The sequence below is a fragment of the Amborella trichopoda genome, chromosome 12, assembly GCF_054954075.1.
Source record: "Amborella trichopoda isolate Santa Cruz 75 chromosome 12, AtrichopodaSantaCruz75HAP2 v2.0, whole genome shotgun sequence".
NCBI lineage: Eukaryota > Viridiplantae > Streptophyta > Magnoliopsida > Amborellales > Amborellaceae > Amborella > Amborella trichopoda.
Window position 1 is genome coordinate 6197389 of NC_142347.1, and position 72089 is coordinate 6269477.

The 72089-nt window shown below is 35.2% G+C and overlaps 4 protein-coding genes across 10 annotated transcripts; all 4 read right to left on the minus strand.

The window, feature by feature from the left end:
* Window positions 1-3362: 3362 nt before the first annotated feature.
* Window positions 3363-12921, minus strand: LOC18433649 (protein C2-DOMAIN ABA-RELATED 4). The gene is made up of 3 exons (XM_006843731.4): window positions 12681-12921; window positions 9636-9731; window positions 3363-3867 (listed from the first exon to the last, which is right to left on the minus strand). Exons 1-3 carry the CDS (start codon window positions 12789-12791, stop codon window positions 3568-3570), a joined length of 507 nt encoding a protein of 168 aa, XP_006843794.2. The 5' UTR covers window positions 12792-12921; the 3' UTR covers window positions 3363-3567.
* A 13243-nt stretch (window positions 12922-26164) lies between these two features.
* On the minus strand, window positions 26165-32520 carry LOC18433648 (protein C2-DOMAIN ABA-RELATED 4). The gene is made up of 3 exons (XM_006843730.4): window positions 32301-32520; window positions 30741-30836; window positions 26165-26758 (listed from the first exon to the last, which is right to left on the minus strand). The coding sequence occupies exons 1-3, from the start codon at window positions 32409-32411 to the stop codon at window positions 26468-26470; spliced, it is 498 nt and encodes a 165-aa protein (XP_006843793.1). The 5' UTR covers window positions 32412-32520; the 3' UTR covers window positions 26165-26467.
* Window positions 32521-43862: 11342 nt separating this feature from the next.
* LOC18433647 (3beta-hydroxysteroid-dehydrogenase/decarboxylase) lies at window positions 43863-65395 on the minus strand. Of its 7 annotated transcripts, none has more exons than XR_016045199.1 (12): window positions 65162-65395; window positions 61818-61907; window positions 61124-61257; window positions 60774-60944; window positions 60273-60398; window positions 57582-57661; window positions 46694-46892; window positions 46123-46385; window positions 45760-45934; window positions 45486-45642; window positions 44736-44802; window positions 43863-44560 (listed from the first exon to the last, which is right to left on the minus strand). XR_016045199.1 is itself a non-coding variant. In XM_006843729.4 (12 exons), the coding sequence occupies exons 1-12, from the start codon at window positions 65388-65390 to the stop codon at window positions 44415-44417; spliced, it is 1677 nt and encodes a 558-aa protein (XP_006843792.1). In that variant the 5' UTR covers window positions 65391-65395; the 3' UTR covers window positions 43863-44414. The 7 variants fall into 7 exon arrangements, 2 of the variants coding, with proteins under 2 accessions (XP_006843792.1, XP_088708867.1); XR_016045200.1 differs by having other exon boundaries at window positions 46283-46385; window positions 46552-46892; XM_006843729.4 differs by having other exon boundaries at window positions 46283-46385.
* Window positions 65396-70450: 5055 nt separating this feature from the next.
* Window positions 70451-71228, minus strand: LOC105420604 (uncharacterized). The gene is made up of 2 exons (XM_011624869.1): window positions 71080-71228; window positions 70451-70982 (listed from the first exon to the last, which is right to left on the minus strand). The coding sequence occupies exons 1-2, from the start codon at window positions 71226-71228 to the stop codon at window positions 70451-70453; spliced, it is 681 nt and encodes a 226-aa protein (XP_011623171.1).
* Window positions 71229-72089: the final 861 nt, after the last annotated feature.

The window sequence follows — 72089 nt, forward strand, 5'->3', positions numbered from 1 at the left end:
TTATTGTTGTATTTTTTTTAGGTAGGGATTAGATTTTATTGTTTTTTTTTAATTTTTTGTTTCTTTTACATATTTACTGCATTTTAGACTTTTGAAATAAATGTGTGGTACATATATAGGAATTGGACTCTCAATATTCTCACCTTTTTAGATTTGGTCGAACTATGTAACAAATACCTCATTTTTTTTCACAAATAAACTCATTTCATTTTTTTTAAAAAAGTTGATTGGTTTTTTTGTAATTTTTTTTTTTGCCAGCTTGGTGGATGTAGATGGGTGGTTGTCGTCAATCCCATCTTCATGCTCTTTAGACATACTGAGGGGCTATCTGGCTACTGGGTTTACACAAATCATAAAAAATATGAGTGACTATTTGATACCATCTGATTAGCGCCATTGAAATGTTTTTAGAAAGTAAATTAAGATAACAAATAAAAAACCCGTAAAAAACTGTTTGAGCTAAAATACTTTATTTTAAGCCCTATTTATTTGGGTGTATTATCGTATATAATTCGAACTAATAGTCATCTTTAGCTATTAAACGACAAATCACATGGCTTGAAATCTAATAGCGGGAGATTGTGACCTTATTGCCAATAATATGAGCATATGATGGTAAAAAAAATGGCAAAAAAAGAAAAGAAAAAAAAGATGCTCATAGTGAGGGTGACAATGGACCTGAGACTAGACCTGAGACGCGACGGGTATGGTTGTGAGTCCAATTTTTTGACTTGACAAGTCAGGTTCGAGTCCAAAACCTGGATCTGAATCTATTCGGGTTTGGGTCTGGGTCCAGCCGGAACCCCACACTCCAAAAACCAAGTTAGGGGCATTTGATATTTATTTTAAGTTATCTTAGGAAAAAGTTTATATAAGGTTACAACCTTAAAATGTAAAATTAAGATGCACATCTAAAATCCATCATAAAAAGTTGTTTGATGTTGGAAAACCCTCTAATTAATTATCTTGACATAGAGATATTTGAATATAAAACAAAAAAAGGATTTCGAGTCCTAAAAATAATGTATCATGCAACCCATTATCTGAACCATCAATTTTCAAGATTTTCAAGTGTTAATAGATCTACTTGATTTGGACTATTTTTTGAGCTCAAGATTTTATAATTAAAGATGAAAATAGATTCTCAAGCTGTCCTAATAATTTTTTACATCAAAATTATATTTATGATAAAATTTGAAGATGCACTTTAATTTGATACCATACCCCTATCTTTTGTTCACCTCGAACAATTTCAGAAAAAGAAATATGAATTCAAGCACGTACACACCTATACACTATCGTTCGTCAAATGGACCACCTAGAGTTAATGATGGAGTGGGCATTTAAGTCGAGCATGTTTTGGACTCAAAAGTCAATTTTATTTTAGATTGATCTTAGAGATGAATAAAGATAATTTGGAAGTTTTGGGGTCAAAGAAATCACCTCAATGCAATGTTTCGGTGGTGGAGCTAGTGCACAATTTGCTCCAATGGGAGCATGAAAACTTTTCCTTAAACAAAATAGTTCATAGAATTCCACTTAACTAAAAGGAAATACTGTAATAATAAAAGTATGAGTAATGATTTTATGAGATCCTTCCACATCCATGTGTACAGGATCTCAAAAGATCACCATTAAATTTTCGCACATATATTTAGAAAGTTAAGTCTTTCACCTATGTGATAACTTTTTTAGATATCTGTACCAAATTTAATGGTAATCATTTGAGATCCTACACACATGAGTTTGGAAGGGTCACATAGGATTATTACTCAGCATGCAGCACACTCATATATCCTACGCAACTCTTTCAATAAGTGGATTTCATATATTGAAGGATAACGAGACATGAACGGGCAACAAATGCGACTTGGGCATTAGGCAACTGGAGGCAAAAGATTGGGAACAGTAGTTAGCAGGAAGGAGGAGATGAAGAATAAGATTGGAAATGGTTGTGAATTTACAAAAAGAAAAAGAAAAAGACAAAGTAGAGATACTTAAAGGGAAATGTTTCTATGTGACCCGAACAACAAGTTATATGTGACCCCACTTTTTAACCGTTCGGTTTAAATCGAATGGCTACGATTGTTCATACCACAATATCACGACAAACATTGTTTTATTTCTCATTTTTTTTTTTCTATAAAACATTTTTGAATGAAATTTTGGACGTCCCATCATAAAATAAAATTAGGGCGAACCTGGAAAAAATAAGAAACAAATAAATGACCAAAATGCCCCCACAATTTTCAGAGGTATTTTGGTAATTTTTCATCATGAGAATATATATATATATATATATATATATATATATATATATATATATATATATACATGCCCCTGACAGATCTATGTATGCTGCAAAATTTGATTCAAAATTATTTGTAGAATAAAAATAAAAAATAAAAAATTATGAGCCATCTAAGATATGACGTTTAAAAGCTAGCTCGTGACCTTGTGACTCAAGTCACCTCAGCCATCAATTCAAATCTGACGGCTGAGACCAGGAGTCACATATACTGTATTTGTGGGTGGAATCACATAGAAAGCTCCCTCATATTTAAAATCTGACCAAATTCATGTCCTAAATTCACATCACGACCAAAAAAGACTTAATGCTCATATGTTTTACTAGCAATAATAAAAAAAACAGCCCTTTAAGCATACTCTCGAGTGTTTAGGCAAAATATCCATCTTTGGCATAAATGAATAGCCACTCCATTCTTTTGCACAATTGTCACATAGGCAAAGTATAATGAGACCATTTACCTTCTGCACAAGGTGGAGAAAATATAATGAGACCATTTACCTTCTACACAAAGTGGTCACAATTAATCTTGACTATTGGATGTGAAATTGAATTGCTGCATATATTTCATTGACTAAGCTCAAAGTTAAAAAAAGAATTTCTTGAACTTTGTAACACACCTAAACTATTAAATTTGGTAGTTGTAAGTAATTGTGACCTCCCTATACAAAAGGTAAATGGTCTGATTGTACACAATCCCTTTCACATAATTACCTTTTATTATTATGTCATGGAGAAAGAGACCAGCCATTCACTGTCTTTTCATCAACGGACAGCTGAGAAGAACCGCTGTCCAACTTTTAAGTCCACCCTTGTCCTTCAGCAGAATTGTTGCCGGCAGTCTGGGGGTAAATATGATTAGGGATGGAGGGTCCATGTATCCCACACCAAACTCGAGCAAGATTGGTATGGCGTCCCTTGCATGTTCTATTTTCGTTTCAAGACCTCTAGTATCATCAATAAAAAGCATAAACCAATGGTTCATGAGAGTTATGCATTAACAAAGAACACCATGTACGTGTGTGTGCACATACAGATGCAGCACTGAAACATATGGTGAAACATGCTTAGCATTTTATGATTTTAAAGGTTTTGACACACACATCAAGCTGCATTAACCCAGTTTCTATGCATACAAAGAAAACAAAGATCTTTCTATATGAACAGGCCATAACCATAGGATACATCACAACTAGACAACTGTGTTTCATGGTACTAATCGGAGCATTGGCAATTCCAACCATGAATGCTTCGAAACTTCAGGGCATCTGAATCTCCATAGATCCAGGTACAATGATCCACTCCAATTGAAGCTCCACTTCACCACACTCCACATTACGTAGCCTGAGGCGAAGGTCCTGAATAACTTTCCCATCAGTCCGACAAATGAGGCTCTCTTCAGCCAAGCAGTTGTGCTCACTCGGTGCAACCGTTCTAATCACTGCACCACTCGGTACACCCTCCAAATTGAGCCTTGCACACTCTATCAAGGTCTGAATTTCAAACACAGCTTCTCCCATCTTGTCGTCCTTGGTGAATGTGTCTTTGTCGTACACATTCTGCAACAACAAATAATGGGAGTAAAGAGGTGACGCACAACACAAATCAAAATACCTAGATTGCAAGCTACACATGCTATAATGAAGAATGATCCTAGTGTGGTATAGGAACCATGTTGGGCTAACAATTTAATTCAAGATAACTCTAGTAAAGGAAGGATCTTGGATATGTGTTGCATGTGAGAGTGTGCGTGTGACCGGTAGAGATTGTGTTTTGCAGGCAAACAAAAAACCAGCATTCAAAGCTCGGATGGGTCGACTTGAACTTGGCTAGGTGCCAAGTCAAGTTTAGGTGAACACACTCCGGTTGTGTGTTACTTGTACAGTACTATAACTACTAGTCCTAGTACTGTTTCTCTCGGCTGAGTTCTTTAGAATTCGGTCGAGTAGTGAAGTCATCAGGGGGAATCAATCTGCATCTAAATGATTTCCCCAATTATTTTGCTTTGCAGCTTTCACAGCTTTATGCTGTAAATTTGGCTGTTCTGATTACTAATTGATCTAAGCATATTTTTTTGGTTCATATAATGCCTTATTCTTGATCAAAACCGATCAAGCTTTGAGCAATTTGAATCAAGGATTGTTACTTAGTATTTTGTTTTCCTCAATTTTTGTGAAAAATCATTTTTTTTTTTTGTTAAAACACTTTTTTCTTTTTTGTTCAAATCTTATCTGATCCACCAATGTTTGGTTCCTCCCTCATGTTTTATCCAAATACATTGAAATTTGGATCCAGTTGAATGTGATTCAACCCTCTAAAAAGATCCCCAAACTAATTTGTTGGATCAAAAGCTAGAAATTGAGAGATTTGACCTGAATATTCTTGGTTATTGAGCAAAAAAACGTCATTTTTTTTTTGTTAAACCCTACCCAATCCACCAAGGTTTCAATTTCTCCCTCATTTTTTGAACCAAATCTATTGAAATTTGGTTCTAGTTGGAAGTGATACAACCCTCTACAAGATTCCCTACCAATTAATTGAATAAAAGTCTAGAAATTGAAATTTTTGACCCAGAGAACCCAAGTTCTTGAGGGAAAAGTTTTTGAGTTTTCCATAAATCCAAAAATTTCAAACCCTATGATCTCATAGATCCAGCGAGATCCAAAAATTGTTTAGGGATTTTCATTTTGTTGTTGAAGATATAGTGGTTGCAGAGTCTATTTGTACGTCCACTACAATCTCAATTTGAGGAAGAGGCAGAAAAGGAGGGAGGCCAGTGATTATAACCCAATCAATTGGGACTACACATTCCATAAGGAACTTGTAGAGGAATGGTCGGTGGAGCTCCATTGATGAGGAGGCCCGAGGTGGTTGGCTAAAGGTTGACAGAAGGGCGTTATAGCTATTGGCAGAAGAGCCCAATTGGTGAGAGACGTAGCTAGTGATGTAGCAAGCTACCTAGCCAGTTGGTGAGGGAGAGACCCCATGCCAAGATGGGGGTGAGCATGAGGGCTGGACGGGTCTTGACGACTATGGTTTGGGGGGCAATTTGATTGAGGGTCCAGCATAGCAGGGAGGCATTGCTAGGAAAGAGATTGCTCCCTATATTTCACAGATATTTGGTGTGAGGGGACCTTGCCCTGATAGTGCCCTAATCCCCACCTACACTCCTATCATATATAAATCATCATCATCATCGTCAGAGCTTTTTTCCAACTAATTGGGGTTCGCTACACGAATCTTGGTCTGCCATTCTGCTCTATTACAAGCCATCCCATATCTTTTCTCACTACTTCAAATCATGTCCTTTTGGTCCTACCCCTTGCTCTTTTTTAGCCTTCCACTTGAACTAACTCACACCTCATAATAAGTGTTGTACTGGATCTGGCAACACATGGCCAGCCTACCTAAGTCTATTTTCTCTCATCTTATCACTTATTAGTGCCACACATAAATTCTCCCGAATATATTCATTTTGGATTCTTCCCTTCTTGTATTTTCCCTCATCCATCTTAAGATCCTCATCTCAACTACATTCATTCTATGGGTATGTTGTTTCTTGACCACCCAACATTTTGTTGGATATAATGATTATGCAAAATCACCCACATAAGGAAATCCCATATTATGTGGGATTGGGATTGATATTGATAAGTTTTCTAAAAGAAATAGAAATCCAAATAGATTAGGACACTTGGATATATCTCTTGGTCCTTGAGATATATATAACACCTATAGGAAATATCCTATTTGGTGTGGACTCCTAACCTTATATATATGGGATGAAAGTGCAGAGATTTGATATGCCTTATTTGGGTCACCATATAGGAAATGTGGCTTCCTCTAAAGAGAGAGAGAGAGAGAGAGAGAGAGAGAGAGAGAGGGGCCTCCTGTGAATGAGAGGCAAGACCTTCCTTTCAGAGAGAAGAGAACTTCCTATGGAGAGAAACTCCACGATGTGCCTTCTATGGATTGAGAGGATGGTTTCTTGTAGAGAAGCAGTTCCTATGGAGATTTTGAGTAGTTTCCCCTTTTAGTGAGAGAAAGTCTTTGTTGCTCTCAAGGTTATTCTCCTGGACAATGGTTTAACTGGGGCATGGAGATGGTCTCTTCTTGGACAATGGTTTAACTGTGGAATGGAGATGGTCTCTTCTTGGACAATAGTTTAGTTGTGGAATGGAGATGAGAGGTCGACAATGGTGGTGATCGGGAGATTGCATCTAAAAGGGTTTACTCAACTAGGTTTTGTCGAGGGTTATAAGGCTAACTCTATGTACCAAACTTTGTAATGTAACTTTCATTGGTCTAATACATTTCAGTTTGCCATGCCCGTGGATGTAGCCCTTCTAGGGTGAATCACGTAAATCTCTATGTTCTTGTGGTGTGTGTGTTTCATGCTTTATTTCTCGTATTATGGCTAGTGTTCTTTTCTATTTTGTTTCTGGATAGGTACACGATCTTGGTGGGATCCAACTTTTGGGATTCTTGTTTCCGCATCTAAGAGGGTTCTTAAATCCTAACACATTTTGTCCTACAAAGAAAAGACAACGCCCAACATTTCGCCCTACAAAAAAAGCTGGTCTCACAGTTGTACTATAGAACTTGCCCTTCAGTTTCATAGGTATGCGACGATCACATAAATATCCTATCATCTAGAAATATTGTTATATTTTGTAGTATGGGACTAATATGTGGGATGAGTATGTATTTCACAAATATTGTGTACTTTATGAGCTTGTATTTCACAACTCCTATTTTGGAGACATTGTGTACATTTTTTTTTTTGCATATTTTTCTATTTACATATTAAATTTGCTTTATTATATAAAGGTTCAATTAATTATACTTTTTGGATTTTTCAAGAGTTTTCCCATTTTTTTACAATTTGCTTGAGCCCTTAGAGGAGTTGTGTGAGTCCACTCAAACTCAACTCAACTTGGGCCTACTCCCAAGCCTGTGCCGAGTTTTAAAACTTTGTTTGAAACATGTCCATTTGCATGAACTATGCGAGCGTGACCATGTATAAAGGTCCTCATACATAAAACAGAAAATAGTGGACATAATTGAAGTTTCCCAACATCAGGGCTTAGTTCATTGGAACAATGAACCAAGAAGGCCCCATCGTTTGTCTGAGAGGTATACATCATTTTACTTTTGATTCTTGATGTGCATCCAGTCAGGAAATACAAAGGATTTCTCTCATCAAAGAATGCAATGTAAAGGTTTATCCTCAAATATTAGAACTTAAAACATTGAATTTGCAGAAATCAACAATTAGGGTTTGGCCCCCAATTTTTTTTTTTTTTCTCAGCTAATTTGCAATCTTAGGCTGGATCTATAAGGTGCTCCTTCCACCACATACAAGATGTATGAGTTAAACGGTAGGCTTTCCAGGTAAGGAGTGGCTTGTAGTACTTTAATATAAATGATGACCCTCAGCCATCATTATTTTTTATTTCTATCCTGTTAATTCCCCCCTCCCCCCAACCCCCCCACCCAAAAAACAAAATCATTGAATAACTCTCCATTTATATGTGCCCTCAGCATAACTTCATGAATAGTTGTCCATAATTCAAGGATTGCTTTTGTTTTTCAAAAAAGCAAAATGCATGTGTTGTATAGGAATGTCCATTGGGAATTACACACAGAAATTATACAATGAATAGTGTCCTATGTATAAGTACAGTTCAGGTGGTATAAGTGGATGATATTCTTGCAATGACGTATATGGTATTCACAACTTGAAGCTTCAGCTGATTCAAGTCACCTGAGATATTTTTTGGGGATTGCGACTGCATGATTGCAGTCACCTGAGATATTTTTTGGGGATTGCGACTGCATGATTCAAATCACCTGAGATATTTTTTGGGGATTGCGACTGCATGATTGCAGAATAGATAATGGATTGGACTCGTCTCAATATAGACAAAATTTTGCAACTTTATGAACATATACCAAGCAGCATCATTTTCTGCTGTTATCGTAGATATGGAAGATCCTCTAGGTCTACACACAATACTCCCAAAAAACTACCCCAAGAAAGCCTAGTACTCTACAATATAACAAGGATTTTTTTTTTAAGTTGTTAACCGTACAATATAAATTTTTTTGGTAACGCAAGATTTAAAGCATTTATATAAGATAAAAAACAATTGGCCAATTTATCATGTAATGTTATCTGAAGACATATGAGATATCTTTGGGCCACAGGAGAAATGTGCAGGTTAGTTAGGTGGGGTGAGGTTTGAGTGAGAGAGAGTAAAACCTTTGTTTTCCAGAAGATAAGTGTCAACCATCCCCCAAAAAGAACACCACGATGCAGGACAAATGAAGAAGGCAAAAATAACTTGACAGGAACTGGGTGCGCTCTTTTCGTCCTGAAGAGTTGGTTACAGAACCAGGCAGTTCTGACAAAGTTGGCCGAATTGGTTAGTCTAACCAGGGCCCCCCATTCGTAAAGAAATCATGGCTAACACAAACCTTTCATGATCGATCTAGTCTGCTGTCAATGCATTGGAACATTTATTGATGAGACTTCTACCTCAAACAAACTGCACCCTTTATACCTAGGGAATAGAATAAGCCATCAGACTGATCATACACCATTTCAGAGAGGTTCTAACCAAATTCTGGTCCTTTGGATTGGAATGCCAAAATAGCTGGTCTGCAGTTCTGGTTGGACTGGGGAGAGATCCAGTCACAATTACAGTACTTGCTATTTACAGTATCACAAATAGAGATGTTATTTTCCCACCTTGGATGTTCCAGTAGTTCTCGGTGGGGCAGAAATAGAGAGGGTTTACTAAAGACACGTGAAAAGGGGTTTTACTTTCATTTGCGTGAGGTAGATATAATAGGCACTCTTCATATAAATGGGGCAGAGAAACCAGACTTACATGTAGCAGTGCAAGTAGACCATGTCCCTTTTTACTGTTTCATGTAAGCAGGGCAGATAGATGGAAATACTTCACAAAGTGGTCCATCCAAATGGCCATAAAAAACTATAATTCTCATAAATTATGGAAAAATTGAAATTTTTTTACTATTTCTTCTAGTCATTTTACTGTGATGTTGCAAGAAACAACATATTTTCATTTGTACCGTTTGTCTCAAATTAACTCATCATTGATTGACAAGTGAAACATACTTAGTACTTAACAAATGACTTCAGCCAAACTTTCAGGTCCAGAATCTGTATAGAATATGGTATATACAGATATGTAGAAACCAAGTAGATAAAGCAAAACAGGAAAGCTGTAATATATGAAGAAGAAATAATTGCATTTCTTTGGCTCTGATATGGGCAAAACAGAAAACATAGACGTACAAGCTTGACGGGTAAAATAGGGGGTGCAATTGAAAATGTCAACTCTTCATTCCACACGGGGTTGAGATTGTTATCGATCACTCGAGTCTTCAATCTCTGAAACAAAAGTTCAATATTCATAAGTTTGAGATGAAAAACTTCCATCAAACACAATCCAATTAAGTTGTGTGAAGGTGAACAGGAAACCGAATTTTAAAAACTAATATAGTACATTAAGACCTGTAGAATGAAGAAGAATTGCTAAATGGATGCTCTCCCATATTGTCCATTAAAACTATTTTTCTCAGAACACATAAAGATTCCATTGTCAACATTTAAAGGAGAATAGCCTTGTTCCTCAAATAAAATTTTCCTTTTAATCCAAATCCCTGAATTTTGATAGAAGCTGGCAAACGTAGATGATGACTTACACATAAGATACAATCTGCACAAATATTAAATCTAGAACTATAAGGTGAATAATTTCATTTTGTACACATTTGATTCAACACCAATTACTGTCAATAGACAAGTATAAAAGATTCAATTTGTTCATTCACACTTAGGTCATATTCTCATCTGTTAGGAAGCATTTTCTGAAAGTCCCTCTTCCTCATGTGGATGTTAAATTTTTGCAATTTCTGCATATCAACCGATGTAGAACCATCAAGACAATCCACAGAATCACAAAAATGAGTAAAAATCTAAATAAAATGCAAGAACAACAGTGCAGAAATATAAACAAGAAATGAATGTGATCTTGCATGGCCCCAGAAAAAGAAGGGGGAAAGGGAAGAGAGAGAGAGAGAGAGAGAGAGAGAGAGAGAGAGACTTAACATTTGGAATTCCCTGAATAACTTTTGATATCTTGCAATTGGATATCACAAAACATAACTCAAATTGTGCTTAATCATAAACATTTGACATAAATATAAGTCCATTTTTGCAGTGGGGCAATTGGAAGAGTAAACTATTATTGGTAAATAACTACTATGCTTGAGTTTCCACATGGATTAAGAAAGGACGAATCCAAGTGATCAGAGAATAACTGCTAAAAATTGTGCAAGACAGTGTGATTATTTTCTAGGAGAAATTAAATGTTGTCTCAGATGATGATAAAATACCATCACAAGTAATTAGAAGGGAAATGACAAAATCACTTCATTATAGGAAACCTGAAACATCAAGATGAGATGGTCAACCATATAAAAACATACCACTTAATCACAATAAGCAAATGAAGGAAAGTTTGACCATGTTGAAGAGCTCAATCACATTGAGACTACTGTAACATTATGCCTTGGAGATTTATTTTAATATGGATAGTGGTGTTCTTGTCAATATCAATTTGCAATTCAATGATGAGAGTGAAGTATAATAGTAAGAATTAGAAAAAATTACGTTCGTACACCATAAATTTTTGTTATTATAGAAATCCCACCGAAATCTTGTATTTTATGTTCATATCCTTTTTCATTTTTTTTCTTTCCAAAATGCCCCAACTTTTTCAAGATTCGAAGTAGTTTCCTGCTTTGGATCTTGAAGCCACTATCATCATCATCTGAGTCTTATCCCAACTATTCGGTTGGTTTTCATATTAAGTCGTGGCAAACATTTTACGCTAGTTGCCAACCTAACACAATCCTTCTCTTTTCTTATCTTGGCTTGGTACTAGCCATTGGGGAGTTATTTGAAGCCAATATCTCCAAAAAATAAATTCGGGCTTACTATAACAATGGCTATTGCCTTGGAGAAAATGTGTATGATGACCTAAAGCCCTTGAGGCCATGGCGTTATACCCATTGTTGTTGCTTTAGACCTCACCTAACAAAACACGTGGTAAAGCCATGGTGTTATAGCCACTATCATAAATTGAACTGCCTCTATCCTTGTTGGTATAGCATCATGGCCTCACCATGTGTTTTGTGAGGTGAGGTCATGAAATTAAAGCCAATATCTCAAGGCATGTTTTGTGAGGTGATTCAAAGCCATGACTATGGATCTTGAAGGTCCTAAGTCATGAAGAAATTGCTTCAGACCTTCAACATCTGCAGTCATTATATAAGTTGTGGCTTTGGATCTTTAAGTTCCAAAGTCGAGCATTTTGGAAAAATAAAAACTTGAAAAAAAAGAAGGTATGACCATAAAATACAACATTTCCTCGAGGTTTATACACGAACATAAATTTAGTGGTACATGAGCGCAAATTTCTCTAAAAAATAATATGTCACAGTTTTAAGCATCAAAATAAAGCCAAATAAACATAAACTGCATATAGGAACATATATATGAAACATGAATATGAATAGGTAAATACTAGATATTGCAGGGAAAAAAGAGAGGAAAATATAAGATAATCTGGGTAATCTTATTGTATCAAGACCTATGAGATACTTGATGTGAAACCTAATTAGGGTAAGTATGTGAGCTTGTGAGTTCGACTCTGTTTATTTGAATACATATTTATACGGGTTAAGAGCAACAACATGTCTTTCGTTTGACTCCAAAATAGAATAGAGAGAGAGAGAGAGAGAAAGAGAGAGAGAGAGAGAGAGAGAGAGAGAGAGAGGAACTGGAAATTCCATCAAAATGATGTCCTACTCTTCTTTGATAATTTCATACAATTTATTTTTTTCTTCTTCTTTGCAATGCAAAAGTTTCAGAAAAGCTTTCAAACTAGAAATTCCATCAAAATAATGTCCTACTCTTCTTTGATTATTTCATACTCATAGATATAATTAATTTTTTTTTTCCCTTTGATATACAAAAGTATTAGAAAAGCTATCAAAGTTCTTACAAAGAGATGGGGATTATATAGCTTTTCTTTACAATTGCAAGAGGCCTGGCTCATGGAAATACAGATACTCCCCTGAGTAATTTAAAGTACAAAATTTATTAGATATCAACAAGAATATCATTTAAAATTCTAATTCCTCTCAAAACAAACTACTGGCAAATAAAATCTCAACTCTCAAGAGCATCAATAAGCAGGATACAATGATGAAAGTTTCAATTGATAAGTTCTGGTTCATTTATAAGTCCACAATCATCAAAGGAGAGAGGGACCTGTTCTCCCATGGTGAGGACAACATATGGGTTGCTGCTCTTTACGTCTCTGACGGCCAAGTTGATGCCCTTCATCACTCGAACTCTGAGAAGTCCCATTATTTTCTCCATCCTCTATCAACACAAAGCACCTCACAACTCTCTCTCTCTAGTACAGGAACACGATCAAATTCAACTGTTATCCCTATATATATCTCTGTGGAAGATACATCAAAAGATAAAGCAAACTTCTATATGAAAGCAATTTGGCAATTTTGTGCATGTGCATGCAGGGTCAAAAGCAGCAGAGGCTGCCACCCCACGGACTATTTTTAGAGGTGGTCATAAAAAAGATGCTCTGTCCTGTACCGAATAACTTTTTTGAGACGAGAAAAAGCTGTATATCTGAGAGTGGTTCTCCGATTTCAATTTTTTTTTTTAACATTTGTTTCATGCGGGCTGGACCGCATTTCTACATTATGCGGTCCAGAGGTATAAAGCACCCATCTTATAGATGGATGCAAATGGGTGATTCATTTAAAAACAATTGTAACCGTCCAAAAGTTTTCTTGATATAAGTATGGTGCAGTTGGCATTCAAATGCATCCGTAGCTGTAGAGGTAAGGTGTAACTTCAAATTTTATCATGGTATATAATTTTGATGTAAAATGTTCTAAGGATTATCTCAAAATCTATTTTTATATCTAATTATAAAATTTTAAATTTCAAAAATGGTTAAAATCAAGTAGATCTATAAACATATGAAAATCTTGAAAATGGACGCTGTAGATAATATGTTATAAAATGCACTAATTTTTTTTATTTTTCATGGTCAAACATCTCGATATCGAGATGATCAATCAAAGGGTTTTTCAACATTAAAACTACCTCTTCCGATGGATTTTTGATGTGCATCCGTAGTTCTACATTATAAGGTTGCATCCTTATACAAACTTTTTCTTATAAGTATCTTTTTTTTTTTTTCCTTTCATATTCATGATTTCCATGTTAAAGATTATATATTATTTAAAAATTAGGATCAAATTATATTTAAAAATATATTAATTGCCAAGCTCGCATTTGTATAATATGCAGGCTGGCAGCATGCTAACCGAGTCCATTTGTTTTTAGGAGTAGCCATTTAAAAGAAAGAAGAAAAAGTTTATATAAAGGCGATGTTCTAAACAATCAATTTAGGAAAGTCAGTAGGAATTTATCAAATAGGATTTATCAAGCTTTCATATACCAATTTTCACGTTCTCCCAAATTCTAGGAAAGTAAGCAGCAGGGGAGAATCCCAGGAAACTACACATAAAGTTATCAAACACCTAAAAGATGTTTGAAGCCCAAAAATCATCAACGTGATCATCTCAATTTGTGGCGGATTTTGCTAAACATTTTGGGTTTGCTTTCAATAATTATGCAAAATTCCAAGCTTTAAAATGGTATTCTTTTAGCTGTCTGTTTTCCAATTCAGATAGAAAGTGATTCTCACTATTAGTGGATGCTACTCAAATCCAATGTCGTGCCTTATGGAGATTATAGAAAGTAACAAGATAATTGTCGTGTCAGGTTATTGCCTTACATGTGGTCTATTGCCCATGTTTTTCACGAGGTGAACATAGAAGCTAATGCCCTGCGCATCGGTTTACCCCCATGATTTGGTGTAGTTGCTGTCTAGATTTTTTTTCTCTTACTTTATTACATGACTTAGCGCAACTGCCCTTTCATAGAGTTGTAAGATAATGTGTTCTTCATTTTCAGTTAATGAAAAAATCGAGTAGGGGGCTTTATCCCCACTGACTTATCCAAAAAAATAGATTTCAAGTTGTAGAAATAACGCATCTTGTAATATATTTTCAAATGTTCATAGATTTGCTCGATCTACACTACTTTTGAAGTTTAAAATTTTATAATTAAAAATAAAAATAAATTTTAGGCCATCACAAAAATTTCCAATAAAACATCATCTTTCGACACTACTTGAAGGTGTGCTTTATTTGGATTGTTCAGAGCCTCGGCCTTATAGAAATCACATTCGTAAAATAATAATAATAATAACAATAATAACAACAATAACAATAATAATAAAATAAATAAATAAATAAATAAATATATATATATATATATATATATATATATATATATATATATATATATATATATATATATATATATATATATATATATATATATATATATATATATATATATATATGTGACAATGATTTCATGCAATCGTTGTATAATAACATGATGCAACAACCTTAAAAAACCATCTTATGGCCATTTGTTCGATCCAAAATTTGAAATATACACTCTTTTCATTATAATGAACAATCACAAAAAAAAGAAAAAATTGAAAACACAACCTAGAAAATTAGCCCAATTAACATAGGCCGTTCATTTCGGTGAGATACGTAGATCTAGGCCTTACAAAGATTTTTCCATTTCTAATTTTTTTGGTTGGTTTTATTATCATTAGATGAACAATGTTAAAAAAGAAAAAAAAGATTTTGAGTTTACAAATGCTTAGACCTTGAAATTCACAAAATGAATGGTCTAGATTCGTTTTTGGAGGGGACTCATTTTGACCATATCTAGGGTTCAAATTGAACTTTTTTTTTTGGGGATTGATTATTGAGATGAAGAGAATGTGTGTACAAAATTTAGGATCATACAAATACTACAAACATGATTTTCTAGAAGTGTCGTTGCATTATACTATAATGCAACCGTTGCATTATACTATGATGCAACCGTTGCATTGGATCATTGCTCATATGTATATATATATATATATATATATATATATATATATATATAGGAAAAAGATGAGATTAGCCCACTAGCTCATATGAACATATGAGCCCAATGGCCCAGATTGAATTTGGGTTGATCTGACGATCACGAATGTTTGATAGTGTTTGAATTTTATTTTATTTTATTACATATCCAAATCAGTTGAAATTTTAAGCTTGTATTCATAAAAAATAAGTAAATCTTCGAAAAATATCAAAAAAATATTTTACATAAATAAATTGACCAAAATACCCCTGAAACGTTTTGGGAGGTATTTTGGTCATTTGTTTTGAGAATACTTTTTTTTTTATATTTTTATTAGGGCCTTGATGAGAAGAACAAATACCTAAAATTTCAAGTGGTTTGGATTTGTAGAAAATAAAATAAAATTCAAGTACTACCATACATATGTGATCGTCTGATCGGCCCAGATTCAATCTGAGCCATTGAGCTCATATGTTCATATGAGCTAGTGGGCTAATCCCATATCTTTCCATATATATATATAGGGTGCGGTTTGTATAGACCCTAAGCTTTAAACAATCAAATTAGAGCTTACCTTTAAATAGTGTCAAAAAATGTGGTTTCAATACTGGAAATCTTTCTGATAGCCTTAAAACATATTTTCATCTTTATTTATAAAGTTTAAAGCTTCAAAATAGTGTAGATCGACAGATTTAACGGTCCAAAACTGCATTACAAAATGCACTATTAAAAAACTTGAATTCCATTTTTTTCTCTTGTCCATACATCTTGATGTCGAGATGATCAATTTGAAGATATTTGGGCATCAAAACAACCTGTTCTAGTGAAATTATGTGGTAAGCTCCAATTTCATTATTTAGAGACTCGGCTCTATGTAAACTTTTCCCATATATATATATATATATATATATATATATATATATATATATATATATATATATATATATATATATATATATATATATATATATATATATAGGGTGAGGTTTGTATAAGGTGTCAACCTTAAACACTCACGGTAAGGTGCACCTCAAAATCTCATAAAAAACAAAAAAATACAGTTTTGATGCCAAAACTCTTATCATGGCCTAAAAGTATATTTTTCACCCCTATAACGAAATTAAAAGCTAAAAAAATAGTGCACATTTAGCATATCTATAAGCACTTGAAAATTTTGAAAATGAACGGTCTAAATAATGTATTACAAAATGCATTATTTTTAGGACGTAAAATTCATCTTTTCTTTCTTACCCATATATATAGAGGTCAAGATGATCAATTGGAGAATTTTCTAGTGACGAAACAACCTTTTTTGATGGGTTTTTGAGGTGCACCTTACTTCTACCATATAAGGTTGACACCTTATATAAACTTTTTCATGATCTATTTTGACATAGATTTTGGACCTGACTTTTTACGTATACGTAATCTCTAACCTGGAGAGCATGAATGTGTAAAAACAAATAAAATTTAAATATTAGAAATGATAATTTTATTTTAAAAATTGGAACCGTTGATTTCACTTTTTTTTGGAGAGACCACAACCCATGTCCATTCTTAAAATGGATGCCTCGGGGATGCAAATGTAGTCACGCGTCCCCCCAAAGCGTAAGCCACTTTAACCCGTCTAATTTGTACTTTCTAGGCACTGTTTCCGTTGCTTTTCATACTGTACTATTAACTCCAATACTATTTATTTTTGCAACCACCGCCTAAGTAAATAAAATTGATTTATTTGGACTAAAATACATCTTCATTGCAACCCATGTTTCCAACATGGGACATCCAATATGTACCGGTCTGACACAAAATGCATCGGACTGTCTTCTGACCAAAAGTGCCAATTTGACACAAAATGTGATAGACATGCTCTTGATAAAAAATTATCGATCTGACACAAAATGTGCAGACCAGCTTCTAATATTCAAATTCTAGTGGTCCTACCTAAAATGCGTTGGACCGGTCTTATATTGAAATTAAGCCAGTCTATTCCTGGACAAAAATGTGACAGACCGTCTTAGAGAGTAGAGTAGGAAGTCCATGTTAAATGAGGGTATTTTGATAATAATAAAAATAAAAATAAAAACAAATAGTCAACTTTTTACTTTGAGGAATGGTACAAAATTGAACAGTGTTGAAGTTAATAGTGTGGTATCATAAATATTGTTTTTTTTTTTGAGGAGAGCTGGGGAGGGGGGAGAATTGAAAGTGGATGGTCCAGATCATTTGTTATAATATACACTTTTATAAGACTAAAAGTCTTTTCATTTTACAACCATAATGGTAAAAGACCGAGAAGATCAATTTGGAGGTTTTTTTACGTTAGAAGTGCAATTTTCCATGAGTTTTGAGGCAAAGCTTTACTTATTTTGATAGGGTTACAACCCTATCAAAACATTGTCTATTTTAAAAAATGACTTTTAAATAAATGTTATATAATATATAAATAAATCAAAATTTATAAGGTTGCAACCTTATACTATAGAAGTAAGATGCAAGTTCAAAATCTAGCAAAAAAATTGGAAAACGTTCCCATTTATCATCTAAACCTTGAGATGTTTAGATATAAAGAGAACAAAGAATTTCAAGTTCTAAAAATGTTGCATATTGTAATAAGTTTTTGGACCCTCTATTTTCAAGACTTGATGTTGGCAAAATGGTCATCCCTGGTGCTGGACTTGACTAGGATGACATCCACATAGTCTTCCATGATGATATACATCATTTCGTGAAAGATGGAGGTCATGACTAAAGAATTTTAGAGAGAGAGGAACTCTTTGAGAAAATAATTATGCCCCACACTCTTTGTAGTGGTTCTTTCATTGTATATATAACGGTAATACAATGGTGTCGTATGAACTTTCTTATATTGTTAAATGCAATATACACTTTTCTATCTTCTACAATGGCAATATGCACTTTCTTATCCTATTACATTCTATAATGGTAATATTTTGTATCTATTACTCCCCTTCAAACTCGGCAAGGGAGGTATTGAAAGCCCGAGTTTGAAGTAAAGATCTCGAAAAACATCTCATGGCAAATGCTTGGTGAAGATATCAACTACTTGAGTGTGAGAGAAAACAAACCAAGTGATAAGTAATCCAATAGCAACCTTTTCACGCACAAATTGATAGTTAACTCAATATGTTTTGTCCGTGCCTGAAAGATATCATTAAATTATCATGTAGATAGCATTATTATTATCACAAAATAGTGTTGGTGGTTGAGGAAGAGGCAAACCAATATCTCAAAGAATAAAAGAAAACCATGTCAATTCTGCAGTAGTGGATGTCATAGATCGGTATTCCGCTTCAGCACTGGAACGAGGCACAATCGATTGTTTCTTAGTACTTCAAGATATGCAGTTGGAACCAAGATAAGTGCATAAACCAGTGGTTGAATGACGAGTGGATGGACATCTAGCCCAGTCAGCATCAGAGAAAGCATATAACTCAGGGGAACTAGCAGATAAGATTTTTATGCCAAATGATTGTGTACCATTGAGATAACGAAGAATACATTTAACTGTTTGAAAATTTGCCATTGTAGGGGCATGCATAAATTGCCACACTGTATTAACAATATGGTAAAGATCTGGCCGTGTTATGGTAATGTATTGAAGGGCACCAACAATACTCCGATAAAGAAATGGATCAGGAAACAAATTAGAATTCTCATGAATAGTATTTTTCATTGCCATTGGTGTTGAAATAGGTTTGGCACCGAGCATCGAAGCACGATTAAGAAGATCCCTTGCATATTTGCTTTGTGATAGAAAAATCCCACTTAAGAAATGAGATACCTCTATACCAAGAAAGTAATGAAGAGGTGCAAGATCTTCATTGTAAATTCCCTTCCAAGTTAGGAATTTGTAAATTCCCTTACAAATAGAGATTATTTTAAACATTCAAATACAACCTAGCTATGTTTACTATTTTGTCTACATATTTAGAAAGCCTACCTATATTTTGAAATTATATTCTCTCTCTCGCAGTACTCAAATAATAATATGACTGACCCTAGATGTAGGTTTTGCATGTGCATCTTTAGATGAAAATCTGTAGCAAGATGTAATTTTTTTAAGCCCACATTTCTTGACACTATAGTTATTGTTTAATTTAGTGCATATCAGTTTCATGATGAATATGAGCTTCGTCACACTTGAAACAATGTTAAGACTGTGATGCCAGGCCATCACATGCATAATCAGCTAGAAATCCACATAGCCATTTGATTGTTAAGAATGTGATGCCAGGCTTTCACAAGCATAATCAGCTAGAAATCCACACAACTATTTGATTCAATGGACAATGTTTAAATTAAGTCGAAGCAATGACATGAAGCAACATCTTAAGATTTGGGCCCATCCTAAGACTTGGGCCCATGTTCGTCCTCCTTAGTGAGATAATAAGAAAGAAAGCAAGGTTTATAACAATTTTCTTAACCAAGAATATTGGTCTTAATTGTACTATCCATGTTTTCCTACATATTTATTGTGGGAAGTAGATTTATTATGATGCCCATACTCTGTATTTTGGTGATAAAATGTACAATTCTGTGTACCTAATTAATGTCTTGACAATGAATGTGTATGCTTGATATAACCCTACAAAGACAGGTTGATTGAGATTCTTCATAGAAGCTGACAGGTCGATTGACATTCTTCATAAAAGTTACCAAAGAGAGAGAGAGGGGAGAGATAGAGTTAATCCATAATTTCTATGAACTGTCTACTCTCTCTCTCTCATGACTAGTTATGCTATATATAATTCTCCCTCATTCATATGTTTTCATCTCCATCACATGGGATTTTCTAATTGAATTCTATATTATACGAAGCTTTCTTAAAATATTATTTGGTTAAATTCACATCTTATAGTGATTTGATTATGGAAAATATAAATGGTGATTTCTGTTGCGATTCAAAAAATGTTATTGGCACCATCCTATTGAGTCTTCTCAAAGTCTAGATCAACGTTTATAATCGATACTTGGTGATGTATTTCATCATGCTTACATATAAATCACCCCTCTCATTTGAATAGTTAGCTTTGCCTTATATTTGTCGATTATTCTTCAATTCATAATCTTACAAATAATCGATACTATAACCGTAGTTAATTGCTTTCATCAACTCCTTCTAATTAGTAATATCAGTTTAATTTTTGTATCTATAGGAAAACTAGAGTATCAATATTGCTTAGCACAGATAAAAGCAGCTCTGAACAAAATTCCTCACTGGGATATTAATCTCCTTCACTGACTCTAGTTCATCTATATATATATATATATATATATATATATATATATATATATATATATATATATATATATATATATATATATATAGAGTTAGTTATTAGTACGCACCTCTCTTACTCTCTCTTATCTTCCCTAATGCCATATAAAATATTCCACTTCCTCTGACTTTTGCTTATTACACATCTTCTATCTTGCATAATAAAATATCTTCACATTAAATTGTAGCTATTTCATTCTTAACACATTTGCAAGCCACGTATGAAGCACGTGCAATTGGCTACTTTCTTTAAAATCTCAACATTTTTTTTACGTTTTTAAGAAATTAGTGGTATTGCATTATATATATTTTTTATATTGAAAATACATAAATACTGTTTGTTCCATTTCTTAGTGTTTGTTATCTATTGCATTCATTTTATAGTCAAAATGAAATTTAAAATGTACCTCATTGCAATAAAATGGATTTCTTTGACTCAAATTTATAATGTCAAAAAGGAAATGTATAATAATTTCGGACCTTTTGATTTAGTGGAGAGAAAGAAAAGGCATGACCCTCACAAACAAATAGATCTAATGTGTAATAATTAGTATGGACAAAATATAGAATTTGAAAATATGAATTTATAATCATGTTTTAATAGAAGTAAAAAATTAAATAAATAAATTAATTCTTCCAATGAAGAATAACATATAAAACAATTTGAAAGCAAATTTTGAAGTGTGCATATGGACTAAAGGTGCCCCATGAGCAAGTGGTATTTTTTGTTTCTAAATGTCCTATGAGCTAATATTATTCTTTTCTTTTTAAATATCCCATAAGTTAGTGTATTTTTTTTTTTAAAATACCCCATAGCCATTATTATTTTTCTTTTAAAATATCTCATAAACTATTATTATTCGCACCATAGTTTATTAGGCCAGAGTTATTCACCCCAACATAATGAAATGCTAGAGATGAAAGAAAAAGCTAAAAGCTAAAAGCCTAAAACAATTATCCTATAAGGTTTGTGGGAGGAAACACCACTATAAGACCTGACAACCCAACACTAATGTCTGATGACACGTAATGGCTTTCATGAGGGAGCTTGCGTATGCATGTGTGGTGCACGTTAGCTCCGGGGAACACAGTGGGTTCTCGATGTATTATGAGATCTGAATAGCTTAAGACGATTTTCGATTTAGATTGGACGATTTCGATCCAGATCGACAATTGTTTGACAATAATCAAGTACGGATCATAAATAAATCCGGTTCCTATTTTTTTTTTGGTGGGTTTACTTGGTTTCCTAACCCAATGCCGTTTTAGGAAATGCAAAATCGATGTCTTATCCATTAACCCAAAGGCTAAACTATGGGAATTTAATTTTTGGTTTAATATCTTATTATTTCCATGGAGAGAGAGAGAGAGTTTTCTTTTAATAAGCTATTATTTCCATTTAGAGAGAGAGAGAATTTTGTTTTAATATCTTATTATTTTCATTTGGGGAAAAGGTGTAGGGGGGGATAGAGAGAGATGCCATCAACATCATTACAACATCTATTTTCTTTCCCCGAAGAATATGCCTCTAGCTATTTTCCAAACTTATAAAGAGAACTACATAATGTGGCTGAAGAAGTCCAACTCTCTCTTTATATATATTTTTCAAAATTTTAACCCAGTGCCTAGGCGGGCGCCAAAACCCCAGGAGGCCTAGTAGAATTTTTTTTTCTATCTATATAGTCTTTAATGGGTTTAAGATTTGTCTCTTTAATATTAAAAAAAAGATCCAAAAATACCCTCAAGGAGCCACATTTGTACCCCTGAACAGAACGCATGCCTTGGGCGGCCGCCTAGACGGGTTCAAGCGGGCGCCTAGGAATATCCGCCTGGTGGCCGTCCAATGCTGGGCGGTCCGCTTTTTGAAACGGTGGCCTCTTTCATTTCATCAACATCACCATCACTAGAGTCCTTTCCAACTATTGGGGGATGTCTACACAAATCCTGATTTACCATTCTACTCTATCAAAGGCCAAACCCTTAGTGAGCCTATAAATCGCTATATCTTTTCTCACTACATCCAACCATGTTCTTTTGAGCTTACTCCTATTCTTTCCATTAAATAGTAGCAAATACAAAAATGCAATCATCCTCCAAAATACAGCCACTTCAAACATATGAGTCATCTTTCTGTCATCTTTTCTATCATCTTTCCAGATCATTAGACAAAAAATGAACTCAGCAATAATTGAGTTTTGCACTAAAGAGTAGAGGATAAATGATGGCCATATTCTACAATTTCTCAGTATTTATATTACGGAAAGTGTTATATAAGATAGGGAACTCATGCGGTCCCCCGACCATCCGACGTCCATACACTGAGAAAAAGGCAACCAAAACAGATGGTGCGGAAAAAATTGCGTTCTTTTTATATTCAAGATGACCATGGCCTGGACTATGAATCTCTTAAAAATTTAAATTCAAAATCCAGCTCTAAGACGTGTAGGGGGGTGCACATGTACATGTGAGGTGGGGACTCAGAAACTCCATCCTTTATATTAACCACAAAGATATTTCATAAATAAAAAGCTCCTAATAATAAAGAAATGTGCGAGTGCCTAATAAAAAAAAAGATATGTTGGAAAGTATCTCCTATGATACACCACGCAGTAATTTTTGTATGAAATACGACAATAGAAAGAATATGTATCACTTGATGGATGATAGGTTACTCTAGAATCTCATACTTCCAAGTCTAATCAGGGATGGTATTTAAGGCGAATTAAATTGTTGGCCAAGTCAAAAACTGTTGGTAACTATGGGAGGGGCATCTTGAATTAAGTTAAATTGTCGAAACTTGAAAGTTTTAAGCAGTTCTCAGTGACCTCTAACCAAACATGCTCCATTACAGAGGTCACAAAATTGTTGTGATCCATTCTCGGAACATTGCAATTCATCATAAATGTCAAAAGGCTAATACCATTGTGGTTGGCTTGGCTAAACAAGGGCTATTATGACATTTCTAGTGCTCAATCCACCATGAAGTATGAAGTCAACTGTGAGTTTAATTACAGGAAGCTTCTTTCCAACTTTGTATGCAGTATACCGTATATTGCAATTTGTGTATGTAACACTTAAAAGACCTATGTAATACAGTGACCTTAATTCAAAAAGGTATTCATTTTTTTAGATTGAGCAGCCTCTTTTGATTATGGAAGACTCTTTCCAAGTCTGCGCAGAGTATACTTAAAACAGTTACTTTAATAAAAGAGTTTTACTGACTAGGCTTCCCACAATTGTCATGCCCTCTGCCCAGAAATCTAAACCATGCCAGGAAGCAATATCATACTAACATCTCATTTTCCCTTGGGGTCCATTTCGACACATGCATGTGCGGACACATATGCCTTGACACAGGACTCACTTGTAATTCGTATGTGTACTATCTGCCTGAACATGATTCTGATTCTCTTCTTTCCCATTCCTCTTTTTCCATCATCTCTTCAGATAAAAAATATAATGCGCTATGTTTATACTTAAATAAGACGAATCTACTAGCTAAACACGAATTATCCTTTGCTCCAATTATCATTCATGGGATTTGTAGCCACTACCTCACAATGTGACATTAAAAGGCAAAAATCACAGGGCCATCAACTAGGGTCGTCTTTCTTTCCAAAATTATTATACTAGTTGACTGCAATTATAAATGCTCCTTTTGATGGTGCATTTATTATAATACAAAAAATTAAAATGTCATCACATGGGAAGTCAAACATGCAGTGAATTTAAGCAATTGACTCCATTCCTGATAAACCCCCTGTGGCTTCGCCAATGCCCGGTTGATGAAGGCAATGACTCTATCCATCCTATTCTTATCCCACCTATCGATCGGAAATCTTGCCATCACAGAACTCATAAAAAGTGTAGTTCAATGATATGACAAGGGACTTGAAATAAAAATGAAGTCCCTTTCATATCTTAATATGCATTTGTTATTTACTTATTATCAAGTTAATATAGTCATAAATTTATTTGAGATAGGATCCTTCTTGGAATATAATATCAATAATTTTACCAACACAATTATCACAAATGTTTGACATGCATTATACAAAATGGTATTACCAATAAAGTTTAAGAAGCATCTTTTTAAAATAAAAGAATAGAAACAAATATATATTTTATTTTCTTGGATGAGAAACTTTAACTTTTAAGTTATATATTTTTATTTTATAATTTTAATTTATTTTATTCTGAAATTATTTTGTGATTTATATATAAAATAAATTTATTTTATTCTGAAATTATTTTAAGGACGTCTCGGGGCCATACTAGATTTCTGCACTGAAGTACTTAGACACCCAAGGCATTTACTTAACACACAATCCGTGTCGTTATCCATGTCGGTATACATATTGCCAGGAATTAGCACATCTTGGTGATTGAACTATGAATGTGACACGCCTGTCTACTTTCAGTTACTCATGATTTTATAGTCACAAGATTATGGTGCGGCTCTTCATAGTCAAGTACAGAGGTGAGAGACTTGTACATCAGTTCAGTAATGATGTATAAACCCTGTCCTCATCAAGCAGTGATTGCTATATGGAGGCCATTGAAATATGCTTTGATATTGAGGAAGTATCCAATGAGTAAGATACGTCTATTGTCGGGAAGGCGTTTAATTGCTCTGATGGGAGTTTATATTTTAGAAAGAATTTCTATGATAAGTTGATAACTTGGATCAAGCCTCTTTCATTTCATATCATATAGAAGCATATTCTAAATCTTTAGTACTTTTTTGGGAATTAACGAAGGAGCAGGATTTTCAAAGAGAACCTATCTAAAAAACTTCGCGACAAGAAAGCATGCTCCTAGTTATTCTCCCTTGGCATGTGTGTGCGCGTGTGCACAAATACCAAGAAGGTATGCATGCAATTATCATTTATAAAGAAAACAAGATAATTATCCAATCTCCATCTTTTTGCAGAAATGACTAAATCAAGCAATTATTTTGTAAAAGTGCCCCCTTTCAAACAACTTCCTTTTCTTTTTTCGCTAAGTTCAAGAGGAGCATTGAACTAGGGATGTAGTATAGCAATTGTCAACATCTTAACCAATCAAGCCTAAGCCCGGGAAGAAAGGAAGCGAATTGTTACGTAGTAAGGTGCTAACACCTATTACAGGCTTTCTAACCACTATGACAACCAGTGAATTGTATTTGAACATAACTTCAATATAACCACTATAAGATGGTGACTGCTGGGTCATTACATATATTTGACCGTTGTAAAAAATTACAAGTAGAAGCACATGTAATCCAAGAAATTCTTCTCATTTTTACATCAAATACTCCACTGGTAGCTTAACAAACCTATAATAACATAATAAGATTTATTGACAGCAACAAACTTGCACCAAACTGAGAGAGAGAGAGAGAGAGAGAGAGAGAGAGAGATGATGATGCCAGAAGTAAAACAAAGGTTTTCATGATTTACATTTTTTAATGCACCCAAAATGGATGCATCACCTAGTTTTGAGTATATCAATTAATTTTAAGTATCAGAGCAATCATATGGTATAAAACCAACCATCGTTTCATAGAAACTAGCAATAATCACAGGCAAAGGCCGACAGTCTTTCATAATTTATCTCACTATGTCACAACTAGTGCACATTATGTCACAACTAGTGCATATGTGCTTCATGCATTCAAACATGGAGACTTTCTCGGCAGCAAATTCAAACCAGAATCCTCACGAACCTGAAGTCACATCTAAATACCCATAGAACGAGAGACATTGATCCACTCAAGTTGCAGTTCCACTTCACCGCACTCCACATTACGTAGCCTGAGGCAAAGGTCCTGAATGACTTTCCCATCTACCCACCGAATTAAGCTCTCTTCGGCCAAGCAGTTTTGTCTGCACGGTGCCACCTTTCTGATAACTGTACCACTTCGGACACCCTCTAAATTGAGCCTTACAGACTCCATAAAGGACTCAATTTCAAACTCGGCATCCCCCATCTTGTCATCCCTGCTGAATATGTCCTTGTCGTACACATTCTGCAACAAAAAAGTAGAAGAGTGATGCACAACACACATAAAAAGACCAACATTCCACTACACACTACCCAGGAATATGCATTTTTTAATTGACAAATGAATGAATGATCCTAGTGTAGTATGGAAATCATGTCATGTTAACAACTTATGAAGGATAAATAGGGTAGATCTGGTTCTAAAGTATTTACGAGTGACACTCATAATGTGCTCATAAAAGTAAAAGAAAAAAAAAAAAAAAGACAAAATGAAAGTTCTACTTCAAGAAGGATCATTGAACGTGCCTCACAAAGAGAGAGAGAGAGAGCCAGAGAGATGTATGTTTTTGGATTTAGAGCTCTTTCAAAAGATGCATAACTGGATGAACTATAGGAGGGTGACCACGTAAATAGGCTGTCATATATGGACCAGAAAACTATGAGCATCATTGATGTTTCCTGACATACGGTTCAGTGCATTGGGAGGACCTTCCAGTGAACCAAGAAGGTTATGTGCGAGGGATATCTTGAAATACTAGTACCCATGTTTTATTGTAAACAGAAATCCACGCTATATACAAAAGAAGAAAATGGTTTCATTTTTTATAGATGAAGTACATTTTCTTGTTATGTCCAAATATATATGGAACAGTGCGACTGCGAACACAGCAGGACCAAGAGTGCTACCATGGCCAAGGTTCGCAACTGCTTTTCTCACTTCAACCTCTTCAGATAGTCTTACTAGAACTTTCTTCCTATACTTTGGTGAAGAGTATGCTGGTTATTTACGGCTTTTAATCATATCAGCAGGGAATAATATCTTAAAGAAACAAATTACTTCTTGTTTGAGATTATTTCTTGCTTTCCGATTGATCAATAAACTGATGGGGAGTTTGGCAGCCCATTATTGTCCTCTAGTGTATATCTAGTGGCGTATCACAGTGCTGTATACGTTCTTTAGAGTTATTTTCCTTCATATCATTTTGTAACTTTGTAAAGGTAGCATAACTGACACCAAAAAATCTAGAGGAAAAGAAGATGAGAAAAGAAGAAAATTTTAGCCACAAAAGCACCTCAAAGGCATGCCTTGTCTGAGGCAAGCAAGCTTCTTCTTTTTTTTCTTTTCCTTTCAATTGAAGTCTGAAAGTTCTCCAACTCTTCCCACGTGAGGCCACATATCTCCTTCTATACATAACAAACTACATAAAATAAGAGAAATTAAAAACCTCCCTCTTTCCGAATCCTACACGCCTCCTTTCTACAGATCCACAAATCTAGGAAATAGGCCTGCTCTGATACTTTCTTCCAATGAAATCAAGAGAGAAAAGAGAATAGAAAGAAAAAACTTCAGCCACAAAGACACCCAAAATCACAAGTAGGAAGAAAATAGGAAAGAGGAGCATGTAGGAATATGAAAGAGGGAGGTTTTCAATCATCTCGTATTTTATTTACTTTTTTATGTATAAAAGGAGAGATGTGGCCTCACATAGGACTTGGGAAAAATTTTAAATTTTCAGTGAAAAAAGCAAAGCTTGCTTTCCTTAGAGAAGAAGTGCCTAGCTGACTGGTTCTCTGTCTTGTTTCCTTGTGGTGTGCTTGACTTGGGTTGTTTTTATGGCTGAAATTTTCCTCTTCCCAACTCGTTCATTTCCTCTAGATTTTTGTGCATCAATAAGCCATCCTGTAAAACATGTGTTGAACTAATGCAACAAGCATTTCTCATCTTGAGTTCCCCTCATCTCACATCTCTCCCATTGTTAATTGATGTCCTTTTCGCTCAACTTCGTTTTCTTTCTGTGGTTTAATTTGAGAGTTTTTAATGAAGGAATACTCGTAACGAAGGCATCATCATCATCGTCAACACCTTTTTTCCAACTAATTGGGGTCAGCAACACGAATCCTGGTTTGTCATTCTACTCTATTAAGGGTCATACCCTTAGTGAGGCCATAAGTCCCCAGATCTTTTCTCACTACTTCCAACTAGGTCCTTTTGGGCCTACCCATTGCCATTTTTGAGCCTTCCACTTGAACTAACTCGCACCTCCTAATATGTATTGTATTGGGTTTACACCACACATGGCTAGCCCACCTAAATCTACCCTCGCTCATCTTATCACCTATTAGTACACCTAAATTTTCTCGAATGTATTCATTTCGAATTCTATTTCTTCTTGTCTTACCACTCATCCATCTCAACATCCTCATCTCTGCTACACTCAATTCTATAAGTTTTTTTTTTTTGATCGCCCAACATTCTGCCTCTTAGAGCAAAGTTGGTCTCATAGCTGCACTATAGAACTTGCCTTTCAACTTCATTGGTATGCGGTGATTACATAAAACGCTGGTTGCACATCTCCACTTCGCTACCCAACTCTAATTCTATGTGCAACATTTTCTCCAATCTCCCTATTTTCCTGCATTATCAATTTGAGAAATCGAAAGTATGCTCTTTTTGGTATTTCCTTGCCATCATTCTTAACTACTTCCTCGTCTCTACTCTTATTATTACTAAACTTGCATTCCATATATTAGTCTTAGTCTGGCTAATTTTAAAACCTTTAAATTCTAGAGCATCTCTTCAAAGTTCTGACTTTGTGTTGACATCATTTCGGGTCTCATCAATCAAAACTATGTCATCCACAAACAACATGCAACACGGTACCTCATCTTGTAGGTGCCGCGTTAAGTCGTCTATAACTAAGACAAAGAGGCATGGGCCCAATGTTGACCCCTGATGTAGACATATTGTCACTGAAAACTCACTCATCTCTCTACCAGTTGTTCGTACATTTGTTAGCGCCCCATCGTATATATCTATTATCAAGTCGATGTAATGTGAAACTCCTTTCTTTTCCAACAACCACCAAGTCAAATGTCAAAGTACTCTATCATGAGCTTTCTCTAGATCAATAAAGACCATGTAGAGGTCTTTTCCCTTTGTCCTAAACTTTTCAATCAATTGCGTAAGTAGGAAAATAGCCTCAGTTGTTGACCTCCTTGGCATAAAACCAAATTAGTTATTTGATACACTCGTTTCATGCCTTAGTCGTTGCTCAATCACTCTCTCCCAGAGCTTCATAGTTTGGCTCATAAGTTTGATCTCTCGATAGTTTGTACAATTCTTATCAAAGACACACTTTCTTTAAATGGTGTGATGACTATAACATCGTCTTTTCAATCTTGCATAAGAGATTTTGGCTACCTAGTTTAGTTAAAAAGCTAAAATTAGAAACCCTCGCTCTCCATCAAACTGGGCTCCTTTCAAAACCTGCTGAATTCTAATGGATCATACACCCTTGACCAACAGAAACAACCATAAAAGGGAACAAGAATAAGACAAAAAGTATGGTCAGAGAGCCAGTTTCTTTTTCTTACAAGATTTTGCCAAACCTGGCCAAACCATTAGCTAAATTACAGTCTCGACCAGTTCTAGCCCAATTGGAGCCACACTTTTTTAGCAGAAATGTCAAAATGGAAGCCCTCAGGACACCTAGTTGGACCAACCAGTTCGTTTTAGTGCTAACGACATGGGTATTAGTGCTGACAATAGTTTGTTTTAGTGCTTACAATTGTACCTTTCTGAGATGATATAAAAGATCTTAAAATGGAAGGCCTACAGGAGCTTCTAGGCTCCAACAACTATAGCAACCAGAAAATATAAACATATATTTTCCAGCAATATAAATTCTAGGTGAAAGAAACAACATATTTCCATATGTTCTATGTGTCTATGCACAAATAAAAGGAACATCAATACGACAATAGCTCATTTTTAATTAGCTCATTTTTAATTTTCATAAGCTGAACAAATGTTACTGATTAAGTTACTGGTTGAGGCAAACCTTTACATAGAAGTTACATATGTTGCAACTCTGTATGCTGCAAAACTCTACAGATAATGGAAATCACAAGCATACGAAATTAAATAGCCATGCTATGACACATGAATAATAAATAAATGCATTTCCCTGGTTTTAAATAATAATAGTAACAAAGCAGTTACTTACAAGCTTTACAGGTAAAATAGGATGACTAATTGAAAATGTCAACTCTTCATTCCACACGGGATTGACATTCTTCTCAATCACTCGAGTCTTTAGTTTCTGAAGCAAATGTTCCAAGTCGATAACATTAGGGGGTAAACTAGGAAGACATTAATCAACACAAAAAAGTCATATCAAAGAATATTGAAAAAAATAATAATAGGCAACTAGAAACATGCACTAGAAGTAACAGAATGATTAAGAAGTGCAACACCAATAGTACCAACATCGATGGGTGCGAGAGTGAGTTTCTTAAATAACCTCTTATTCTAAAAATTCATGAAGCATGGCAACAAATTAATTATGCTAAAAGCATAACAATGACTTAGCCACAAGATGTAAACTTCACAATGTTGGTTGGTTGGTCCAAGTAAAATCAAGTAAAGAAAAAACTCGTTTGGAGTTGGAAAAACATGGATGAGTCAATTCATCTAGCAAGATGGTTGAGTTCTCTAAAGAAAAACTCAGGATATATCTGAGTATTCGATGAAATATAAATTCCTATTTTCCTTTTGACAAATACAAGGCATTTCCATTGTGGTGGCCTGTGTGGCGTGGTTATGTGACGAGCCGGCTTCGATTCCCAAACAGGAATTTTGTATATCTAGAAATCTTCATACAAAAATGGAAAAACTAGCCAAGCTTTTCTGAGTTCACTTTTCTAGTCCACTAGTTGAATCATTTTTGGCCATGACAAAATTCAGCCAATGAGTTTAAGTTTTTGAACACTAAGAAAAATGAGGCTTATTAGTTATAACTTGATTCTTGGTACAGTTCCAGTTTGATTTAATTCACCATCTGTTATATTAAAACGTTTAAAGTCTATAGTATATCTATTGTTCATTACCAAACAGATCACATTTTTGGAAAGCATGTATTAACTCCCTCCCTTTTCCTCAATCATGTGAATCTTATAATTTTCTGATTTGCGGTTAAAAGCATTCTACTTAAGAGAACCTACAGCTTGTTTAGGTACAATTAACAGAAGAAGAAGTAAAGCTTGAAACTACTTTCAGAATATATGTACACTACAGATTAAAATCTGCACTTGTGGAAGAGAGAGAGAGTTCAATTTGAATAATGGACCAAGCTGCTTTTGAATTTGCTTTTTTTTTTTTTTTGCCCTAACAATTCTGAATTCTTCTTATAACTTCTCATTATTTTAATTACATTAATTTCAGAAAAGTTTTTTCTGATCTTTTGTGATAAAGAGTTGGAAATGATACAGCTTGATTAATTAATCAGAGATTGAGATGAGGTTTGATGCCTTGGAACATAAAAATCATCACTTGAATCATTCAAGAAAGTTGATCAGCACAGAGTTCATCAGATATCAACAAATGAAGCCATCTGAACATCAAAGTCCTCAAAAACTAGCATGAATCCCAAAACTCAAAACACTTAAAAAGAAAACCATACTATCCACCAAACAGTCAAATAATTGTGACTGCAATATCAATTTAATGGTGATCCGGAGAAGAGAGAGAGAGAGAGAGAGAAAGAGAGAGAGAGAGAGAGAGGGACCTGTTTTCCCATGGTGAGAACAACGTAAGGATCGCTGCTCCGGATGTCTCTGACGGCCAAATTGACGCCCTTGATTACTCGAACCCTCAGCAATCCTATCACCCTCTCCATCCTCTATCAACACAAAGCACCTATACAACTCTCTCTCTCTTTCTCTCTCTAAAACACAGAGAGAGAGAAACACAAGGAAATTCAATAAATTACAGACCCTCTCTATCTCTCCACCTAATATAGGTGAATGGACCAAAATCCACCAGAAGAAACCTCTAGACCTTTCTCTCTCTCACTCTACACAGGAAAAGGAGTCAACACAGGATAATTCCAATCTCTCTGTAGAGAAGACAAATAAAACAATTCCCAAACCAGAATATCTCTCCCTCTCTTACCAACTATATTTAAAATATCTCAACATGTCATTAACAATACCAAGCTCTCTCTCTAGCTCTTGTCCTTGCACGGGGAAGGAGAGGTCAAAACCAGAAAGCAGGTGGAACCCCCACAAGATTCCACCCCTCGCAAGCAGAAACTCCCCTCCCACTCAATAATACCAAAGATGCAAATTCTTCTCTCTCTCTCTCTCTCTCTAACACAGCGGAAACCCCCACCAAACGTGGGAAATTATTCCTTGTGTTTCTGACCGCGTGACAGGAAAGTGCTTATTTCTCTGACAAATGCGAATTTCCCGTTTTCACATTTCCACTCTCGCTCCGGGTTTCACAGCAAACAATGGGAAAAGGGCTGCCCGCATTTCTCGCCACGATTTCTCACACTCCAATCGCATTCGAGCCCTTCTCCTCTTTCTCATTCCTTCAATTGGCCACTTCCTCTCTCTCTCTCTCTCTCTCTTATTTGTTTGACCAGGCAATGGAAGCATATTATGCTCCCATGGGAGCATACTGTACAAATGCTCCTTTTGTAAGACGCCGTGCTGGGAAGGAATTTGGGATTCATGAATGACACCAACTAATTAATTTTTAAAATAATAAGGTTTCTGAATTATTCAATGCTTAGCTCTCGCCCTCCATAAATTGGATCTTGTACAATCTCATGATGTTTTTTTGAGGAAATTTATTTTATAATATTCTATATTTTTTATATGAGGATGGATGTCACAATTATTATTGACTGTTATATTTGAAATTGAGTGGGTGAGAATGTGTCTTTTATGCATGAATCTTAAAATAAATTCTTTTGGATTTTGTGACATATTTTTATCTATTGGATTTTACATTTAAGAGCTAAAAATGATTGTGATATCTTAGTACCAAAAATAAATAGTCTTATAATGTACAATGCCTTTTTTTTAAATACATAAAGAACGAAATTTGATGAATCTTCTAAATTTAGCCGTAAAAATTTGTCATCGGAATTTAGGGTTTCAAAAACGAAAATGGTTTGATAGGGCTGCAGCCCTATTAAAGTAACTAAAGCCTCACCTCATAACTCAACCAAAATTATAATTCAAGTATTGGAAAACTTTTACATGGATCATCTCAACTTAAACAATTATGGTTGTACAAAAAATTAGGATTTCAAGCTTTAAAAATAGTGAAATTATCTACACAATCCATTTTGCCCTAAAAATAAGTGTTCATACATCCGCAAGATCTGTGTCATTCTTTTAGTTTCAAATTTTATTGTTGGAGTTGAAAATCGATTTTTTAGTATTATCATGGAAATTTCCTTTGTTGAAGTGTTTTTGGGAAGAGGATTTGAGGTGAGGTTTTATTTTGTTTTGATAAAGTCTTGGCCTTATAAAAACCTGACGCAATTTAAAATTACGGGCGACTAACACCGGGCAAGATATACGCATTTTAGAAAGAAATAAAATTTAGAAAAAAAATAGCAAGAAGACAACAAAACGTGCGAATCTGAGTCCGCCGATACAAGCCCACAAGCACAATAGTAAAAACAACGCCCACAAAAAAAGTCTCTCAACACCATAAAAAATTAACCACTCATCATATGTATGTGCTTCTTTGTTTTTTTTTATATAACTTACAACTAGCTTTTAAAATTTCCTAACAAACCCTATTCCTTTAAATATATAACCTATCTACCCACCTTAATCTTAACAAGCAAAACCTCTAGATCGTCACTTAAAGATTTGCTTCAAAGATTTGCTTAAATGGACTCTAAAAAATAAATAACCACATGTCAAACTCTAAATTGACGTTATCAAACTAAAGATTGTCCTGCCAAAAAAAATAGACAGTCTCGATCCGAGAATATGAACTCATAAAACAAAGGTGAAAAATGGACTCTTCCCAATTGTAAAAAAAATAAAGAACTAACTAAAAAAATATCAAAAGACGTTTGTCCAAAAAAATAAAATTTGTAACCCTAACTCCTAAAATAAATATAATTTCTAAAAATTAACTCAAAAAAATCTACCCACATCTCTAAAATAAAATTAATAAAAATCAACATCAAAATTTGTAGCAACCAGATCTTGATCTATATCATTGTCCTCTGGTTGGAGAAAACTCGTACTTGATTTTAAAAAATGCACTAAGATAAAATTTGTATTAGTCTCGCGTCTTTCTTTAACCCAAGTATTGTAAACACGATCCCGAAACCTATAAGTTACTGCACTAATCAAAACAAAACGATTGTGCTTAGAAAATGATAAGCCCTCGAGGGAAGGGTCTTTGTATGCCGATTGTTCGACCACATAAACTTGCTGAAATTGCTAAAACTTAACCTTAGGGCATACCATGCATGCATTTTTTTCTTCATCAAGTATCTTCAAAGGCTCGATTTCCTCAGGGTTTGGGTTGATATCTTGTTTGTCCATCTCTCCATTGATGAGAAGGTTAAATATCATTGCTGCTTCAAGGTTAATTTCTCCTATTTCATCTTGTTCTTCATCAAATATAAGATCTTTATCAAAAAATTGTCGTACATGGCATCAAGAAATGATGATTCCAGCTGAAGATCCAAACCTACTTGTTCTTCACCTTCAACTGGATCTTCATCAAATTTAGGTGGATCACTTTGTCGAATATGAGGCTCCCTATGTGGAGCATGCGCATGGAACGGGCTCTTGAAAACAACATTTGACTCACTATCATCATCATCGTGTATCGGGGCCGAATTTTGTGCCATATTGGGTCAGCTCCTCTAATTGCCTTCTCCATTTTTGTCGTTAGATGGGCTCATTCCAGATACACGGCCATAAACTATATCCATTAGCCACGATCCACAAGAATCGATTGACGCAGTTTAAAATTATTGGCAACTAACACCTGACAAAATAACCGCATTTTAGAGAGAGAAATAAAAAAAATTGAATTAACAAGTAGATAGCAAAACGTGCGGATGCAAGTCCTCTGCTACGAACACCACCCACAAGAAGGCGGGCTCATACAATAGGTGAAAACAGACTCACCCCAACTACTAAGAAATAAAGAAATAACTAAAATATAGCAAAAGAAGTTTTTCCAAAAAACAAAATGAACCCTAACTCATAAAATAAATATAATTCCTAAAAACTAACCCAAAAGAATCTACCTACATCGCTCAAAATAAAATTAATAAAAATCAAATAAATTTTTTGTAGGAACCAGATCTTGATCTGCATCAAAACCTTGTCCTTTAAAAAACGCTCCCTAAGTTTAGAAAATCTTATATATACCACTCAAGTTGGAGTTTCTAGACATGACACGCTATTATCTCCAATACGGTATATTTTTGCATATACCCGCACATAAAAAAATTCGACTTTTTTTTTTTTTTTTACCAAAATGACCATCGTAACCCACATTTCTTACTCTCTCTAAGCAAGCTTAGCACAAAATGTGCTGGATCGACACAACTTGAATATAGAAGCCAACAATGAAAGAAAGACCTATATGATCTTTTACCGGGGAATACAATTTTTTTTTTTTTTTTTCACCCTTTTCTTTTGACAAAAGAGCACTTACATGTGGTCTTTATTATAATAAGATAAATTTCAAAATAAAATCAACATACAATAAAATTAAGAACTTAACAACTTGATGCCATTAAAACAATTATGCACTATGCTTGAGAATAAAAGATAAGATTGCAAGAAACAAAAGGAAGAGTGCCGGAGATTACTTCAACCAGGCTTATTATACCCCACACCGGGTCACCACCATTCGATGGCACGGGATCAACGGTCTAGCTTCAATCTCGGACCGAAAAAATAAATTTCGGCCAAGCCACACCAATGGAACGTGAACCCCTTTAATCACAAACTCAAACCCTAAATGAATTCTCTTAGAAAACTAGTTTGAGAGAGATGGATTCGCTTTTTGTTAAACCCTAAAACCCTTAACCATAAATCTATATTTGAGAGATAGGAGAGAGAAGAACTCCATAACCTAAACCATTAGGTTCTTTCACAATGTGGGAGAAAGAGATCAAACATGAGAGAGAGAAACTTGCTTAAGAGAGAGAAATAAAAAGATAAGGTGTAGAGAACTTGGGTAGAGACAATCCATTTTTTATAAGCTTGAACAAGATTAGGGTTTCTTAGAGTTTTTCTTGGCTTACCTCTTCTTGTGAGATTGAACATAGACTGTCGATCAATGGTGACTTGTGGGGTGAGAGATCTGAGTCATCCATTTCATAGATGAGCCATCAAGATTACGGAAGGTGCATGAACCATTATCTCCCTTTTCTTAACTATTTTTCCATCAATAGAAATTAAATAAATTAAATCTAATTAAAATATTATGCATTCCATAATCTTTCACAAAACATTCCAAAGATATATCAAGTCAATATACACTTTCAATATTTGATCAATATATAGTCAAAATATTCCATATCTTATTTGACCATATGGCATAACATAATATTACTAAAACATGAAATAACTTAAACTCCAAGAAAGAATCCAATGGGTGGGGAGTGCCACCCATGTGTGGCACATGTGGGCCCCACCCACTTGACACATGGTGGGCTTATATGCACTATGGGCCCCGCCATGGTATTTTATATAATTTTAAATTATCAACAAAAAAATTTTAAAACATTATTTGAATTTCATAATTTTGTAAAATCAATATCTTCATTTTTATAAGTCCAAAAAAAATTATAAATAAAATATCAAATGACTCATAAAAATTCAAGTAATAATTCTAAAATAATTTCTATCATAAAACAAATATAATTAACTTAACTTGATGGGAAATGGATCCATGTGGTTAAGGAATTTATTCTGAAATCATGGGGCACTCCACCTTCAATTGTGGACTACAGACCACACTTGCTTTATCGAACCGACCCAGTGTGTCCCTTGATCCACAGTCCAAGCAGGGGCTCATTAGCAGGTCACTAAAGTCTGGCGGATGAGTCAAGGGGTAGCAATCTCAGTCTGTGGATTACAGGTCAACCTAAGAGACAACTCAAGGTCACCAAGACCTTATACGACCACAGCTCTATGCGACCACAACTCTCATACATGCATACGCTTCACCCTAAAAGGTGGATTTCTAGCTTTCTCGAACAATCTATCGATATGTATGTCATGTGATGGTATATGGATGAGGTTTTGGCCCTTGTCTCTGTAGGCCACCATCACACACAAGGATCACATAGTCCATCGGCTCACTCATCCTGGTATGTTATCCGACCTCATCAAGGGCTAACCCATAAACCCTCATCGGTTTGTTCTTCATGCCCAGGTAACATGGGTTTTTTCCAACCGATTGGCCTAGATCGTTAAGCACATATTGGTATCAAACCATTGTTTGTTTAGTATGGTCCACGAGGGACCACACTCCCACTGAGTTCATGTTCCACTATATCATTTTATTTTACTGGCACACATAAGGCCTTTAAAGGCCACATAAACCTAACAAACAAGATTATGTACAATTTGAATATAAGCCGGCCAATGCATTTGGTGCTAGACTCACATAATTTGAATATAAAAACCCTGTTCGAGACATTTTGTGTCTGGATTGGTACTTTTTGTCAGAAGCAGGTCCAACACATTGACCGACACATGTTGGGCGTCCCATTATGGAAATGTGGGTTAAAACAAGAAAATATTTTGGTCCAAAAAATTAACCCTTTTTCTTGGATGGATGGATGTAAAAAAATTGTATCAAGATTTATAGTGTGGTATCAAAAGTATTGAAAAATAATGAGGAGATACCTATAAATCGGGGGTATCTACAATTTTTCCTAAATTTTATTTACACGATAAACATGATGCTCGCGCTAGAGCACAAAAATATTTTCACAAAATTGAACCATCTTTATAAGCCACCTCTCTATCCCTTTGTTAGTTTGTTTGACTAAGCAATGTGCCTATTCACATTATAAATAATCTCGTCATACGAGTTTGTATAGAGTCGAGGCTCTAAACAATCAAATTAGAGCTCACCTTCAAATAGCATAGAGAAATATGATTTCAATATTAGAAATCTTTGTAATAACCTTAAAAATACATTGTCATTATTAATTTTAAAATTTAAAGCTTCAAAAATGATTTAGATCAAGCATATCTATGAAAACTTGAAAATCTTGAATATTGACGGTCCAAAAATGCATAACAAGATGCATTATTTTCAAAACTTAAAATCTATTTTCTTTTTATCATGTCATGCATCTTGATGTCAAGATGATTAATTTGAAGGTATTTGGGCAACAAAACGACATCTTGTAGTGAAATTTTTAAGTGATTATTTAAAGTCTCGGCTTTATATAAACTTTTTTCTTCGTATATAATTCCTTTATGAAATTTTGTAAACCAAAAAAACACGTTGCCACGATCTTCTCTCCAACCAGCAGCCTAAACTAATTTAGTTTTTGTCTTATTTCCACATTCGTCTCCCTCTTTGTCCCCTCTACCTCGCAATTATTGTGAGTCCACCAGCTCTCTCTACCAGGGATGCTAATGTGACTGACTCGGATCCCAACTGTCCTAGTATCGGTCTTGGACCCATCCTATTGGATTAGGTGGGGTTGGATCTAGTAGTTAGCGTATAAAAAATATATATTTTTTATTACAAATATTCTATAATTTATAAGTAATATTGTATTTATATTGGCGCAGTTTGTATGAGGTGTCATTATTAAACAATCAAAATGAGGCGGACATCTAAATCTTGCTAAAAGTTGGAGTTTTGCGTTGAAAATTCTTATGGTGACTTAAAAAACCATTTTCAGTCCTAAGTATAATATTTAAGGTTGTGAAAATAGTATCGATCGAACATATCTATAAACACTTTAAAATTTAAAGATTGTTTGGAAAGTTTCATATTTTTTTTTTTCTAAATTTTTCTATAATTTATCTTTTGTATATAAGTGCAAGGCTATAAACAATCAAAATAGAACGACCTCAAAAATTTCACTAGAAGAGGTTGTTTTGTGAAATATCTTCAAATTATTCATCTCGACCTCAAGATGTATGGACATGATAAAAAAAAATGAATTTCAAGTTTTGGAAATAGTGCATCTTGTAATGCGTTTTTTTTACTGTTAATTTTCAAGATTTTTAAGTTTCATAGATCTCTACACTATTTTTTAAGCTTTAAATTTTATAATTAGATATGAAAATATATTTTAAGGTTATCACAAAAAATTTCAGTATTGAAACCACATAACTCGGCACTATTTGATCAAGAGAGCCACTCACCGTTTGATCTTAGATCTATCCTTCCCCTATAGCATAGAAGTTCTATCCTCTCCCTACCATTCAGCCGTCCAATTTTGATCAAGAGAGCCACTCACCGTGTGATCTTAGATCCGACATCTCAAAGTATTTTATTTTTAAGTTTTTTTATACAAATTGTATGAATATGAAATTTGATACATGTCATCTTCTCATTGGGGCACACCTATAAAAAATATTAAAAATAATTTTTTGATAAAATATAATGACTAAAATACTCCTTGGAATTTTCAGGGGTATTTTGATCATTTTATTTTATTGAAAATATTTTTCGCTAGTGCAAGTTTAATAGAGGAATGGACATCCAAAATTTGGTGTCAAAATAGTTTATAGAAAAAAAATTAAAAATAAAATAGTATAGAGACGTGACATTGTGATTGGGACAATCTTAGCTCTTCATTCAGAATGGACGGTTGGATAAAGGGCAGATAGAACTTCTATGGGGTAGGAGAAGCATAGAAAGCTTGCCCTAACTTCAATAGGCTAATAAGTGATAAAGTATCATTCAACTACTGCTTATGTCAACAATTTATATTTTTTATCTTAATTGGGCCTCATCCAGCTTCTTTGAAACTTTCGTCGTCAATGGAGACCAAAAACCCCTAACCCACCTCCTATGTTAACATCATTGTCAGCATCCAATATTAACCAAGTCTACAATGTTAGAGAGAGAGGGAAAGAGAGAGAGATGGAATATGAATGGCTACTCTCTCCCAAGTTGACTCCACATAAACCAGTTAGGTGAAATACATGAGCCTTTACTTGGTTAAATAGGGGAGTTAGTATTTGAATACTTCATTGGAGGCCAGATGAACATTCCCCATATGTAAGAAACAATATTTTGGAAATCGACTTGGGCAAGGTACTAGGCAAAAGACTGATGGGTGAAAAGGCTCTTTAATTCTTGCCAAAATTTGGGAACCCCAATTGTAAAAAACACTGAAAGAGGGAAGATGAGGTAGAAAATGAGAATTAAAAATCATCAGAAAAGATTCTAGTGATCGGAAAGTGGTTGGAGAAAAAGAAAAACTTAGCATTTCATGACTCAGCCCTTTCTTCTTCTTCTTCTTTTCTTTTCTGTTCTTTTTCTTTTTTATTTTTATTTTTTTTTCAGATTTTATTTCTTTTGGATTTTCTTAACATTTTTTATTTATTTTCTCAGGGTTTTTTTTGGTGAGGGCCACTAGGTCAAAGGCGAATTACTTGGCTAAGTCCAATTGGACTTGGTTGGGTCACGATACATTAGTCAGAAACCGCAACATTATTATCACATTCCGCATCAGTCTAATGTGATTGTGTTCATGAAAAAACCAATATTTTGGAAGCTTAATCTTGAAGCCATTAAGCCAATCAATGCTAATAATTCTAAAATCTTTCTTTTTTCGAATGATAACTTTATACTATTGTTGATGTATACAAGTTGTTATATTGAAGTATGCTGGGAGTCGCTAAGTCCGATTCAGCCAAATAACTCGGCCCTGCCCTATTGGTGAAGCTTGTATTCTGAATGAGTTAGGTATACAGCTTGCCAGGCCTAAACATATACTAGATAAATATATATACAAAATACTAGCATAATGGTTAAAAATACTTTTTTTTAGAAGATTTTATTATTTTTTAAGATTATTTGGAAATTTCATATTTTTCTCTTTTTTTTTTTGAATGTTCAATGTATAAATCTAATTTTTCAATAATCCATCGTTTGTAGTTTCTCTCATCTTATTTAATCTTCTAATGATTTTGTTAATCCTTCAAACTTTTTTCGGTTTTTAAAGATTTTGAGAGAGTTTTTACCCCTTTTTTGGCTTTTTTTTCACCTTTTATTTTGGGTGCACCTAACTTGGCCATGTTACTTACTCGGCTCGGCGAAGGCCCGAGTACCTTAGCCGAGTTGGTTTTCAATACACTCGTTACGATTAAATTTCTCCTTCTTGAACTTTACATTTGAAACATTTACCATTATTATTGATAACTTCAAATTAAGCGCTGATACCACTTGTTGAGGGTAAAAGCTCCAAAAACCTGATGGGCTCATTTTGGATAAGTAAAGGGTGAGAAAAAACACAACCAGTAAACCCAAAGACAATATAATATGGAGAAAAGAAAAATCCAATGACAATCACACGAGGCCCTCCGACTTTCCCTATCTTTTTGGATTCCTAGCCGTTATACATTCAATCTTGGACTGACATGACTATCCCAATCCAAATAGGACATCACCACAAACCGCCCCCCTTCACCCCATAAATTCCTAAATAATAATAGGTCCCTCCCCCCATAAACTCCTAAAGAATAATAGGTTGTTAATAAGAAACTGCGATTAATAGGAACTTTCCTAACTAACCAGGAGACCCAGTCCATGGAAAAATAATACCATAATCAACGCGATTCAATGCATTCTAACATCATCATTTACAACTGATGGCCAAACATTAAGTAATCAATAGAAGTGCGGGCAATATGTTAAGCAGTTTTGTCGGAGAAAATGAGAAATTGTGGGATTTGGTCCTACAACAAGCTGAGTTAGAATATAATAATTCTCCAAATTGATCAATTGGGAAGATTAATTTTACAACGATTTATGATATGTCTCTATGCATTTTTATGACTTAGTGCCTTAACTTGTATGTGAGAGTGTGGATCCAAATGCCACGAAAATGCTTACATGAAAAGGTTCGAATAAAGTTGGACGTGTGCCATGATAAAAGTACTAGGATGTTGTGAATAGACACCTTTGTATTGAATTGTTTGATGTTGATCCTGTAATGGTGTATCTCAAACCTAAACAATTTCCTTCTGGCACCTATAAAAAGCACAAAGCTTGCAAGATTGGAACTTACATAATCACTAAGATCAATAACAAAGCTTAGACAGTTGAGCTTCCTAGCTGGTAGAATCTCTCTCCAGTTTTCAATGATCAATATATGTTTGTTTTACATGGTGATGTTGACCCAACAATATCGAGTCTTCTCCAACCCGAGGATGTGGCAGATTAAGTTTAGGGAGAAGTCGAATTATTTTTATTTTTTATTTGTTGATACATTAACGGTGTGAATCGAGGGTGGGGCGTTATTTTTAGTAATCTGCCCCCCGAACCACCGATGCCCCAAGCCCATTCCAAGATCAATACCTATCTAATCACCATTACCTTTATTTTATTTCAAGGAAGCTTCTAAGGTTTTTAATTATCGCTTTGACTTATTTTGGGATTGAAGTTTCGGTGATCAAATTGGATTTTTATTAATGCTATGTAGTAGGGCGTTCAAACCACTTTTTTGTTAGGACCAAGATAAAAATTTAAGTGAGAGAGGCGGAAAATTTTTTGCGTTGCTATTGTTCTTAATATTATTTATTAAGTTAATCGGTCATCTAGAAATTCAGTCTGAATAGGCAAATAACTTATCCAAATTATTAAATTGGACCAATTCTCCATGATAAGAATTGGTCCTAAAAAATAAGATGATTTAAAAATAAAGATATAATAGGTGGGAACATGGTGATTCAGTCAATTGAGATTGCTCGGTAGCCAAGCAAATCCATCCGAGTTAGACCGATTGCTGATTCCAACAAGGAACCAATGCGATAGGGACCGATTCCTGGTCCAGATCGGCTGTTCCAGATTAGACCAGCGAATTTTAAATCACTAATTAAGAGGGAACTATTGGACCTCCCATAAGGAAGCTTATGTTTTTGGACTTCATTATTTTCTTAATAACCCTCTTGCTATTCTCCTTTTGTTGCTGATTTACACTGAAAAGAGGACCAATGTAATTCCCCTCGCTCCTTTCGCAATAGAGAGAGAGAGAAGAGAGTCTTCTAAAAGTATCCATCAAAAGGAATACTTTTTTAACACTTCAATCTGCATAAAGAACTAGTACTATTGAATAAAAAGGAAGAGGAAAAAGATATAAGATCCAAGAACTCAAAGAGCAACCAATCTCATTCCCTTGATGTTCACAAGGCATAATCCACATCTAGATCATACTGTAGATGATATGTGCTAAAGAGTACTGAGGTTTTGAAGGCAGAGGGTGGTTAGTTTGACAAACTTCAGTATGATAAAGGCACCGCAAGCCATATAATCACTGAAATCAACATAAACCAAAGTTTGTAATAATAAGAGCTAAAAAGAGAAATGTAAATTAAATTAAAGCTTTTTACAGCACTCCAGACCAAGCAAAAGCTCGAGGTACCATAATCATCGCAAGTGGAGAAACCATAATGTACCAACACAAAGACCTGCACATTCCTCAGCTTCTTCTGATGCTCCTCATTTGCAAGTGAACATTCAAGCTCCAATGAGGCAACATAAAATGTTAAAGGGCAAAGATTGAAGTACTTTGGAAAGCATGAGCTCCTCATGGGTACGAGGAAAAAGATGCAAAGACAATTTTTTTCTTTTTTTTATAATTAAAGAGATGCAAACCCAATCGCACTATTAGTTACTCATGCTCAAAAAATTAGGACTGTTTCCTGGCAGCATAGAATTTGAAGGTGAGATCTGTCTTCAGTCGTAGAACATAAGCCATGGCCTTCTGAACCAGACCATCAATTTGTTCCTCCTTTTTGTCGTAGATATAAAAAATTACAAACATTGTGGGGATACCTGAACAGGAAGATGCCAGCATAGGCTAACATCAGTTAGGCTACCACAACAAGAATCAAATTGTCTTTCTTTCCTTTTCTTTCATTAATATATATACATATATATATATATATATATATATAGAGAGAGAGAGAGAGAGAGAGAGAGAGAGAGAGAGAGAATGTAAGATTTGAACCTGTTCCGAGTAGGCTCCGCATCGAAACTCTTCCCATGATGTTGAGAATTGAGAGGATGATGACAACCTGCCCAAAATTCAGATGATATTTTATTAATTAGCAAAAAATTCAGTAGTTTGATAGAAATAGTTGTTTAATTTTGGACCCAGAAAATATTAGATCTCAAACACATTTTAGCATGTGACATCCACATCATGAGAAAAAATATAAAATAAAATAAAAGCAAATGATTCAGGAAGAAATCCCTAGGTATAAAAAGATAACCAAATAAAAAAAAGAATGAGATCAACCAACAAATAGATGGAAATCAAGAGAGCAAAAATTGAAAATAACAACTAATATAAACCAAAAAAAAAGAGTGAGATCAAACTAATAATAGATGGAAATCAACAGAGAGAAAATTGAAAAGAACAACTAATATAAACCAAAAGAAACCAAATCATGAAAGAACTAGAGCACAATTGGGAAACAGAAAAAATAAAACCTTAATGCACCACAGAAAGGGATTCAAGGATGTATATCCATTTTAAACTTTTTAGTGGTCATATGACAAATCAAAATTGCCCAAGAAGGCCTTTTTCTAAACACACATCCCTAGTTCAGTATGTAAAGGAAACAATGAACAATTAAAAAAATCATATTAATTGATATATATAGTAACAATAGCTAATGGCCCATAAAAATAAAAGAAACATTAGTTGGCTAGAAATATGAAGCTTGCAAAGGAATTAGCCCATAGATACATGTACCTTGAAGAAAAGAAGCCAATCCTTTCCCCGGGAAAGAGACTTGAGAATGCCCACCATAGAATTCCACGTACAAACTATGGAGGCAGCAATTTGACGTGTCAACTCTTCTGAGCTGTGAAATGATGATGCCTGAAGTTTCTCTATTTTGTAGCCCAATCTGCACCAAAATCCATTCCATATAAACCTTCACTGGAAAAGTTCTTTGACGATTGAGCTTAAAATAAACTCTACAGAGTTAGATATCAAAATACAGATACAACCAAGGATGTCATACACTGATGAAGGCAACAGGCCATGGATGAATAAGAAAACAGCCATCGCCAGAAAAAGCTTTGAAACAGCAGTGATGAAGGTGGATCCAGAGGGAAAAAAGTAAAAGTAAAAGAGAAAGAAAGATAGCAAAATCCCCAGTGTCTGCTTCACATCTTTCCATAGTAATATGTCAGCAGCTGCAACAAGAGATTTACTTCCGGTTCAGGATCATCAAACCAAAATATGCAGAAGAAACTTACTTGGAGAAAGTATACTATAGTCCAGTAGACTATGGATTATCCATAGTACCAATTGAAGTCAGCACTCTTGGATGAAATGATGTGCAACTATGGACAGAGAGTAGGACCCAATATCAGGGTTATACCAGGTTCTGTTGGGTTCTGGGTTCCCCTCTATCTCCACCATCACCATGCATCATGCCAATTGTTGGTGATGACCCCAATGGACTAATGTTTACCCATGGTCCATGAGAGATGAGACTATGGTTTACTTTATCATATACTTGATAAGGTCCTTTTATTTACCCCATCCTCCTCCAAGTAACATAGAAGCCTTTGATGATGTTCTTTCCGCTTTATGCTCAGCCCTCAGATTAGGATAGGACTCCAATGTCCTTTTCAGACCTTCCTGCAAGACCAAAGAAGGGCCTCAATAATCCAACTCCAAATAGGAATTCCTTTGGGAAACATATACTGTGTCTGAGAGACTAAACCATAGTCCCAAGGGGTCATCACAGTCCAATCAAATGGACAGTGATAGAATGAGAGTAGAACCCACGACAGCAGGAAACTACCTTGATGGTGGATCCCACAATCCCTCAAGCACTGTCTGTCATTTCATTGGATGGTGGTGATCCCGATTTTTCAGAGTCCAACTCATCCATGTCTTGGCTGCATATTTGTATTTCTTTGATGCAATGCGATGCCAAAACAAACCTCAAGTGGCACGATAGGTGTATATCCGAGTAGAGTATTAGCTCTTGAACAATTGAAAGTTCTATTACAGGTGAGAAGCCTGACACGTGAAGGTGTCACCTGAGGTACACTCATTCCATATCGACCTAGTTTCCCATACATCCACTCCAATATGTGTGCAATTGGCATCACAACAGATGCCGGAACTTTAATCTTTGGCCTGCAAACCAAATGATGCACTTTAAAAAACACTTATATTGCTACAGTGAAAAGTTTTTCAATTATTTTTTCATTAATATACTAAAGTTAAATACCAACAGGAAAGTATACGACAATCCAATTGCCTCTAAAATCATAGTCCACTGGAATCAGTAGCATTCAATGAAATGATGAATGGTGATGGCGAGAGAGTGAGACCTGCCAGAAGGTAAGGACCCCAACAGTGCATCCACTCTCTCTCCACAACCATCTATCGTTTCATTGGATGGTGCCAAAACCCCATAGACCATGGCTTTCCATAGTGCACTGTAATAAACTTACCCTATATCCTTTCCCAAATCAAAGAGTTGCATAGGAGAAAAACGTATATACAAATGCTATCTAAATGGAAGGTGGTTAAAACCCCAAATGGCAGCAATTTTAATTAAGGCATACTGGGTAGGAGTGTGTGCAAAAAGATAAAAATGAAAATGTTTTCTAACACAATATCAATCATGAATTTGCAGGTGAAGAGATAGAAAAGCCACTTTTCTTTTGCCATTCTTAAATCATCTACCTTTTAGATTCCAGTAAGTCCCCAATCTAGGAAAAGTATCATATGGGCATTTTCCCAGCATACAGTTGAACCAAAAACCAAGCATTGCAAAAAGAACATACTGAGAATCTACAAACTTTCTATCACAAGAACTACAAATATGGTTAATGGCAAACCCCACGTAGAGTTTTACAATTCCAGAAATACCCATAGAAATTCAACAATTCATTAAAGTAAATTTGCAATAAAAAAAATAGCATAAACTCAAAATGACAAAACAGGTATCTGATCATCAAAATGTTAAGTAGAATAGTACATGCAGAATAAAAGGGAGCCAGAATCCCATTGAACAGAACTCTAGAAAGCAATTACAAGGAAAACAAATGGAGTAAGATAAAGCAGAAAAACAAAGAGCAAGTTTCCCTAATAACAGTTGCTATAATGCTGATGGAGGGCAAAATTATTCTTATTTTTTATTTGTATTCAACTTTAAAGGATATATATTATAGTTTTAGTTTTAGGAGTTATTTCTAGGGTTTTTTAGTTTTTAGAAATTATATGGTTTTTATAGTTTTTTTATTTACTTCATGAATACTATTCACAAGTACAATTCACGGGTACTGTTCACAGGGGCAAACTGTCAATACAAAATTTAAGTCTAATTTAGGATATATAGGTCATTTTAATCATGTTATGGGCACGCTACGTCTTTGAACATTGAATTGTTATTATAAGAGGTGTGTGAGGGCTTTAAGAGGGTCAGTGCCACATGATTTTTAGAAACTGAAGGAGAGAAAAACTTAGGCTTTTGCAACCCTAGCTTGGGTGTGGAGAAGAAACATGTAGTCTCTTGCTTGTGTTTAGCTTTATTTCATTTTGATTTTACTATTCCCTCAAATTTCCCTGCATCAAGTGGTATTAGAACCAACAATCTACATGAAAAGTATTGCAGTAGTATATAGAAGTACTGCAACAATGTACGGAGTTACTGTAGCATCAACTTTTTTTGTGCCCTAAGTCAACAACAAAGCGGGGAAGTTATATTCGGGATCAAGGGTTTGCTGATTTTTGCTAAGGTTTTGCCAAAACATCCTACATCTTACTGATTTCAGCAGTTTTTTGTTGATTATTTGCCTAGGGTTTATAATTTCGGCGAACCCATGACTGCGAGAAGGGGCCGTAGAAGGGGGATTTTCGTAGATCTACTCCATGATCTCATAGATGACAGAATTGAGGAACTAAAAGGCAAGTACAACAATTGGTGCAGCAGTTCGCAAGCCTCAATTAAAGACAAAACAATGATCTTTTTAGCCCAAGAGAATCTCGAATACAAGTCTTTTCACGTTTGCACCCCGCGTGGAGAGTCGAATGATGAGGATAGTGATAAAAAACCTAGATGTGGAGAACATCACTCTAGAAATTTCGATTTAGAGGATGAGATTCTTGATTTTGACGCATACTTAAATGAAAAACAAGATCTTGTAGGGGATCTACCACCAATCTTCGACGCATACTTAATAAAAAACAAGATCTTGTAGGATATCCAGCCTACAATGGTGATCTAGATTTTGTGATTGAATTGATATTTGACAAGGAAAAAGAGGAAGGACTCAAAGGAGAATTGACAGTTTAGGGTCACATGGCTGAAGTGATGCAATTTCAACAAAGTTATGTGATTAAAAATATTCTACCGACATACAATGACGTTTTCCTTGAGAGTTTCTCAATTCTAATGCACAATCATTGTGTTTTGATTAGTGCAATAACTCACAAGTCCCAGGATCATGTTTACAATATTCGAGTTGAAGAATGTTGCCGGATTGTATTATTTATTTATTTATTTATTTTATTCAACTTAAATGATGTATATTATAGTTTTAGTTTTATGACTTATTTCTAGGGTTTCTTAGTTTTTAAGAATTCTATGGCTTTTATAGTTTTTTTATTTATTTCATGATAACTATTCACAAATACTATTCACGAGTACTGTTCACAAGGCAAAACTGTCATTATAAAATTTAAGTTTAAGCTAGAATGTGTAGGTCATTTTAATCATTTTATGATATATAATGTCTTTGAACATTGAATTGTTATTATAAGAGGTGTGGGGGGCCTTGAGAGGGTCAATGCCACTTGATTTTTAGAAATTGAAAGAGAGAAAAGCTTAGCCTTTTGCAACCCTAGCTTGGGTGTGAAGACGAAAGTTGTGGTTTCTTCAACATATGCTCATAGTTGTTGGAAACGCCTAGAATCGTGGAATCGTGACCGAATCGAAGATTCCCGTCTTAGGAATCATTGTCCGTACAATAGGAATCGCTAGGAATGAAATTACTAGTTTTTGAGAATTGTGTTTCGACCGAAATAGATCCAAGTTTCATCCAAATAGAATCGAGATTCCATCCTCCTTAGAATCGAGATTCCCATCCCCCTATAATCGACACTCCAGGAGTCAAGATTCCTTAATATGCGGAATCGAGTTTTCGACATCTATGGAATCGAGTTTCTAACATATGTGGAACAGAGATATGTTGATATTTCGAATCGTGATTCTAACATATTTGGAATCAAGTTTCTGAAGTATATGAATCAGAGATCCATGCCAGTTTGAGATCGAGATTTACAATAATACGGACTATGGAATGCATTTGACGACCCCTACAAGGAATCGAGATTTCAGCATTATGGATAAGGAAGCGACAAGCACATCTTGAGCCTCATCAACTTTAGAACCTATATTGGATGTTTCTCATTAGAAGGTTTTCCAAATTTTAAAGTGATTGTGTTGACTATTAAACTTACGATTATTATATACAAAAGACAAGGATTTCTAAATTGTGATTTTGACTTCATTATTATAAAGACAAAATACGATTATGTCTACGCCATGGTTTTACTTTTAATTGTATGTGTTGTATTTATCAGTTATATTTTAAATTTAAAGTAAAGGCGATCCAAGGTGACACAAGTAAAATAATGACACCCCGCAACCACTAGAAGCATTCGAAGGAAGATTTCTACTTCAATTGACGTGGAATCAAGATTTAATCCTCGTTGGAACCCAGATTCGATATATTTGGGAACGTCTACCCACAATTAATGGGTTCAAGCTTCTAAAGATGTGTTGCATCGAGAGTCCGAAATTAAAGAATCGAGTTTCCTTGGTTCCGATAAATGGTTTCCAAAGATGTGGTTAATCGAGATTCTGAAATTAAGAAATCAAGTTTCCTTGGTTCCGAAAATTAGTATCTAAGGATGTGTCGAATCGAGATTCTGAAATAAAAGAATCGAGTTTCCTTGGTTCTGAAAAACGGTTTCCATGGAGATTCCTTAACGGAAACGCGGAATCAGGTTTCGGAACCGGAAACGCGAGGTCGGTGGAGAGATTCCGGTAACTATGCTTATGCTTGTGTTTAGCTTTATTTCTTGCTGATTTTACTGTTTCCTCAAATTTTCCTGCATCAAATGCCTGTTCTATTTGTCATACATTGAATGGACTAGACCGCAACCAATGGCCTACTCTAATTTCCAAGTCAAAAGAGAATGGTCTACCTTCGCGGAACTCTTAGAACAGACCAATAATGTATACAATTATCTCATTCTCTGATATATATGTGTCTATCTTAGGGGTAGGGGTGCTACCTTATTTATTTTCTATTGTCAATAAGCTAACATGCCCAAATACATATATGGATATCGATAGATATAAAGGAAGCGAGACACAGCATTTCCCAGTACAGGTTAAACATGTTATGGTACATAAATGTAGGGCCCAAAATTTACCACATCGCATGAGTCTGCCATTGTGAAAAACCTCAGCTCGCTGCATGCCAAAAGGCTAAGCTCGGCATGCATTTATCAAGAGGCGCCCAAAATTTATCTAAGTACTGCCCATGCCACAATTATCAGTAGTATGCTAACTGGCAGCCATCAGATGACAGGTTGCCAATGATCAATCACTGCTTGAGACGTGTCACTTGGGAAATGCTAGTAGCCTAGCTGAGTACCATACCTCCTGGGAAGTTGAAGTGGCATGCAAAACACCTGCAGCAGCTTCTAGAAGATTATGAAGGAGATCATGCCAGTTCTAGGAGAAGCTGCTTGTAGACAACACACCTCCAAATAGGCTAAAAGAGGACACAGCCTTTGCCAACCCAACTTTTGTGGCATCCACAATGGCAATCGTTGATAATGAGTCTCTTCAGCCCAATGATGATGCAGGGTCGATATCTGAACCTTCTGAAGCTTAGTTATTCATCCACTTCAGAAGGAAAATGGGAGATCTACCTAAGCAAACATGAGCACCAGAACCTACATCCAGAAGCTCTATGGTAGGCAAGGATCTCATCATGAAGGGAGACTTCTACTGCTATCTGTTGGACCCAGAACGCCTCCAGCTCACAAAGCCAAAAGAGAACTCATTCTTCCCATAAGAATGCATAAGAAGCCCAAGAATCTTCTCTTCAGACCAGGTCTCCATTGCCCACTCTCAATGAGTTCATGCCCCTTGTCTAAGGCACGGTCTTGAAGAACAAGAAGAGGACCATCAGGATCCATTATGAAGCGACCCATGCCTCATGGCCCATGTCTTATACAACTCATGCCTCATGCCTCATGTCCTATGTGTCTCATGCCTGATGGATTATGTTCCATGTGACTTATGCCTCATGGCTCATGTCTTATATGGCTTATGCCACATGGCTCATGTCCTTGTGACTTATGCCTCATAGCTCATGTCTTATACGACTCATGGCTCATGGCTCATGGCTTATGTCCCATGTGACTTACGCCTCATGGCTCATGTTTTATATGACTCATGCCTCATAGCTCATGTTTCATGTGACTTCTGCCCTTATAGAGTCATGCGAAAGCCAAATGGAAGCCCTGTTCATGATAAAGGTCTACCCCAATAGCACCTACCTACTTGCAGATCAATTCTCACATTCCGTAGGAATACTGACTCTCCATGTCTTTCTTTGGGTGACCACAACTTCCTCAAGTGGATTGATAAACCCCAATGAGCCACTTTTGACTGCCCATATTTGGTCCATACTGCATGACCCTAAATTGCTTGATAACATGGTTCATACTTCTGAATAAAAATTCCTACATATAGCTCATTCCCCAGTAAGTCCAATTGATCATTCAGTAGGTCCATATAACAAGATCTAAACTGCCGGGTACAGGTCTAGGCACATTCAGGTAGGACAGCCCCCATATTCCATCCATATCAAATTCCCCTTCCTAGGCATATGAGCCTGAGGAAGCCCCCTTTTGTCATTCAGGTACGTGCGCAGTCAGCCCCCCTTGAGGATTTCATAAGGATATATGCCCAACTGCAAGTTCATGTTTGCTTTTTTATTTTGGCTTTCATTGAACATATTGTAATAGTCTATAGGCAGTGATGCAATATTATGTGATATCCTAGACACATGACGCTAAACTGCAAGGTCACAATTGAGTCCACAACTCGAAGAATGGTGACCTGCTTTTCTAGCAGGGGATATCGTAGTCCACATTTAGGCCCCTGTTGTACAATGCTAAACTGCAAGGTGTATTTGTCCTTATCACATGACATTAAATCACATGATGCCCCCTCTTCTTTTATGCAGATATTGGCAATACAAGGAGATTGGTCTTCACCATGGTTTTCTTGTGAGCTGATGAGGAGCATGATTAGTTAAGCTTATGCCTACCTAAAAAGAGAGAACTTCTCATACGAAGAAACAAATCTGAAAAGTTATGTGAGGCTCTAGTCACACGCATGTGACTATACTGAATCCTATTGTAGCCTATACCCAGAATGGAGAATTTCAATAAATGATATATGATGACTCCTCCTTAGAAGTTAAAGCTGCATGATGCGCACTAAGTTACTCAAAGGATTATACAAACATGGAGACTTTGGTTATACGAGCATACTGTGATGCTGGATCATCATATAATCACTCTGAAGCATATTGCAAGTTAATATTGTGAATGGGGTTCAAGTTTCATAGGAATGATGTTCTAATAATACATATTGTCATACAGAGCCACTTTTAAGTCGGTATCAGAGGAGGGTTATAGGCATATATGCATGTTGAGGCTTTTGGGAAAGATTGGGCTTTATTCATGTGTACTTAAGTAGATGTCTTCGAACAAACCTACAATGAAACATATGAGCACGTACGCTAAATCGATCCCATTTTTAAAATTCCTATAAGAAGTCTATATCTGATCATAACTCAGGGATCTCCCCCAATAACCCAAAATAAGTTGAATGTCACACTTAGCGGTATGTCGCACATGCAAGCTTTGAGAGGGGCATCTGTTTGGGTGTGTTAGCAATATCAAAGTAGTTAGAATATCAGAATGATTTGCGAATAGCGCATTGTACACTTGCATATGAAATTTCATATGAATAGAGTGATTTGAAGGGTGTTCTAAATGGTTGCTGTGAGCTACGGGACTTGTCAATAGTGCCTTCCTGGTGAACATTAAAAAAGTGGAGCAGATGGTGTCTTTTTGTTCCAAACTTGATGAATTGTTTTAAAAAGGACACTTAAGCTTCATATCCAAATTTCATAGAATTTGTTGGGGTTTGTAAGAGCATGTAAATATAATAAATTAAAGTGATTGTACACTTCAGTGGGAACGTATTGTGGATGACTAACCTAAGGTTGTCCACTCTAGGGCCCAGGTCATGTCCAAAGCCCTTACCCCTGGGCATGTGGTACTACCGTTGAGGGTTTATAAGCGGTCATGCCTTGTTGAAGTTGGAGAGATACTCTAGGACATTGTTTGTAGCCTGAGAGAGTAGTGTGGTCTCCTATGTGTAGATATAGGCTTGTGAGAGTAAGGGCCAAGTCCTCAATAAAACTACCATGGCATGTACATATTACAGCCTCATTTTTTGGAAGCAACCCTATTTACAGGAACACGTGTACTTATGCATAAAGAGAGCCCCCTTGCAGTATAATGATATGTGCATTTTGACTTGCTCTTAAGCACAGAACCTGTGAGCCCAACGGCCAAGATTGAATCTGGGCCAATCTGACGGTCACGACCTCATTTCGTTCTACAGAATTTAAATTTTTGTTCTACAAATCCAAATCACTTGAAATTTTAGACGTGTATTCTTCTCATCAAGAAGCACCTAATAAAAATATAGAAAATATTATTCGCGAAAACAAACTGACCAAAATACCCTCGAAACTTTTTGAGGGTATTTTGGTCAATTTATTTCATGTATAATATTCTTTTAATATTTTTCGAAGATTCAACTATTTTTTATGAACACACAGCTAAAATTTCAAGTGATTTGGATTTGTAGAAAAAAATTAAAATTAAAACACTATTGGACATCCGTGATCGTCAGATCGGCTCAGATTCAATGTGGGCCATTGTGCTCATATGTTCATATGAGCTAGTGGGCTAATCCCAGCTTTTTTCTATATATATATATATATATATATATATATATATATATAACTTAGTAATCTACGCCTTACAACCCTTCAAATTACAAAGGTTAATGTTAGATTGAGTTATGGAGAGTGGATTTACTAATTATGTCGTTTCTTTTCAAAAAAAACATATTTTTTGTGATATCTTATTCATCAAAAAAAAGGTTAATGTAAGGGTGTTTGTGGAATATCACTACAAGACAAAGAGTACTTTATATATCTTTATAAGGGGTAAAGTTGAAATTTTTGCTAAAAGACAATGTTGTTCTACGAATAAAGTTCCAAGACACTAACTTTCAAAATACTATTGTACTTTATAAAAATTTCAAATTTGACATACTTAATGATTAAGTTACATGGTAAAATAATTTTTTAAACAAAAAGTAATGATTTTTTTATAAATACATCTATCACGACTCATTCTAATATTAACCTTTGTATTTTGAGGGGTTGTTAACTCTAGACAAACTTATATATATATATATATATGAAAAACACTGCGCAACGCCTATAGGCAAAAATGAGCAATGATTTCGCCTATGTTTATCACCGTCCAAAGTTCATCGCATGGTCACAGTTATCCAGTAGTGTTTTATTTTTCATTTTTTTTCTACAAATCAGAATGATCTAAAATTTGAAACGTATGTTCATCAAAAATAGGAGAATCTATTAAAAATATTAAAAAAAAGTTCGTAAAATATAAATTACCCAAAATACCGTTGAAAATTTACTAGTATTTTGGTCAATTTATATTTTACCAAATATTCTTTTCATATTTTTATTAGAAGCGCCTCACTAAGATGTACACACGCTCCGAATTTCAGATCATTCCGATTTAAAGAAAAAAAATGAAAAATAAAACACTACCGAACAATCGTGACCGTGCGATGAACTTTGGATGGTGATGAGCAAAGGCGAAATCACTATTCATTTTCGCCTATAGGCGCTGGAAACAGTTTTCTTATAGATATATATATATATATATAAGTAATGATCCTTTGAGACCCTCCCACACCCATGTGTGTAGAACCCCAAATGATCACCATTAAATTTGACACAGATCCCTGGAAAAGTTTTCACAATAATGTGGGACTTAACTTTTTTTAGATATCTGTGCCAAATTTAATGGTGATCTTTTGAGGTCCTACACACGTGGGTGTGGGAGGGTCTCATAGGATCATTACTACATATTGTAAAATGCCTATAGGCGAAAATGAACATTGATTTCACCTACCCTCATCATCGTCAGAAGTTCATTGCATGATCATGATTGTCCGGTGGTCTTTCATTTTTCATTTTTTTCTACAAATCGAAATGACTTAAAATTGGGAGCGTGTGTTCATAAAAAATAAACGAATCTACCAAAAATATCAAAAAATATTTTACATGAAAACAATTGATCAAAATACCCCTCAAATGTTTTGGGGGTATTTTGGTCAATTTTTTTTTTGCAAATTATTTTTTTTTTTTTTTATTAGGTTCGCCTCACTACGATGTACACACGCGCCAAATTTCAGATAATTCCAATTTGTAGAAAAAAAATGAAAAATGAAACACTACCGGACAATCGTGACCGTGCGATGAACTTTTAACGGTGATGAGGATAAGCGAAATCACTGTTCATTTTTTCCTATAGGTGTTGGGAAGACTTTTCCATATATATATATATATATATATATATATATATGAAAATAACCAAATCAGCACTAAAACACTTCAGCTATGGCGTTTACACTCAAGTTTTCCATATGAACACAACTTGGGCTATAGTGTTTACACCCATGGCCTTCCCACCATTTGTGTTCTTCAATTTAAATGAATGACGTGGCTTTAAAAGTATGCCTAGCATAGAGGGAAACCCTTAAACCCCCTTAAAATACCCACCATTTATGTTCTTCAATTGAAATGAATGATGTCGTTTAAAACTTTGCCTCTGGGGCTCTCTTTTAAAATACCGTCACAACCACAAGAATATGAAAGAACAATGATGTAGCTCTATAATTTATATGTAGCTGTTCATAGAGAGCTAAAGGGTCTATTATAATCAGAAGCTCATGAATGTTCTAGCTTTGGGAATATGGTGGAAACCAAGATGGGAAGTGGGGTTGAATTTAGACATGGGGTTTTGGAGAATTCTTCTTATTCTATTTTTGCAGCGGAGAAGATGAGAGACAGAGGGCATCAATTGTCAAGAGAAGAAAGTGTCAATGAATATGACGTTTCGAAAACTTAGGAGACTTCTTTGAAGAAAAGAGCGGATAGGTATCCGGAGATGGCTGATGAGAAGTTCATAGAGAGTCCAGATCCTGTTTTAATGGTGTCGTGTGTTTTGGTTGTTGATGAGAGGAGAGGATGTGTTCCTGCTGAATGTTGGGAAAGAATGCAAAATCCCTCCCTAAACTTCTTAATCATCTGCAGCTCTTCTTCTCTTTGTACTACCTTTCAACAAGTTTCATGATTAGGGCCTTGTTGATTGGGGCTTGATCCCGTTGTGATTGGAGATCTGCTAAATGGATTGACAGAATTCACTTTCAATTCTTTAAGTGTGTTTTCTCTCTTTATGTGTGTATGTGTGAGTCTAAGTGTGAGGGAGAGAGATATTGACGAAATTTACTTTCTCTTTGATGGTACTTAGAAGTAGAAAATCACAAGGCTCAAACAAATCCAAAGCATGGCTAAATTAGTACTCCAAATTATTTACAAAACGTACCTTTCATAACCCAGCCCTTCCAGAATCAATGACATAAACTCCCAAAATTTTATGGCTTCCATGTTTGTGATAAAATATGCCTGCGGAACTGTAAACCATTCATGTCTATCCTATAAAACTTAGAAGCTAAAAAGGGGAAATTATCAAGAGAGTACTTGAACACCTGCATAGAGACATGTTGATGGTGCACAAACTTGAAATATCAAGACAGGACTTGGACTTGCCAATTGTTTAAGAAGATTGTCTACCCCCAATTTATAACACAATTCTTGAATATTTTGAGGCAAAATGTGGGGGACAGTTATTACGAATGATATTTCAGGTTTCTACACATTTTGGGTGTTCTAAGCAATCCAGGTTTTGTCCTTGTACTTTTCCTATGAAGGAAAAATAAACCCATCTATACATATATATATATATATATATATATATATATATATGGAAAAAGCTAAGATTTAATTACTAGCTCACATGAACATATGAGCCCAACGGCCCAGATTGAATCTGGGCCGATCTGACGATCACGGATGTCTGGTAGTGCTTGAATTTTATTTTATTCTCTACAAATCCAAATCACTTGAAATTTTAGACGTGAAGTTTATCACAATACTTCACCTACAGCTTTAAAATTATAAAATAATTATAAAAATTCAAATGCTACGGGACAACTATGACCGTGTAATGAACTTGGGACGGTGATGAGGTGTAGGTGAAGTACTGTAGAACTTCACCTATAGGCGTTTGTAGATGCTTCCATATATATATATATATATATAGAAAGTCTTCCCAACGCCTATAGGCGAAAATAAACAGTGATTTTGTTTATGCTCATCATCGTCCAAAGTTCATCGCACAATCACGATTGTCCAGTAGTGTTTCAATTTTTTTCTATAAATCGAATGGTCTGAAATTTGGAGCGTGTGTACAGCTTAGTGAGGCGTACCTAATAAAAATATGAAAAACATATTTCGTAAAATATAAATTGACCAAAATACCCCCAAATTTGGAGCATGTGTACATCTTTTTTATATATATATTTTTATTAGATTCTCCTATTTTTGATGAACACACGCTCCAAATTTCAGGTCATTCTGATTTGTAAAAAAAAAAATGAAAAATGAAACACTAACGGACAACTGTGACTGTGCGATGAAGTTTGAATGGTGATTAGGATATGCGAAATCACTATTCATTTTCGCTTATAAGCGTTGGGAAGAGTCTTCCTATATATATATATATATATATATATATATATATATGGGTTTTGCTAAGATATTCCTATACATGAAGTATTTTCTTAATGTACTCACATGGAGTATATGCCTTCCAACCTTTTGTATGTGCGTGTGTGTGTGTGTGTATATACTATCACAATCATCATTCGAGATTTATCCCAATTATTTCGGGTTGGCTTCATGAAATAGATGTGGCAACATCTGTATTGGCTGCCAACTTAACACAACCTTCCTCCTTTCTCCCGGCTTAGGACCAGCGTGACCGGCTTGGGAACGGCCATGGCGAGTTATATTAATTGTAATAATAACAATTCATATTATAATTCATTCATTTTACGAGTATTAAATATAGTCATAATTGAAGTAATTATAATTACAATAATATCCTCTCTATAGCACTTAATTTGCAATATCAAATCTTTATGTGATAATATAAGATACCATATCAATTTAATCATTCGTTAAATAAAGGTCTACATACAGCATAAACAAAGACACATTGTCATATTTTCGCATTTACTATATTAAGAAAAAGAGGTGGCACATGCCCGAATGCAAAAGGTAGCTTTCCCAAAACCTTGTATTAGCTCATTCCAAGCTTTTTTTGGAATGAGCAAATGCTGGATATGAGTTGTTTTGAGAATGTGGATATCTAGGATATGATCTAAAACACTACACCCCAAACGACCATAGGCCATCAAAACCTGGATTTGCATATCCTAGGGTCCCAACCGACCCATTAAGTAACCTAAAACACATCTAACTGAAACAAAATAATAGAATGGGTAAACTGCCCCTGAATTCTCTTAAAAGCCCAAAAGACAACATAACTACAATAAATTAATAACCATAGTTTCACTCTCCAAAAAATACAAATAAAAAATGAAAACCCCTAATAAAAATTTTTATTTAAATCGGAACTATAGAAGGCCATGATGCCCTCATCAACTATGGAATAAGCAGTGGAAGTTTCACATTAATAAATGATCTTGACCCAAAGACATTCCTTAGTGTTGAATTCAAGGCGTGACGTCCAAATTATCGCTATGGTGAAGCTCCAATTATATAAGAACCTACCTAGTTCGAATCAAAATAGCCTAACCATAATATTTTCATCAATATTACCTTACTTACATCCCCAAATAATTCGGATAAGGCTTAGATGACGATGATGATAATTATTTTATTTATAAACCCTTTAATAAAGTCCGTCATAGCTGGTCCCAAGCCAGTCAACTGATCATCCCGATGCAAAGCCCGGATAAAGGAGGGTTGTGTTAGATAGGACAGCCAGCACAAAACTTTGCAACATCTTTTCATGGATCTTGAATGCGGAATAAGATTCATTGCCAACCCAAAATAGTTGAGATATGGATCGGATGATGATAGTATAAACTTTTAATAAGACCTGCGAAGTAGGTGATCAAACTAGTATACAGAAATCAAACTTTATTACCTTCCCAGCTGCTGTCTCCTCACTACGACGTAGAGAATGTAGGGCTTGCTCTGCACAAATATGTGCATGTGCCACATTTTCGACATATGTAAAATCATACATGTTATTGCCATCACCAATGAGGAACTGAAAAAAATAACTCATAGTCAGGCAATTGGAATTAAAATTTCATGTAGAAAGCTTCATAATCAGTATGCATATAATTTTTTACTAAATTAGAAAGAAAAGCATAATGTAAAACTACAGAAAAAAAAAAAAATCTACTTCTGATACATGACTCTTGAGCTGGTGATTTTGTTGGTTCATGGACAGTTCCCTAGTTCTTTGGTTCATAATCATACATCACATGGGCATTTCGACAGTTTTGATAGAAGGGGATTTCATCGTTCTGATTAAATCAGGTCTGTATAATTTAACATATGGCTAAAGATAAAATCTAATGATCATAACATGTGGAAATAAGTCCGAAGAATTTATTCATAATGAGGACTATTGTTATACCTTAGATTTTCCTGACCTTGCAGATGCCACTAAAGAGGGAACCAGAAGTCTGTCACCAGGACCAAAAATGCTGCTAGGGCGTATACAACAAGTTAGAAGCCCTTCTTTTCCATTTGCATTCAAAACAAGTGCCTCTCCTTCTGCTTTAGTTGCTGAATAGTGGTCATTGTGCTGAGGTAAAACATTGATGGTGAAAACTATGAGTTAAGCAAGCAAAAGGTGATTGACCTTGCAGTATCAAAAAGGAGGGAAAAAGCAAAAGAAAGAGTGTGCTTCGTAAAACAAACACATTAGTGAGTGAAGAAAAACATGAATTTCAAGCTAAGATATATATGATTGAATCAATGCACCTTGTCTGGATATGGCAATGACTCATCCCCATTATGTATCCCATGAATGCCATCAAAGACCACACTGGGGGAGCTGGTATAAATCAGCCTTTTTACTTTACACTCAACACAAGCATCAATCACATTTTTTGTACCTGCAAAACCAGAGTTTGCATTCAATTTCACAAGTAGAGGAACTAAAAGTGGAAGGAAAAAGGAAATGAGATTCAACCTATTTTGTGCAGCTTAGGTGCCAGAAGAAAGTAGATTCCCTAGTGAGAAGTCTGTGTCTAAGTGTATGAGTGTGTGGACCACACACACTGCCCATACAGTAGTGTCTATGTACTGACTGACATACCAGGGAGCTCCTCCCCACTACAAATACCATTATCCAAGTTGATGCCCCCCCAGGAACATTGTATGTGGTCTGTACTCTAACTGCTTATGTTCTCTTATTACATCCATCGTATCCTCGTAATATTATATTATATAAGTGTGGGCATATAAAATAGAGAAACACAAAGATATAAATCAGTTCATGGCTTAAATTTGCATCTAAGTCAACGCAAGAGGAGACAACCAAGGCGTCCCCCCAGACCACTGATTATAGGAAACAACTCTCCCTCTCTCATGTGTGACATGTACTGATGCACTGACTATTATAGGTTTTATATATCCACAAGCAAAGCATATCAAGACATTGAGTGCACTTTACCTTGAACATTGACCGAATAGTGAAGCAGGTAATTGTTGATTGATGAATTCGGAGCAGCCATATGGAATACAACATCTGCCCCTTGACAAGCTGCAAGGTAGATTTTAGTCTCAAAAGATGCAACTACAAGAATCCATCATATTGTTGTAGGCAGCATTATAGAAAACACTCTATAAATACTCATTTGCCAAATAAGCTAACATTCAACAACATAATTAATTACACCACAATGATTATTAAAATCAGCAAAAAGAAAATCTAGAGCTCCCACTTTTCCTAAAATAACAAAGGCATACAACTCATGCCAACGACAGATGAGTAAATTGGTCAATTGATGCTCACTCAGGATATATGTTAAAAAACTATATTTCTTGGTCCAATCACATAGTTTGCTTTGTCATAGTTAAAAACTTGGAAAAAATTCATCCCCTGAGAGCCATGACATTATTTTTCAGTTGGCAGTTACATTACAAAACAAGTTCATTCAACCAAACCAAAGATAATGAAAAGGTGTGAAATGTCATAGCAAGATCAGAAGAAAATACAAATGTAAGGACTGCAGTACTGAGCCACTTCTATAAATTGCTAAATCAATTGATAGTCCTATACGAGCTTGTGCAAATTTCTATACATACTTGTGCCTTAACACTAGACATTTAAAATTTCTATAAGAATTCAATGATTGATTTTGAAAGGACATCGAAATCGGCTAGTAAAGGGTATCTAATCCAGATGAATTTTCATAATCATAATACTTTGCACTCTTTTATATAGTACAAAAAGTACGAATTGGGATGTTAAAATGAAACTTCATTTGCATTCTTTCGCTAAATAGTGCGAATTACACCACACACCGTTCAACATTATAAAGCATAAATCCTGAGGTTCTGACCATAGTTGTTGGGCATGGGAACAGGAATGGTTCCGGGATCGGGGGCGGGATCGGCAGATCGAAGCTATTCTGAAGATCCCTGTATTAGGGATCAATGCCCGTACAATCTCAAAGGTAGGGATCGAGGTCCATGTGTATTGGGGATCGACTTTCTTTATTATATAGGATCAGGAATCATTATATAAAGATGCGAGATCCTATACGTAAGAAGAGAAGTTCCCAAGGGTATTTTTTTTTAGTTTCCTAACTTGAGGAACACATCAATAAAAGTGATCCAATATATTATGGAGCAAGGAATAACTTTCATAGGAGTGAGCTCCATTTTCTTAGAGCACAAGTTCCTCGGAATAAGGATCTGTGGCTTTAAAATGTGGATCCCAGTGTTGTTAACCAATAACATGTAGGCTTAGTCTTCTATGATATAAATAAGGTACTTTAAACTAATCCATTGTTCATTATGTTAATATAGTAGATAGATCATTTCACTAAACAAATTATGACATTCTAAATAGTTATGCGTAAATATATATAAACCAACACTATTCTAAAAAAAAAAAAAAAACGATATATAAATCAACAATATATACATGGAATAATTGTGTTGTTAGTATTGCTTTCTAAAAAAGAAAATAAAGGTGAGTACTCATTATTGAGGATCGCGAGCAATTGTTTATTGATGTAGAATTGTCATAAAATATCACAATGATGTAAAGTTATCATAAAATCATGAAATATTAGTGGGCGAGGATTTGGTGGTGTTGTGTGTGGGGGGAGGGGGGGGGAGAGCAACGTCCAAAACCTTGGCTTTGCAATTTACTATCCAATATCAGGATTTTACAACCACTTGAAGGGGGGAGAGAGATATTCCATCATTCCACACTTGCGATCCCATATTGGTGGGATCTGGATGCCACATGTGGCGATTTTTGTGTTCCGTTATTTTGGAATCTAAGTCCCAATACACTCTGGAGCATGAACAATAAGACTAGGGAACTAGATCATGCAATGTTAAGGAACATGAAATTAAATTGTAAGAAACTCATTCCTTTATAAGATGGAACGAAATCCCAAGAACACTAAATTGAGTTTCAGACGAGATCCGCTCCGGAATCGAGAGAATCGAGGTTCTGCAAGGGATCGCCAAGCAACAGAGGAGATCCTGGTAATTATGGTTTTAACTCAGATATGTTATACTTACGGCCCAACCCAAACCAAAAGAAAAGGGAAGCCTCAGACATTATCTCTACTTCTAATTGAGAGAGAATCTAGACCATATTCGCACCTGCCCACAAAACGGGATAACAAAATCAACTAATGAAGATAGACAAGTAGGTGTATTGTCATCAAAACATAGGATTACAGATCAATATAGTGGACGAATTTATTAGCTATTTTCAGAAAAAATGTAAGAAAATAAACAGTAAAGCTTTTTAAGAGTCCAATTATTTTTATTCCAAACCAATCATAAGAAGGCTTGACCTGCACAAATTTATTGCAAGGAAACAGGAAAAACCAAATGCTCAAAACCTCTCTAATGATTCATACTATGACGTGACAATGACATGTTTCTGATGTAACCAACCAGAATACCACATATTATGAGACTACCTTTGTGATGTAAAAATAGCAACAAGCATGAGAAGTGATTTGTGTGGAAGTGATTACATCGAGTTTGCTACTTTTAACAAGAAGCACAAAGGACACTGCTGTGAATTTAGTTATACTCTAATCTAAATAATCAGTTAACTCCAATATACATGAGCTGAGCGTTGTAGGATTGAGTCGACACTACATATATGGTGATGTATGAGCTGATTAGTTGGTTTTTTTTTTTTTGTCAGTTAAATAAGATGACGTCCATGAATTTAAGTGGTCTCTCTCAAAGCACTATAGCCATTGATTCTTTTTCAAGCGTTCAATCCAAGATACAATCTGATAACAGCAGAAGCTTGATACTTTGGGAGGGAAAAACCCCAAGAGATTTATCAGATTACAAACATGGGTCGCTAAAATATGAAAAAAAAAATTCTAGTTTGGAAGTTAAAAAATGCAATCGGAGTAATGGTAAATTGTTTAGTTAACTGTTAATATACTTAAAGTGGTCTATTTTGTCTCCATGTGGAATAAGGATACAGAAATCAAGTCCAAAAACCCGAAATGCAAGTGATTTTGGAAATCATGGCGCAAAAAAAACGGGGGTAAGAAGGAATGGATAATTTAAAATATGACCCTGAAAAAACCCAAAACAAAACAATGGCAGATAGGCATTTATATCAACCAAATTCACTCAATTTTTTTTTGGTACTTGCTCTATTAAAACATCAAGAAACCAATTGATGGAACTCACAGTAAAGAAACAGTGATCTCTTAGAGAGGAGATAACACGAATGAAACAGTGATTCTTCAAAAATTACAGGAAAAAACTGAAATTGAAAGTGGAAATGGTGAGTACCTTGAAGGACTTGGGCTTTATCACAAAGATCCATGGAGATGTATAGGGCTCTACCAGATCGCAGGGATTGGCCGAGAATTGAGTCCTCTTCTCCATCGTCAAATTGGATAGAAGTGGGGAGATCAGCTATTCGAAGCAGATACCACTTGGGGGATGCTAAAAGCATAGAAACCAAATGGCGAGCAGCGAATCCCCTTCCCCCTGTAACAACACAGCACAGACCCTCCATCTCTCTCTCTCCAAATTCTAATTCTGGTTTTTGAATATGTGAACGGCGCAGGAGGAGAAAAAACACACAATGAAAAGAAGTTAAAAGGGTAATTATAGCAAATATACCTTAATTAAACCCAAATTTTGCTTAAACCTCCTCTCTACCTTCTTTTTTCTTTTTTTTCTTTTTTTTTCTTTTCTTTTTTTTTTGTCTTTTTTTTTTATCACCTTCACATTAGTTCTACTACCATAATACATATCACATTTTATTCGGTATTTAAAATATCATAGTAACTTGAAGTAATATTATGGTACTTTAAGTAACGTAAAACTTGGCCAGATGATACGGTAGTTTTTTACGGTAAAATGTAGACTTTGTATTACAACACTCAAAATGTCGTAATACTATCGACCCTTATTAACCCTATCCAGAGACCATTTCCACCTTTACAGTTATGTTTCTACCGTTTTAGGGCTCAATTCTCCCTTCCCACCTCAACATTTCTATATGTCAATCTCTCACAGAGTTCCTCTCTCCCTCATTTCCATCACTTCATCAGATGTTTGAGGTAAGAAATATTTTTTCAATTTTATGTTTTGGAGTACTTTGTAGTATTTCAACCAATTTAAGGTAAATACACCATATACTGCTAATTTTAGGTTTATTTACATCTCTTTCATGGTTTGTTATGGGATTTGGCACTCTCTCTCTATACAGTGTTCACATGAAGTGGGAAATTGATTTTTTTTTTATGGGATTGATATTTTTTTTTTGTTATGGGATTGATTTCTTTTTTATTATTAATTTGTTTTGGAAAATTATTGAGTGAGAAACTTGTTTTCCTAGTCTTGGTTTTTGTTATGGATCATTTGGTTGGTTTTTTGGTATCCACCTGCTCCATTCAGTGACCTGTAGTATAAGTGTTGTGTTTAGTAAAAAAATTTTGGGTTTTTGGAACTGCTAATGATGATCCATGAGGATTTTGTGGTGGCCTTAAAATGTAATGGGGGTTCAAATATGTGATTTCATTGAAACCCATTTGATCATTAGATCTTTGGACTCTTTCGTTCTTCATTATTCTTCAAAACTCATTTCACATTAGTATTGCTAGGATTATTTGTCTTTGGCTTGCAGTGAGGTGAGTTCCTTGTTTCTCGCTCTATAATGTCCTTTTTGTTTGCTCTTAAATTGGGTTTCCTATTTTGTGGTTGGTGTGCATTCTTCTATTAGTTCCATTGGAAGGTTTTCTAGTTCCATTTTACGAAGCACCTGTTGTTTTTTACTGCACATAGTGAAAGTATTCGGCATTCACCATGTTGGGGTGCATCCTCAACATTTATCTCTTCGGAATATCATTGAACGTGCATTTGGCATGTTGAAGAAAATATTCCCTTTCTTAAAACTAACAACAACATATACTTATGAAACACAAGTTAAGATAGTCGTTGCTGCTTGCACGTTGCGTAATCATATTCAACATAACGATGTAGTTAACCTTTGTATCCTAATTATGATTGAATGGGCTTCTGTAGTTTCTTTCACTTATTGTTCTTTTACTTTGTCATATCCTCAGTCAGGTGCCTGATAGACCAGTAGTAGTATACATACCATGAGTTGTTGTTTATGATGGCTTTTTGAACAAGGATCATGGCAGAAGATGCACCTGGCCCTAGTGATCCTAAGATTCATATATTGTTCAATAGACAAAGAGAGCATATATCACAGAAGATCTGGGAAGGAAATGTACAATTGTTTAAAATTATATTATTTGTTTATCATGTTGGTTAATCAATTTATTTATTTTCGTATTTGATATCACAAATTCCATTACAGGATTAGGAAAATCCCCTCAAGGTTGATGAGAAGGCCAATGCAGCTCCTCTATGGCCTTTAACAAATAATGATCAAAATCAATTTGGTCAGGAGATCAGGATTGTATCATCTGACCATAGTACCGATGACTCACCACGACTGTGGCATATTATCTAATATAATCGAGAGGTGGCTCGTAGAGACGAACATTGGGCACTTCAATGTAGACATTGGAGAGATAATACCTACTCTTGAAGATGTACGAAAAATTCTCCGATCAAAGATGACTGGTGTAGCTGTAGCTCTTAGGAGAGTGGGCAAGTATAAGGATTTTATAGGCCGCTTGCTAAGACGAGTGCCACTTGGTAGTAACCATTCTATTATCCGGCTGAGATGGTTAAGGAACACTTTTAAACAGTCGCTGTATAACCCTAACCGCATCACCATTTTACGACACAATGTGCCTACCTCTTATATCTAGTTGGCTACACATTCTTTGTGAATTCCACAGATGGTACCGTACCTACAATCTATTTACAACTTTTTGAGGATATGGATATAGATGATCAGTATGCATGGGGTGCAGCTGCTTTAGCCTTTTTGTTTCGAGGCTTGTCAAAAGTTGTTCGTCCTGGTCATCAACACTTAAGTGGATCAACCACTCTTTTGTTGGTAATGCTAGTATATTAATGTTTTTGATAGTTTTTTTAAAGTTTTATAGATATTTTTTGTTGTAATTCTAATTTCTTTTTATGCATACATTTCAGTGTTGGGCATAAGAACATTTCAAATTGTTGCGTCCAACTCCCAAAAAAATAAAGGCAGGGTAACCTAAATCCCTCAGGTGGGCCCCTTTTAGAGAATGGGATAACGCTCACAACTTCGGTCTCGTGGGGCGACAGGAGACCATAATACGCGGATAAATGATGTTAGTATAGAATAAGTATCATTGATTTTGTTTATTTATATTTTAATTAATTTTTTGTGCAGGGGGAAGAAGTCTGACAACTGGGCAGACCAACTTCGAAATGAAATAGATACATGGACGAAGATACATGGACATAGATACCTCGAGGTTATAATGATGAAGATAGAATGGTAAAAATATTTTTAAAACGTCCTTTTAAATATGCATCTCAATAATCTATTTTCATATAACTTGATGTAGCCTAGGGACATCAGTCAAGCAGCTCGACTTGTACATGAAGGTTACAATTCAAGAAATTGGGACGTAATTGGGGAAGCATTACATTTGCTCAAAATTTACAGCCCAAAAGCTGCGCGGCGGAAGATGCATTTGAGGAATTGGAGTTGGATGATGATGGGGATGAGGATGTACCACCAGTATGGCTCCCTTCTCGACCAGAGGAGGGGCCAAGTAATACACAACCCAGTCTTATACTGGTTCAACCAAATGAGCTTAGATGGCAGTAACATCATCGCGTGATAAGACAGCAGGAGAGCAGCTCAAATACAAAATTACAGATTCAACAATGGGGTGAAAAGTTGCCAGTACGACAAAGGCGTTCATAGTATTTTATATTTTTTTGTTGTAAAGAGGCCAGTAGTGCCTATATTGTTTTTGTGATCTTTGTGATATTTTTATATTTTTGTAACATTTGTAACACTACTCTGCATCTTATATGCTTATTGGAATGAGAACCTTTGATAGCTTGGATGTGTTACAATTCCTTACAACCATTTGAGCTATGTGTTGTTTAATTTGAAAGATATTCAATTTTAAAACAGTATGTGTTGTTTAATTTTAAAAAGATATTCAATTTTAAGGTGTTGTGGCATGTTATGTGTGGCATGTTCAAATTAAAAAAGAAAACTTGAAAAATTAATTACTGTATTTTTTTATCATAAAGCTTAGTTTTATTTTTAAGGTAAAAAAATTGCCGTAATAATCTTTACGGTCTTTTATTTACCATAACGATAACTTAAAGCTTTACGTATCAAAAAGACCGTAATGCTTAGTTTTCCAAAAGTTTTTTAGAGCATTACGATCTTTCTTGTACCGTAAAGCTCTGTTTTATCTTTACAGTAATTTTTTTACCATAATAATATTTACGGTCTTTTTTTTAGCATAAAGATCACTTAAAGCTTTACGGTATCAAAAAGACTGTAATGCTCAATTTTCCATAAGCTTTTTAGAGCATTACAGTCTTTCTTTTATCATAAATCTCTGTTTTATCTTTACGGTAATTTTTTTACCGTAATAATCTTTACGGACTTGTTTTTACCATAAATATTAGTTAAAGCTTTACGACACCCAAAGGACCGTAATGCTCAAAAAGCTTCTGTCGAGTTTTAGCATTACGGTCTTTTGGATACCGCAGTGTTTTTACTCATCTTTACTGTAAACAAAAGACCGTAAAGATTATTACAGTAAAAAAATTACCGTGAAATTAATACTGAGCTTTATGGTAAAAATAAAACCGTAATTTGTTTTACACTTTTTTAAAAAAAAATTGAACAACCACATGCCACCCATAATTAACATTAAGTCTTCTTTTAAAAATTGAATAAGCTTGAACACATACTTTTAAAAAATTGAACAGACACTCATCAATCAAGAACTTTAGAGATTTCATTAATTGAACCAAAAAGTCATATCAGCAGGCACTGACCTCTTTACAAATTCAAAAACAAAATGGCATATCAAAAAAAGATCAACTAGCACTAATGGCCTCGTTACATCATTTCATATACTTGATTTACATGTCTTCCAGTTATGGCCCACAACCCCGCATTGGCTACACTTAAGAGGCCTAATATCTTTGTACTATGTTTGCCTGCATCATTTATTTGGCCAACCCGCCGTTCGCCTTGCAGCTGGCGGTATTATTGTTGTGTAGACAATATCTGATAACTCTAATGCATCATGCATTGGGTTGAAGGGAAGGGAAGAACTGTGAAATAAACACCGCAAAACTCTATAACATCTTCATGCATATGACCTATAGCGTTGATCACATGACTGTATGGCAACCTATTAACCTACCACACCCGATAACTGCATATATGTGTGGTCAGATTAACAACATCTTTCTTATCCGCATTGATTTCATACATACCATCATGTGCTCATATGATTGTATGAAGGAATCTGAAGTTATCCATCCTCTTGTCTATTACCTCTTGGGCTTTCGGTGTAAGCACGTCGCTCTAGTCTCAGAACATGACCATCTTCTTTGAAAAATTTCGCATGAACTTAACCCCTAGGTATTCAAAGAGTTTAATAAGGGGCTTCTCTCAAGCATTTAATATCCACCGGTTATATGATTCAGAGATGTTCGATGTAAGATGATTGTATCTATACCCCCGAAAATATGTGTTTGCTCAATACTTTGGATGCTTAACATGATCCAGACATAGGCCTCATCATTTCTACTCTTAATCTTTGTCATGTACTTATCAAAGTCTGATATAAACAATGCATGTGTAGCTTTCCAATAAAGCTTTGTGAGCACCAAATTTCTATAGGCATTTTTTAAGTTATCGACAAGGTGATTCATACAATAGCCTTGTTCACGACTTGAAAATACTTTTTCAATTGTGGCTTGTAACCCTTTCTGAAAATCTAAGATAATAGTCAATGCTGGCAAATCAGACCTCTCGTCAAACTGCTCATTGAAAAGCTCTATAAACCAAGTCCAACTCTCAACTTCATATGTTATAGGAAATATATTTTCATTCGCATCTACCCCAACTGCAGCCAATAATATCCTTTTGTATCTTCCCTTCAAAAATGTCTCATCTAGTCCCATCAGTGTCTTGCAACCATACATGAAACTATACAAACATGGACGATTACTTATAAATACACGCTCAAACCTATTACGAACATTTGTTTGAATAATCATTGCTGATTCAGATCTTATGAAGGTACTTGGTGAAATCCTTGTATGCCTTCACATGAGAACCTTCATTTATTTCTTGTGCAACTTCTGTGCCCCGCCATGCTTGTGGGTAAGATAACATGACACCATGATCATGTTGTATATCATTAACCATATCTCCAGGTGTCAGATTGCGCATATCATTCAAACGGTCTTTGATCTTGATTGCCACTCAATGGCTTCGGGCAAGCGACTGATGAACCCTACCTATTTTGTCGGCACATGAGTGCATGTTTTCAAACTTCTTCACCCTGAAGAAGTTTGTTGTATTAATCATCCAACAACGCACTTGCCATGAATATCCATCTACCGCACACTTCGCTCATACACGTCTCTCCTCGCTATTTATAAACTTTATATTGAAGTTTTGTGATATGGCATAATCAATAAGGTGATTATGGCAAGCCTGTACGTCATCAAAATCCTGATACTGTCGAAGTACAACTTCGGAACGGTTAATCCTGAGGGGGCTTTTTATCGGATCGATGTCATCTATATGCCGCTCGATTTCTGAATTATGCTCATCTTCTATGCTAGCAGCACCTTCACTCTGAACTAATTGCTCTGATCTGGAGCTGCTGTTGAAAAAAAAATTTGAAAAACAAGTGAGAATTATCCTAACACAAAACAAAATATTGATAAATAAAAAAATAATGAATTCTATTGCAAACTTCTTACATGGCCAATCTTGATGGACCATTATCGGGCACTGTTGGTGGTTGATATTCAATGGAGCCCAACACAATAGGTCTATTTGATACGTGCTCTGGTCGGGAACTACTATCAAAATAAAATTTGAAGAACAATTGAGAATTATCCTAACTCATAACAAAATATTGATAAATAAAAATAATAATGAATTTCATGGTAAACTTCTTACATAACCAATCTTGATGGACCATTATCGGTCACTGTTGGTGGTCGATATTCAATGGAGTCGGACTCAATAGGCCTGTTTGACACATACATAGCAATGGAGGAAGACCCTTCCATCATATTT

What these genes read in the sequence shown, in the direction of transcription:
- LOC18433649 (XM_006843731.4), bottom strand. Translation starts at nt 12,791, where the DNA reads ATGGAGAAAATAATGGGACTTCTCAGAGTTCGAGTGATGAAGGGCATC. An exon ending in TCCTCACCATGGGAGAACAG is followed by an intron (nt 9,732 to 12,680) that starts GTCCCTCTCTCC and finishes CTTTTGTTTCAG; the next exon opens with AGATTGAAGACTCGAGTGAT. An exon ending in CTATTTTACCCGTCAAGCTT is followed by an intron (nt 3,868 to 9,635) that starts GTACGTCTATGT and finishes TTGTTGTTGCAG; the next exon opens with AATGTGTACGACAAAGACAC.
- LOC18433648 (XM_006843730.4), bottom strand. Translation starts at nt 32,411, where the DNA reads ATGGAGAGGGTGATAGGATTGCTGAGGGTTCGAGTAATCAAGGGCGTC. An exon ending in TTCTCACCATGGGAAAACAG is followed by an intron (nt 30,837 to 32,300) that starts GTCCCTCTCTCT and finishes CATTTGCTTCAG; the next exon opens with AAACTAAAGACTCGAGTGAT. An exon ending in CTATTTTACCTGTAAAGCTT is followed by an intron (nt 26,759 to 30,740) that starts GTAAGTAACTGC and finishes TTTTTGTTGCAG; the next exon opens with AATGTGTACGACAAGGACAT.
- LOC18433647 (XM_006843729.4), bottom strand. Translation starts at nt 65,390, where the DNA reads ATGGAGGGTCTGTGCTGTGTTGTTACAGGGGGAAGGGGATTCGCTGCT. An exon ending in CAAGGTCAGGAAAATCTAAG is followed by an intron (nt 60,399 to 60,773) that starts GTATAACAATAG and finishes TATTTTTTTCAG; the next exon opens with TTCCTCATTGGTGATGGCAA. An exon ending in ATTGGCTTCTTTTCTTCAAG is followed by an intron (nt 44,803 to 45,485) that starts GTACATGTATCT and finishes AATTTTGGGCAG; the next exon opens with GTTGTCATCATCCTCTCAAT.
- LOC105420604 (XM_011624869.1), bottom strand. Translation starts at nt 71,228, where the DNA reads ATGCGCAATCTGACACCTGGAGATATGGTTAATGATATACAACATGAT. An exon ending in GCATACAAGGATTTCACCAA is followed by an intron (nt 70,983 to 71,079) that starts GTACCTTCATAA and finishes ATGTTTGTATAG; the next exon opens with TTTCATGTATGGTTGCAAGA.